At 43.0% G+C, this 55,373-nt stretch overlaps 1 protein-coding gene across 1 annotated transcript; it reads right to left on the reverse strand.

Moving 5' to 3' along the window:
• Positions 1-14,245: 14,245 nt before the first annotated feature.
• Positions 14,246-46,880, reverse strand: LOC115090916 (proton channel OTOP2-like). Its single transcript, XM_029600591.1, has 7 exons — positions 46,552-46,880; positions 33,871-34,309; positions 31,495-31,631; positions 30,096-30,154; positions 29,233-29,420; positions 16,465-17,348; positions 14,246-15,432 (listed from the first exon to the last, which is right to left on the reverse strand). Exons 2-7 carry the CDS (start codon positions 34,277-34,279, stop codon positions 15,262-15,264), a joined length of 1,848 nt encoding a protein of 615 aa, XP_029456451.1. The 5' UTR covers positions 34,280-34,309; positions 46,552-46,880; the 3' UTR covers positions 14,246-15,261.
• Positions 46,881-55,373: the final 8,493 nt, after the last annotated feature.

Consider the following 55,373-nt stretch of genomic DNA (forward strand, 5'->3'; position numbering starts at 1 on the left):
ATTGCACCAGATGCAAGTGTACTGTCTGCCAAATTATTCATCTGCATTAAATACCCCAGTGAACAGATTTATTTTGGAATAACCTCGAACTGGGTGGTCATGTGTTTATTTTCACTGGGAGGTGCTAGAAGACCTTCCACTAGCCCAAGGGTCCTGGAAGAATTCTTTCAGCCCCTTGTCAGGAACGAACTCGGGGGGCTCAGTGTGTTTATTTGCCTCACCAATCCCGACCATGCCCCTAAGTTCTACTTGCCGGTGGAAGAAGGGCTGCTACCCTGGTTTATCCAGGTAAAAAGTTCTGAAAATTGCCCTCTGAGATCATCATGTCAGTGTGGGTATCCATTTCCCCCGCTCTGCACCCTTCCAGGAGCCTTTCTGTTTGGCGTCCCGTCCATGCCAAATTTTCAGGACATGTCAGGGGTCCAACAGGACCCTGACTGGGGTGCTTTGCTTTGGATTCACGTATACATGCAGATGTGCTCTAGGGATGTCACTTGTTGGAAACAAAACAGGAAATCTTAACAAAATGTCTTGCTTCGTTCAATTTAAATTTTAAAACAAAAGAAAAACAAATGGAACTTGTTCATTCATCAGTCATTCCATTTAAGAATCATAAGGCAGTCACTGCCATAAAGAAAATCCCCCCCCCCCCGGATCCTCCCTAGACCCCCTCCCAGACTCTCTTACCTTCTTTCCCCAGTCATTCCTGTCCCACAGCTGCCACTACCGGAAAGGTCACCGACAGCTGGAGACTAGCGCCATTGTAAAGTTTTGCGGTACGAGCTGGTGCCAGGCCGATGCCATTTTGTACGGGAAGACATTTATAATGGGCCCCAGCTTTGCTCTGCCAGCACCAGCTGCAAAAGTGGCAGCTGTGGGGCACGGAGAAATATACAACAAGAGGGTAAGAGGATCTGGGGAGGGGGTGGGGGGAGCTGGGAAGGGCCAGGATATGATTCTCATTTGGGATGCTCACCCTTTTTTTTTTTTAATAAATAAAAAGCAAGAAACAACAAACAAATCAAAAGGAAGAAAAAGAAACGAAAAATGAAATGAAAAATATTACCTGTGCATGTTGCATAAAGTAGGCTCCATTAATTCTGCCTGCAACTTTTGTTTGCTTCTTAGTTGCATCGTGATGTTTGTTATATTTTCATTTTGACCAAACACAGCTTCGTTGATTCATTGTTCCTGCTTTTCTGCTGCATGCCCCAGCTAGCTGTTGTTTGCTAGAACTATATATGGGTCTTTCAGTTCAACAACAGATCTGGTTACCAGATAGCTCCAGGGATGGGCTGAGAAATGTTTATTTGCTATTTAAAAAAAAAAATAAAATAACAACTCAAACTCTCTTCCTTTCTATTCTCTTGCATGCATGAACTTGTCCTGCCTTGCTTTTGGAAATCGAGTTTGCACATCCCAGGATGCAAGGGCTACAGAGTTCTGGATGAAAAAAAAAGCAAAATAGGGCTAGTTTATCCTGTTTGTGATGTGATGATGTCATTACTTTAAACCACCATGGAGAAGGTTAAGATATGGTCCAGATAGACTGTGAGATGAGATGAAATCTTGATGAGACTACCAGTGTTTTTTGTTTTGTTTTTTTTAATAACTGAGAAAGAGTGGCAATTGCTTCTGAAGCAACAATGTACAAGCACCTAGACTATAAAAATGGCCCTGAAGCAGGCTGAAGGAGAGCGTTGGGGGTTTGTGACGCTGCTGCTGCTGCTGCTATTGCCGTAGTTGGCATTTTGGTGCCACCCTTTTTGTGCAATACATGAAAACCACCCGTGACTGGAACCGAAACTGCGAGCTATGGGAGCTCCGGACACTGGAATCGATTCATCAAACCTGAGAGCAGAAAAGAGGCCAGAGCAAGTGGCTGTTCAGGGAGAACTGGGCAATTATTTTAAATGCTATGCTGTGTTAGAATCATTTAGCCTCAGGAGCCCGAATAAGCCGTTAATGAGTGGATATAACGAGACATTTGGGGACAACCCAGGTCTGAGTTGCAGAAGTCATTGTTGGCATTATTATAATATGCCTAAGCCTCATTTTCCCATTTTTGGTCACAGAAAGTTGTGCCGATGACATTGGTATCTTATAGAAAAAGGGGGGAAGAAACACACAGATATGCTCCATAAATGACATCAGTGAAAACAAAGGACAGGAAGCCAAAAATGTTTACTTACACTTCAGATCACCACAATGCTTCATTTGAATACTCTCCCGAACACTTATTCAACCTGGGTCCATAGGATATACTGGGGGAAAGAAATAGCAAGACGCATATAGAAAAAAGTAGAAAGCATGATGAACTGTTGGCAAGCAAGGTCAAGTATTGTCAAAATGTTAAAATGCATCTGTCATGGCTGCGCAGGCCGATCTGAAAATACCCCCTATGTGGGGGTTAGGAGCAGGCAGGTCAGGCATAAGGTATTTTGTGGAGGTCAGGAGCAGAGGGGGACAGGAGCTGATCTGCCTGATCAGTCACCTTCCCTTCAGGTTAGGCACTCCAGTGCTGGTGGCTGGCAGGTCTTGTGATGGAGGGCAGTGTGCAGGGTCAGAAACAGGGTCAGAAACAGGGCACCCACCGGAACCGGCAAGCAGCGGGAAGCAAAGGGACGGGAAGGTGCCCTGGCCACAGTGAACGCAAACAGGGGTAGTCGCCGACAAGGCAAGGATGGACAAGTAAGCACAAGGCAGAGCAGGTCCAGAGACCAAACGAGGAGCCAGACAAAGCACGAAGGAAACACACGGACAAAGCAAGAAAAGCCACTGGGAGGCCTACCCCAGGACAGGGCAAAGAACCAGGCAAAGGCGTACAAGAACAAGGAATCCCTGAACAGGGATTCTAAAGAGAGAATACACAGACAAGAGGCCAGGAGCAGAGAAGAGACTCCACACTTAGGTGGGGAGTACAAGTGAGGGAGGGTTTTATAGGGCTGACCTTGCTGTGTCATGCAGCTTTCAAGGCAGAGACCAGAGCAGGACTGAGTGTAGCCCATTGAGGGTCCCTCCTGGCACGGGGGGGGCGCCTAGAAGCCAGTATCGTTACATCATCTTTGGCTCTTCATGCAATGCAAGTTCTTCTATACTGAATGACAAATGTCCTGGCCATCAAGGTATAGCATTGGCACTTTAGGGAGCAAAATTGACTTCTTTTATATAGAAAACCTTCAATGCTCAAGCCCTGCACTGGGTTAGTTCAGTGTTAAGCTAGTGCTATATTTATCTAAAGTAGGAAGTAATACTGACTTAAGGTTTAGTGAAAATGTAAGGCACATTTTCAAGGTCAAGCAGCATACACCTGGATTCTATGTAGCCATATTATTGTTGAACCCTGACTTTGCTGAATTTCTTATTCAAAAAGGCAGGTAATAAAGCCAACTAATAAATAAACTAATTAATAAATGCTCTGACAGCAGACAAAAGCTTTGATCCCATAGCCACAGGACAGCACGGACAAGGGCAGAGGGAAATGAGCCTCCTTCGACTCCTATGAGGCTCCACTTCTGCACCCCCCCCCCCCCCCAGCTCTCTGCACCAAGCATTCCCAGCAGTCATGCTGGCTGCAGGCACTGGCGGGGACAGCCTCCCTGCCGGACGAAGACCCCAGCAGCGGCAAGGACGGCTCCCTGCCATCTGAGGACCCCAGGAGGAGCGTCGGGGAGCCAGAATGGCATCGGTCGCGAGGGAAGGCTCCCAGCTGACCAGCCCTGCCGTGCAGGGCCGAAGATGGGCGCGGCCCCCAGGCTGCGGAGGATGGAGTCGGCGGCGTCCTGCCGCCTGAAGAGGCTACTGCTAGCGGCACTCCCTGCCGCGGGGCAGGCAGGTGGCGGCTGAGGTGAGAGGCTTGCTCGCGGAGATTAGCCCCGCGAGCAGGAATCGTAACATCGAGACTGGACTGAAAAACCCTTCAAAGCAGAAGACATTAAGGAATCCTCTGCATGCTTTAGGCTCACCCCTATACTTTGGAGGAGGCAGTAGTTGAATCAAGGACTCACCAGTCCGGATAGGTGATGTGCAGTGTTCGCAAGAACTGAAACTGGGACTGAAGCTGGCCATTGGATTTGTATTACGTCTAAACACTGTTACAAGGTCTATAAAGAGTCAAATTGCCCCGAGTCCATTTTGGGGTCCAGTAGTGTATAGGTAGGTACTCATAACAAAGCTCTCCTCCATAATGGCTAGAGCGGTCGAACCTGTTCCACCAAGGCACAGAGAGAGGGATTTTGCTACCGGTACTTCCTGATACTAAAGAAAACAGGAGGACTCCATCCCATCCTAGACCTAAGGACCTTGAACAAATTCATCAAAAAAGAAAAGTTCAAGATGGTTTCCCAGAACACCTTGATCCCTTTCTTGCAAAAAGGGGACTGGCTATACTCCCTAGATCTAAAGATACGTACACACATACTGAGATCTTCCCAAGTCACTGGAAGTATCTTCAATTTGTGGTGGGAAAAACGGAACATCCAGTATCACATGCTCCCATTTGGGCTTGCATCAGCCCTATGTGTCTTTACAAAATGCCTGGCTGTGGTAGCGGCATACCTTCACAGACTGGGAGTTCATGTTTTACTGTATCTGGATGATTGGTTGGTCAAGAGCACTTCTCAGGTGGGAGCGGATGGGTCCATGTGCTCTACCATGGGATGGTGCTCAGGGCAATGTACCTGGCCAGGGCAATGTACCTAGCCAGAACAGAGAACGTGATAGCAGACAGACTGAGTCATGCTTTCAGACCCCATGAATGATCTCTGGGCCAAGGGGTCACGAATTGGATCTTCTGCCTCTGAGGAAGCCCGGATGTAAATCTCTTCGCAGCACTTTGGAACAGGAAGGCTCCTCAGTTCTGCTCCCTGTACAGGTCACTCGACAAACCAGCCTTAGATGCTCTCACCCGGCATTAGGGTGAGGCTCTTCTGTTTGTGTATCCTCCAGTTACACTGGTAGCGAATTCTCTCTTGAAGCTTCATGAGGACAAAGGGACTATAATCCTTATAGCCCCTCATTGGCTGAGACAGGTCTGATTTCCACTTCTGTGGGAGTTGTCTATCTGGAAACCAATCAGTCTGTAGTCTTCCCCAGATCTCATTACATAGGATTGAGGCAGGTTGCGACATCCCAACCTCCAGGCACCATCATGAGAGGTTGATACTGCAACCACTTGATCTCTCAGAAGATGTGTCCCAGCTCCTGGTGGCTTCCAGAAAGCCTTCCAATAGAAAGTCCTATGGTGTGAGCAGAAGGTGCTAGATCCTTTCTCCTGCTTCACACAAAAAACTGCTTGACTATCTTTTACATCTATTGGAAGCTGGCTTGAAGACCAACTCTGTTAGAGTTCATCTAAATGCAACTGGCACATACCAGTGTGGTGTAGATGGTACACCCATCTCTGTACAGCCTATAGTTGTACAATTTATGTGTGGCCTGCTTCAGTTGAAACATCCCCTAAGGCCTCCCACTGTGTCTTAGGACCAGAACCTGGTGTTAGCTCAGTTGATGAAAGCTCCCTTTGAGCTGCTGCGCTCTTGTGACCTGAAGTACCTGACCTAGAAAGTCATATTTTTGGTGGCGGTCACTTCAGCACACAGGGTCTGCGAGTTCCAGGCCTTAGTGACTTATCCATCTTACACTAGGTTTTTTCATGACACGGTGGTCTTAAGTATGCACCCTAAGTTCCTGCCTAAGGTGGTGATGGACTTCCATCCTAGCCAGTCCATTGTCCTGCCAACATTCTTTCTCGGGCCCCATTAGCACCAAGGCAAACAAGCCCTGCACAGTTTGGACTGCAAAAGAGCCTTAGCCTTCTATCTGGAGCAGACAGAAGCCCATAGACAGTCTACCTAGATTTTTTATTCTTTTGATAGGAACAAGTTGTGCATCGCCATTGCCAAGCAGATGGTTTCCAATTGGCTAGCAGACTGCATCTCCTTCTGTTGTACCCAGGTGGGATTGCATCTTGGGGATCATCTCAAGGCTCATTCTGTTCAAGCAATTGCAGTGTCGGTGGCCCACTTGCGAGTTCCCATGGAGGAGATCTCTAGAGCTGCGACATGGAGTTCTTTCCACAGATTCACATCGTATTATTGTTTGGATAGATGGCTGATGCGGCAGCAGATTTGGCCACTCTGTCCTTTGGAACTTGTTTAAGATGTAAAACCCAACTCTGTTCCCGCCTAGGGCCCAATGTTTTTGTTCAGGCTGTTGTGCTCATTGGCACTTATTGTGTGTTTTGTTGGTGCCTTTTTATGTTGGGGGGCAGCCTGTAGTTAGGGACTCACCATGTGTGAGGACTGCCGTCCTGCTTGTCTTCAGAGAAAGCAGAATTGCTTACCTGTAACAGGTGTTCTCCAAGGACAGCAGAATGTCAGTCCTCACGAAAGCCGCCCGTCATCTGTGGAGTTGGATTTCCACTACATGGGTTTCTTCTTTATTTTTTTATTCTATGTTATAAAACTTCTATGTTATAAAAGTTAAGGGGACCCCCACAAGGAAACGTGGTATAATGCATGCTGAGCATGCTCAGTGAGGCTCAGTTAATCGGGCCAGCACGCTATTCTAAAAACTTTGAGTTATGTTTTCAGAGCCGGGCTCCATCCGATGATGTAACCCATGTGTGAGGACTGACATCCTGCTGTCCTCTGAGAACACCTGTTACAGGTAAGCAACTCTGCTAACAACTGAAATCCTTAGCTCAGGAAATAAAGAGTTTTAGGAATTCTTAGGAAAGGATTTGAAAATAAAGTAGAGAATATTTTAATGCCTCTGAAATGATCTATGGTAGGACTGCATCGTCAGTATTGTGGGCAGTTTTAGAATCCCACATCTCAAAAAAAGATATAACAGAACTAGAAAATGTACAGAGAAGGGCAGCAAGAATGTTAAAGAGGATAAAACCGTTCCTTTATTTAAAAAAAAAAAAAAAAAAAAAGGGTATCAGATTATAATGCATAAATTGTTATTATAAAATAGTCTGAGGTTCAGTGCATATAAAAGTACTTGCATAATCTGCTTATACACATAATTTTACACAAACTGCAGAGAAGCATGGGGGGGGGGGGGGCGAGCTGGCGAGCTACAGTTTGACTTTAAAAGTCTGTGCCTAAATTAACCTACAAACTGCGCAGTTAATCTATTTGTGCGATGGGCCAGTTACCTGACCATATTCCAAACAAACATGTGCACAAAAGTTGAAATATTATTACCCGTTCTCTGATAGCTGATATTAGGCAGGCAGACCCTAACGAAACGAAATAAAAAAAAATGCAATGAAAACCTTCTTTCTGTTTAATTTCCAAAGTGAAAAAAAAAAACTCCCAGCAAAATTTTGATTTTTTTTTTATTTGTTACGGGAAATAACCCGTGCGATTTCATGAAATGAAAAAAAAAACAACCCACCACAAACCACCCTCATAAAAGGAAGACCTCCCCCCGCAAAATCCAGCCGGAAAACTCCCCCGGAACGAAACAAACGTTTTCGGCCCGCGAGTGCCTCTTAAGTGCAGGTGCGCATTAGCTCCCGCGTACGAACGGAGCCGATTAACCGCTGGAGCTGAGGAAACCCCGTCTCCAGTGTCAAATTCCCGACGCCCCAAGCGTGCTGGCCCGATGAACTGAACGCGCTCAATTAGGGATTACCAAACTGCGCAGCCAGACGGCTGGGGCAGCACGCCCTGGATAATGGAGCCTCGCCAGCTGCTGCTCTCCTGAGCCCTGTGCTCCGTCGTCTGCAGCCGCTGCTTTTGCTGACTTCCCTGAGCTTGGTGGGCTTCTTGTGTGGGGCTTCCCCTCGAAACGAGGCCATTCCTCTGCGCACTGGAGGGTCTTTGGGGCGCAACTAGAGATTTCATGGCATTTTAGGTGGCCAGATTATTTTTTTATTTATTTACCATGAGAAAGAAAAGTTTGCATGCCATTAGTTTTCGGGTGCGCATTTTCTGTAGACTCACAGGTTTTTGTAAGCAACTTTCTGAGATATTAAAGTCCTGGAATAATATAATGAGCTGCTATTTTTGTATTTATTTATTTTTTCACGGATCCGCTTTGTTTATGACTTCCTCATGCATTCACTCTAATACAGTAGTTCCCAAACCTTGCCTTGGGGGTCCCCCAGCCGGTCGGGTTTTCAGGATATCCGCCATGAATAAGCGTAAGGGAGATTTGTGTGCGTTGTGACTATTTGTGCAAATTTATCTCATGCATATTCATGGCGGATATCCTGAAAATCTGCCCGGCTGGGGGTGCCTCCAGGACAGGTTTGAGAACCACTGCCTTTTAGTCTCCTCCAGGATCCCTCAGACCTGAATGCTTTTATTGTAAAAGGCTTTGAATCTTTGACCAGGTGAGATAAAATGCTTTTATATACCTGTTCAAGTCTGGGCTGGAGCCCCTGAAACTCTCATTATGTCCCACAGTAGCAATTTTGACACTTAAAAAAAAAATTGTGGGGGAAGGGTTTCTTAAATTTGGGAAAAAAAAATGTAATAAAGCTTCTGGGTTATAAAGTCTTTGCAGACTCATTGAGCTATGAATGCAGCGTTGTAGAGCTATTAGAGTAAGACCTGCTATATGAGAAAATTCTTAATAAGATCAAGTTTACCTTCATACGATGCTATTAATGAAATAGCTATCCTGTCTGTGAGCCCTTATTGTTGGGCTTCATAAATCATTAGGTAACTTGATCAAATCTGTTTGCACTTGTGCGAATGTATTAAAGTCCACATCCAAATAGAAATTTTTACAGTACCACTTATCTTGCGCTGCTAGATTAAGTGTGGCCAATTCAGTGAAGCCGACATCTAGATGTTTCGGAGCAGCAAGGCTCCTTCTTCAAGGGCTTGACATTGGCGGTGCTGGACTGTAAAGCACTGTCAATCTGCACAAAAAATAAGAATCTCCTTAGTTTATTGTGAGTACACTTAAACTTCGGATACTAAGGCTGGAAACCGATATATACTTGCAAATTGTCAAATCAGCGAACTGTTCCATGTCAAAGGTTTCGGCACGGCCGGCTGTGGACAATGAACTGTCACTGCGATCTGGTCTGCTTCGCCATGGACTTGACGGTACACAAGGATATCACTCGTGGTAATCAGTAGTATTGCCAGAATGCTGCTCAAATGACAGCAATTTCAACTCTGCGTGACTGCAGAAGATGAATTATCTGTGCAAGCTGCGCTGTTTCACGAGTGGTCTGAGCGATGCTGAAGGCTATCGCTGCAGAATGCTGTATAAATGCATGGATGTAAACCAAAGGGTTCAGTCTGGCTGAACAGACAATACTGTAAATGTATTAATTAATAAAAATACTCACTGAAAAATGAAGATACTCACTGTCAAAAAGTATTGGCGGCTCTCAGCGGTGAGAAAGTTCTGCACCTTTAACCGGCACTGGGTCGCTGAAAGAGGCACCATATTTAAAGGGAATTCCTTCGCGATGGGCGAATGACAGGCGGAAGTAATGTGAAATGACGTCACTGGCAAGACTTGAGCGTGAAAAAAATGTTGTTAAATTAAATGAGAGAAAGCCACGCTACTTTATCGTTGAGGCCAAAAGGTTCCAGAGTGTTAAGGCGATGGATCCATGCATATTCCTTTTGATTCAAAATGCTGACTCTGTTTCCACCTCTCCATGACGCTTGTACATGCTCTATAATAGCCCATTTGAAATCACTAAATGTATGTCCATTATCAATACAGTGCTGGACTATGGGAGCCTTGAGATCTTGATTATTAATCCGGCACTTGTGTTCAATGAGACGTATCTTGATCTTCCGTTTAGTCCGTCCAATGTATATTTTTGGAAATGGGCATTGTAGGGCATAGACAACAAAATCAGTGTTGCAGTTAACATCACTGTTGAGTCTAACTTTAAATCCGGTATTAGGATTATACCAAGTGGTGCCTTGATTTGCTTGGGAACAGAAGGAGCATTTGCCACATGGTGTTTGTCCTGCGTCTATGTGAGTTCTCGGATCTGGACTGGATGCTCTAATGACATGTTGTCTGATGTTCCTACCTCTAGAATAGACAAACATGGGTGCTTTTTGAAACACCGGGTGAGGGCTTAAGACATGCCAATATTTAAGCAAAATCTGTCTGCTTTGTGGCGTCAGCTGTGAATGTTGCAAAACACAAGTTAAGTCTGTGGTAATTGGTTTTTGTTTGTATTGCAAGAATGATTCTCTGTCTGAAAACGTGGCTCGTTTATAAGCACGGGTGATGACATGTTTGGGATATCCTCTTGCTTGAAATCGAGATGCTAACATTCGTGCTTGGCGGTGAAATTCATCCTCATTTGAACAAAGTCTGCGAATACGAAAAAATTGGCCTACTGGGAGGCCTTCTTTAAATCGTCTGGGATGATGGCTGTCAAAACAGAGAAAATTGTTCCTATTGGTCGGTTTCCTATATAATGTAGTTTGTAACATCAACCCTTGTTTAATGATTTGTATGTTGTTCCCACATGCTATATTTTTTTGGTCTTATATTAAGTAGTGTTGTAGAGCTATGCATTCATTTTGTAGAGATGTGAATCGGAACTGAAATCCGAACCGATTCTGGTTCCGATTCACATCTCTATCATTTTGTTTTGTTTCATTACTTTATGCACATATAAAATCATTTTCATGCATAAGATCAATTTTATGCACATATGGAAATGTGTATGCACATACAAATGCATTGTACGCATGCAAGGAAACAAAACAAATCAAACTCATAAAAATACAACACCCCCCCCCCCCCCAAGGAAAACAAAATGAAACAAAACCAATGCACTTTTTCCCAGGCACACCCCCTACGATATTGTGCAGTGTTTAGGTAATTGTACTTTAGTGTTACCACTAGATGGTGCTGTGTGCTCAGCCCTGGATAAAATCTTCCTGGTTGGTAGAACTCTCCAGGCAACAGCTGCAATCCACCTGTTCCCACTGCAGTCAGATGTGAGGATGGGGGAAACATCTGGAGACTTCTAAGAACTAGATGGTTTTCCCTGTCTCTGGCAGGAAGGATACCCCTGATATTTCGGTTTGAGTTCCCTCTATGTTCTTTCTGATTGAGAAGCAGGAACAGCAGAAACCACATGCTATGGACAGAGCCAACAACTCAGAGCCAGCCAACCCACTTGGAAACACACGCCCAAGTTGCGACAGTCTGTCCATCCCAGATTGACCTCATAAGTCATCTCTGGACTTACACTCTTGTCTTCAAGGGACTGCCAAAGAAGAAAACTTTTGCAAGAAGTAACAGTAGCTTTATCTTCCACTGGGAGAAGGATCCATGTTCCTGTGCTGGTGCTAGGAGAAGGATCCATGGTCCTGCACTGGTACTGAGAGAAGGATCCATGGTCCTGCACTGGTACTGAGAGAAGGATCCATGGTCCTGCACTGATACTGGGAGAAGGATCCATGGTCCTGCACTGGTACTGGGAGAAGGATCCATGGTCCTATACTGATGCAGGGAGAAGGATCCATGGTCCTGCACCAGTGCTGGGAGGATAGCCTGGGAGCCCCCCTGGATCTGGGTATCTGGAAAGGACCTTTGAATTCTTTTGTCCAGTATCTTGTCTAGTTCCTTCCCCCCACCCCCACCCCCTTTTTTTTTGTGAGGTTGTTAGGAATCCTCTCTCTTAACTGCAGAGAAGAAACAGATTTGTGGCATTTTACTGAAAGTGATATGTGCCACCTCATTCTATAGTACCTCTTTCTTTATAATGCTTTAGTTTATTAAACATCTTTTATTTAGCCCAGTATGTAATGTGGCCTCAGGTTTTATTTTTTTTTTTTCTAAATTCATTAACTACCCCACTTCAGTAGTTACATATTTATCTTCTTCAGCCATGGTCCACCTCTATTCTAAAAGAGGAACATCCTGGGAAGTTAGGGGCTACAATAGAAAAGCTAGATTAAACAAAGACTCTGTTTTTACTATATTAAATAGTTACACACCAAAAATTTTAAAAACCTTTCCCTAATATTAGTAAGTGATTTAAATGTGCATACAATGGCTATTTTTCAATGGCTACTGCTGTTTTTCCCTGCAGGAAGCACATGCAACATTCATGTCATCTCCTAAGCCTCTGATTATTCTTCAGTTTGCAGTCTTATATCCTCTCTGTCAGAGTCATTCAGTCACTCCTCACATAATCATTCAGTCCACATGCATATCAAATTCTCACTTTCTAAAACACACAGCATGCATCCATAGGACTATGGTTGCGCAGGACTGTAGTGAGATCACAAGGCACATACAGTGCTAGCATCCTGCTCAACTACATTAGCATAGAATTACACACAATTAAGAGAGCCAAACTATATATATGAAACATACAAAATTTATTTAGAAATACCGCACATGTATACCTATATAGACAATAAAACTAAGCTAGCACATTTGCTCTTTGTGTCCAAGGACACAAAGAGCAAATGATTTCAATTAAGTGCTTGTGGTAATATATAAATTATCAATACTTATAATTCATGAGCATGTGCTAAATTAATTTGTAATAACATCATTTTTGTATACTGTATCTCAAAAAGACATATTTTTTAACTTGTGGGTATGAATGTGTGAGTGTGCTAGCTTAGTTTTATTGTCTATATAGGTATACATGTGCGGTATTTCTAAATAAATTTTGTATGTTTCATATATATAGTTTGGCTCTCTTAATTGTGTGTAATTCTATGACAAGTTGATAGAGAGTTGTATTTAATTACCCTTTGTGTAAAATTACCGTGTTGGTTATCAACTACATTAGCAAGCAGGATTCAGTCACATCGCATACTCATAGCACCACTACATGTAGTCATAGCTCTATCATATAACCTACTGCATACACATTTCCCTCACACCCCTCTCCCCCATCAAGTACCTACCTTGATGCATATCTCCTTTGGCATACAGAGCAACAGTCAACATATTCATGATGTAACATCATACAAGAATTTAACCAAACGTAAGAGATGCATTTATACAAAAAGTAACTGTTTGCTATTTGAACCACTTGACATTTTCTGCCTTGACTCTGGGCAAAGCTTTCAAAATATTTTTGGAGTGCTGAGTGCTGCCATCATCTGGAAAGACAGACATTGAGGTGTGGGATCCATTACATTGCTCTATATATTTTTTATTATTTATTTATTTATTATTTTTATATACCGACATTCGATCTGAGATATCACATCGGTTTACATTCAGGTGCTGGAGGTATTTCCCTATCCCCAGAGGGCTTACAATCTAAGTTTTGTACCTATATATATATATATATAGTCAGTTCTGAGCTGGCAAGGCATCTTACACTAAGAGGGGCAAAGTGGAAACTGAAGCTTCAACATAAGAATAAGCATCCCTCTTACTGTGTGGTAGTTCTAAGGTAGTCTTCTAAGGAGGACAAAGCAAAGTGTCCAAACGGAATGAAACATTTAATATTTATTTTGGGGATTTCTGTGCACATGGTGGCTTTCTCTAACCCCTGTAGAGCATGCTGATTATCATCCTTCTAACTATGACACCAGGAATCATAGATTTCTAATTTATTTTTGCTTTCTCTCCTATGATTCCTATGAAGTTAGAGATATGACTTTGAGCATATTTAACTGAACCAGTGTAGTAAGTGAAATGCAATCAAGTAATTTCCTTTTTTATTTCTTGCTCTTGATTTCATGGTAGAAGTATGCTCGGTCACTTCCAAATGTTGATGACATTAGGAGAGCAAATCCACATACTGGAAAAAAGGATCCTGGTTTGTGCCATTAGGAGAGCAAATCCACATACTGGAAAAAAGGATCCTGGTTTGTGCCTAATGCAATAAACTTGTCCATCTCTTTCTGGATTCAGTGGTATCCAGGCTAAAAACCTGCAAAAAGGGGGTTGGTTTATTAGGTTTTCCAGGGATATACAGGACTTCCAACCCATCAGTTTGTTTAATATAGACTTTGATTATTTTTTCCACCAGGGCTAATAAATATCTTTCTGCTGGAAATGTTTCTAAATCCAGATTTTGCATGAATCACGCGACTAATGTTTAAATCAGAATGTACTTTTTTCATGATCTTGACAACTGGATCAGGTCTCCTCCTCTAGATAATCATGGTGCTACCCATAAAGTCCCATTTTTCAAAAATATCTGTCTAGCATCATTCAAGAATTCTACATTCACTAGAAAATAGTATATATTTCATATAAACCAAAGCATCTAAATCTTGTTTTAAATAAAATGATGTGCTAAATAATATAATCACATTTATAGTCTTTATTGGAATACAAAGGGCCAGATGTACTAAGGGATTTCTTCTATTTCGTCTACTATGGAAAAACATCTGACACTGAGCAAATTAATCGGTCAGTTGAGACAGTTATATTTGAATGGCAGTTTGTTTATACAATAGTTACTAAAGAAAGAAGAAATCATGAATGCAATGTTGCAGCAGGAGATAACACGATTTCATGACTTAACGTGCAAAGATGATATTGTTGCAGCACTGCATGTTTCTAGGCAATTCAGTTACTTTGACATCACTGGATAAAGCAAAATTGTACCCCCCCTCTAAACTGTGAAATCATAAATAACATTTTTGTAATCTGATTGGAAATAAATATTTTATGTAGGCATCAGCGTCATCAACTAAAGGAAATCATAATATTGCTTGGCTATATTAGATACTTGTATTATTCTGTTTCTGCTTCTTAGATGGTATCTGATATTTTATCTTGGATGTGACCACCTTCACAGAGTTAAAACATGATTGTAACCTCAGAACTCAAGGGGACAATTTTCAGAAAGCCACACGGGGTGGGGGGCAATCTAGCCACCTACAGTATGTTATGGCCAGCTAGATTTAAGTGGATCTTCAGTCGCCACATAGCCGGCTAGATCACGCTTGCTCTCCCTGCACACAAGGATAACTGCGGAAATTCGGTGCTAGCCAGCCAAGTTCCTCTCTCGACGCAACCACGCCCACAGGACCACCCAGAATTTGAGCAGGGGCAAATTTTCACCATCCCTGAACTAGCCAGATGAATCCTGACTTAGCTGACTGGATCATTTTTGAAACCACCTTCTCAGAGCGCCTGTCGAAATAATGCCACCTGCACCTTTACATTAGCTGCAGCTGGATTTTACGGGTTTTTTGTTGTCTTTGCCATCACTTGAGGTAGCACAAGTGGGCCTAGCCAGCTCTTTCGACATGGTCGCATGGTCTAGATGATGATTTCACATGACTGCAGGCCTTCGCCTTCTCTGCTGCTTCTTCACTAGGACATGAGGTAGACTTCAAACAGGCTGGCGGCTGCGTGCATGCGGTAGAAAATCCCAAAAGGCAGGCAGATGTTCGTAAGGATAACCCACTTAGAAAGTCCATAGAATTTCAGCTCCATGCCAGCCGTGAACTGGGGCCGGGCACCAAATGCAGGCATAATCCAGCACTGTGAAGAGAATAATCATTGTGGTTTCAAATAGGCGGTCATGGAGTGCTTTATGCATTACAAAATTTAAAAAAAACAATAAATCTTGAGAAGCCAGAGGAATCAAACAAGGATGAATAGATAGTGAAAACTATGTGACCATAGTAACAGAAAAAAAAAGTTATCCGAAGACTGGTCTTAATGCTCTCCTTTACATGATCTGTGTGACCAGGTGCTATAAGGAGCCCCCTCACCTTTCTCGTCTCGTTTCTGAGGCTAAGCCTTTGGTTTTTGTATCCCAAACAGTACTGTAAAGTTTTTCTCCAGGTTTATGTCATCCATCTTTATTGTTTCACACTGAGAGAAAAATCAGCACTTCAAACCATTACAACCTACCAGCTCCCCAAAACCGCTTGCACTACCCCTTACATAAAATTCCCATCTTTGTGCTCTTCTCCAGTTTTCAAGAGTTTACCTATAGGCAGAGAATACAAGAAACCCCTCGGGAAACTAGGGGCCCTTCATAGATATTAATAATAGAGGGGGTCTGTCAGAGGACCTGAAGTCTTGTCTGTAGTCTCCTGCTTGCCATCAAAATTCTAAACTGGCAAGGCTTGAGGTAAAGAGAGAGAAAGTATACGAGACAATACAATGATATCCACAGGAGTCTATCCCACAAAATTTGAGATCCAAGAATATTGGATTCATGGGCGCCTTTGTTTTCAGTTTTGATTTTATTTTTTTTCTGGGAGTTTCAATGCTATAACAAAAGAAAATTAGTGGAAAAAAATGACTTTTTTTTTTTTATACCATACAGGAGAAAAATCAATGGAAAGGTAATTTTCCATTGATTTTTTTTTTCACTATAGCATTGAAAATCCCAGGGAAAATTAAAAAACAAACTGAAAATGAAGGGCCCCCCCCTCCCCATGGATTCAATACACCAGTAATGCCTTCAAGAACTACCTGGTGGGACTAGGACCATGCCATACATATTCTATACTAGGAATATCTCTGCAGCACGCACACAAAAAGCCACCTGATTTTACTTACAATGACATTGCACAGAAGCAGAAATAAGGAAAGCTCCTTCAGAATCCGACTCTTCCAGGTGGCCTTCTTGTAATGCATGGTGAGGGTTGCTGCATCTGTTGATATACCAGTCTGGATCATTGTTGGCTCTTCACTTGGATTCACGGTGGGTGGTAATGATGGGTTGATGTCATTGGGGAAGTGGCTGGAGATGTTTTTGTTGATGTAAATGAGTCCAAGGGGATCATCCCCATGTTCAAGTGGAACATCTTTGAAAGATCGCCGATGAAGGCCTTCAATGATAAAAGTGTTCTGCACAGTGTGCTGGATAATCATCATTAGTGAATAAATGAGATTCAGGACATTCAGGAGCTCTTTGGGAGTGATGATCACCATAGCCAAAATGGAGTAGTAAGAAATGCAGTATTGCCCCAAGGCAGCTCCCAGCAGTAGAGCCACATCTAACGTCCTGCTGGGATTCTTCTCTTTATCTATTTCTCTCTTATCAAACCTGTAAATGATGGATCCCGCAAGAGCCCCAAGGGACATGAGACTCAGGCAGACTATGTTGAAAATGTAAAACATGATGAGGGCTTGTTGCACGCTGTCCTCGAATCTCACCTTTATTTTATAGCTTATGAAAGCCACCAGGCCAACCACGACCATACTTATTCCTGCAAATAGACCTATGAAGAAGGTCTGCTTACAAAAGCTGAATTTCAGCCGGCGAGGGTGGTGGATATCGTCATCTATGAGGCGTCCCACATTCTTCCACATGACATAAGTTATTGCGGAAGCGAAAAGGCTGTATTCGATGTTGAAAGGGTACAAGTAATAAAATCCCTTCTCGAAGATGTGACAGGCATTGGTGATGCAGCTGCAAGCACTAGCTGATGCGTCTCCAGCTGGAAAGGACAAACAGATGTACATTACTTGAAATGCAATGCTCTTTCTTATCACACTGTCTTTGACACAAGATTACTGAATCTTGGAATCTCAATGCCACTTCCTAAAGACCCTTATTATTCCAAAGTTGGTGCATTAAGTTACCATCTGGCTACTCTAAGATTAGGCTTTATTTAAAAGAACATGATCTCCCTTTTTCTTTGATTAAAATTCTTCCTAATAAAATCCTGTTCCTTTATCCCTTCAGTAATGTCTTTCAATGCTGGAATCTTTTTTTTTTTCTGATAGGGCTGTGAAACTTGGCAGACTGCATGTTTTATAACACATGACTTTGTAATAGACCTGGCCCATGGAGGGATGTCCTTTCCAGTGGTAATGAGGTTTATTCATCAGTGAAGCTTTAGGTCTTTGACTAAGAGACAAAGGCCTGGATTTATCAAAATGCGATAACAAAAGGGGTGTGGTTTATGCTAATATATAGTTTAGTGCCAGACCTGTTGTTTGTCAGAGAGAGAGAGTAGCCATAATGTCTTCTCCCTAGATAGGTATTTGTATCTCTATGGTAGAGACGTGAGACGTACGAACAGAACAGTGGTCTCTTGTGAAGATTTGATGGCCTTCGGAGTGAGGAAACTCACCCAAAGATGAGATTTGGCCAATGTTCTCTCAACCTAGCTTGATGGACTCTCTTCCTGGGTAACATTTATTTTATTTATTTATTTATAATTTTTTTATATACCGCCGCTCATCAAAGATATCACGTCGGTGTACAATGAACAGGAACTTACGCCGGAGCGTTATACATTTAACAGATTATACATTTAACAGGTTATATATTAAACAAAAGTATGTATATAAATATTTGAACATAATACAAGTAGAATCTATTAAAACATAGAACTATACTTTAGGTGTAACTTAGTTGAGGTAAATTAAACAGAACTGGGGAGTAAAGGGATTCTAGTAAATTGGGTATGAGGTAAGGGAAAGGGTTAAGAGGAGATGGAGTTCTACATTAGATGTATTAAGAGGGGGGAGAAAGCATTTCAATTGTAGTTAATAGCAATTGTAAGGAGGGGTATTTACAGAAGGAGCAGAAATACGAGAAATTAGAGATGGTGACTAGACAGGTGGAGAAGGGTAGATAAGGCAGTGCATATATGGGAGAGGAACAACATATATATTTCAAGTATAGGCATGTGTGAATAACCATGTCTTGAGTTTTTGCTTGAATGTTTTGGGAGATGGCTCAAGGCGCAGTTCAGTGGGCATGGTATTCCATAACAAAGGGCCAGCAAAAGAAAACGCACGTGCTTTGGTGGAAGCATGGTGATATAGTTTAGGTGAAGGGGTTTGTAAAGTGGCGAGGTATTGATTTCTGGTAGGTTTAATAGAAGATTGAAATTGTAGTGATTTATTAAACCATTTCATTTCAGGATTGTGGAGGGCTTTATGGATAAGTGTTAGAGTCTTGTAGTGTATGCGGGATTGAATGGGGAGCCAGTGTAATTCCTTCAAAACTGGCGTAATATGTTCCTTTGAGTTTGTGTTAGTAAGGATACGGGCTGCAGTATTTTGCAGGATTTGTAAGGGGCGGATGGCATTTTTAGGTAGGCCTAGGAGGAGTGAATTGCAATAATCTGTTTTGGAAAACAGCATGGCTTGTAGAACTGTCCGGAAATCAGATGCATGAAGCAAAGGTTTCAGTTTTTTGAGTGTATGTAATTTGAAAAAACACTCTTTAAGGATTGCACTGATAAATTTTTTGAGGGTTATTTGGTCATCAATAATGACTCCTAGGTCTCGGACTTGGTGGGAGAAATGTATGTGCGTTGATGTTATAAGTGAGGTAGGAGAAGCATGTAATGGGGTGGGAGGAGATATGATCATGAGTTCAGTTTTTGTGGAGTTGAGGGCAAGTTGTAAGGAGGTTAAAAGATTATTGATAGAAGCAAGAGTAGTGTCCCAGATTTCCAGGGCTTTAGATATGGATTCCGTTACTGGAATAAGAATTTGTACATCATCAGCGTACAAAAAGTGTGGAAGCTTAAGGTTGGCGAGGAGATGGCAGAGCGGTAGAAGATAGATATTAAAAAGGGTAGATGAAAGTGAAGAGCCTTGCGGGACTCCTTGCTTTAAAGGGATTTCTTTAGATAAGTGATTGCCAATTTTGACTTTATAGTTACGGTTGGACAAGTAGGAAGTAAACCAGTTATGAGCAGTACCAGTTATTCCAATCTCATGTAGGCGTTGGAGAAGAATTTGATGGTTAACGGTATCAAAAGCCGCTGAGATATCCAGAATTACAAGCAGATGAGGTTGATTTCTATCTAGGCTTTTGAGAAGGTAATCAGACAGGGATAAGAGAAGAGTTTCAGTGCTATGTAATTTGCGAAATCCGTATTGTGAGGAAGAGAGGATATGGTGTTCTTCTAAATAGTCACTAAGTTGATGGTTGATAGTTTTTTCTAGGATTTTAGCAATAAATGGGAGGTTAGAAATAGGGCGGTAATTAGCAAGGTCTAATGGGTCGAGCTTAGGTTTTTTTAAAGTGGGTTTAAGGATAGCAAATTTGAGAGAGTTGGGCACTTGCCCAAGTTCGATGGATGCATTGATAATGTTAGAGATAGGGCTGGATATTAAATCAGGGACAGTGAGGAGGAGTTTTGTGGGGATGGTATCAGATGGGTGAGAGGAGGGTCTGGCTTTTTTGAGTAGGGATTCAATTTCAGTTGTTGCTGTGTTTTCAAAGATTGTTAGCTGAGGTGCAAATTCTTTTGTGTGACAGAGGTTATTAGATTGGGGCGTGTGGGAATTGTGTGGGAAGCGTGACATAATTTTGTTAATTTTGTCCTGAAAATATGAGGCGAGCTGTTCACATTTTATTTTGGCTTCTTCTTCTGGAATGATGTTCGGAGTGAGGTTAGTAAGTGAGGTGACATATTCGAACAGCACTTTTGGATTGAATTGATATTGGTGTATTTTACCCGCGTAGTAGTTCTTTTTAGCATTATTGATCATTTCACTATAGTTTTGCAGCAAAGTTTTGTATCGTGCGAGTAGAGTTGGTGTGGGTTCTTTACGCCAATTTTTTTCAGCTTTTCTAAGGGCTTGTTTTAAGTCTTTTAGTGTGGGAGTGTACCAGGGTTTATTTGAATTTCTCTGAGAGGAGAGTTTTTTTTGTAATGAGGGGGCAAATGGTATTAGCAACTGAGAGAGTGTATTCATTCCATGATGTTAAAGCAGTGTCAGCATTTGATAGATCAAGATTAAGCTGAGTGTTGGATAGAGCGGTGGTAAGCTCATCTCTATTGCATGTTTTTCGGTATTGCAAAGTAGTAGAGCTAATTGGGGGGGGTGGAGGTCTTTGTAGAGTGTTAGATGTTCTTATGATATAGTGGTCAGACCATGGGATAGGTGTGCATGATAAGGAATCAGTTACGATGTGACGGTTGGTAAAAATGAGGTCAAGTGAGTGACCAGCTTTATGTGTGGGCATGTTTATAATTTGCTTGAATCCTAGTGATTTCATGGCTTCCAGGAAGGAGGAGCAGCTAGGTGTAAGGGGTGTTGTGTTGACATGGAGATTAAAGTCTCCTAGGATAATAGCTGGGGAGCCGATGGAGATATCAAACTAGGTTGAGAGAACATTGGCCAAATCTCATCTTTGGGTGAGTTTCCTCACTCCGAAGGACATCAAAATTTCACAAGAGACCACTGTTCTGTTCGTACGTCTCGCGTTGAATATCAAAGTGGCCCCTAACCCCCTACACTAATACCTAAACCTCACCTCGAGTTACTAGGTGGGCCTACCATAGGGATACAAATACCTATCTAGGGAGAAGACATTATGGCTAGTCTCTCTCTCTCTCTCTCTCTCTCTCTCTCTCTCTCTCTCTCTCTCTCTCTCTCTCACACAGTTTAACACTAATGGCAAAGGTATAGTTAAGTCTATGCAATAGCACTTCACAAACTGGCTAACCCAGCCTGCCCCTAAATCCTCCTGTTTTTCAAATTTGCATCACATCATATGATATGGTGCTATCATATGCATTAAAGACATGTTCACATGTGAAAACACCTTAGTGCATTTTGATAAATGAGGGGGAAAGTTTGTAGAACCCTTATGATTGAATAAGATAGGATCCATTCTCTCCTATAATAGACTCCTTTGATACAAAGGGGATGGAAGGTTTAGAAGAGAGACAGTGCTGCATATGTCTTGTAGCAGTTTGGAAATGATATATAATAGTGGTAATAGTTTTATGGAAGTTCTGCCATGGAAATGTTACGGCTGATGTTGGGAGTCCTATGATTTTTTTTCTCCAAGGAAGGAAATATGTAAATTATATTGTTGATATAGTAGTAGCTACTGTTTAGCCTAGGCCAGCGATTCTCAACTGGTGTGTCGCAACACACCAGTTTGTCGCCATACACTGGCAGGTGTGTCGCAGCTCTCGGTGTCCCACTGCCCCGGTTGAACTTTATTTCTCCCTTTTTCCAGCCCCCGTGGGCCAATGGAAAACCTCCTTTCTTCATGCCCTCACTGCCCAATGGGAAGCCTCCTCCCTTCTTCCTGCCCCCACGCAGGCCAATTGGAAGCCTCATCCCTTCTATCTGCCAGTGGAAGTGGCAGGAAGAAGGGGCATCACATTGCTCGGGGGTGGGGTGGTTTGTGGGGGGCTGGGAGGAATGGCAGAATGGCAGAACGAAGCCCGATCCCAAATCGACCAAGCAAGGCCGCCACAGGAGCTTATCCCCGTGGTGGTAAAGAAGCCTGACACCAACGAGGCAAGCCGCCATGGCATCTCATCCCCATAGCGATGAAGAGGAAACCCAACCTCAACCAAGCAAGGGCACCACTGGAGCTCATCCCCGTGGCAGTGAAGAAGTCCAAACCCGATGAAGCAAGGCCACCACAGAAGCTCATCCCCATGGCGGCGAAGAGGAAACCCGACCTCAACCAAGCAAGGGCACCACGGGAGCTCATCCCTGTGGCGGCAAAAAGGAAACCCGACCTCGATCAAGCAAGGGCACCACGGGAGCCCATCCCCATGGCAGCGAAAAAGAGGGCCCGCCGGAGTAAAGCCACAGCGGAACTGGAGCCCATCCATGCAGGGAAGGAAGAAGAGGTTTGGCACTGAGGCCCAGTGACTGCATGTGAGAATGGGAGTCTGAGTGTGGATGTGGGTGTGTCAGTATGAATGGGTGCCTGGGTGAGAGCTTGGGTGTGGGTATATGGGTGTGAATGGGTGCCTGGGTGAGAGCTTGGGTACATGGGTGTGAATAGGTGCCTGGGTGAGAGCTTTGGTGTGTGGATGTGAATGGGTACCTGGCTGAGAACTTGTGTGTGTGTTGGTGTGACTGGGTGCCTGGGTGAGAACTTGTGTGTGTGGGTGTGAATGGGTGCCTGGGTGAGAGCTTAGGTGTGTGGGTGTGAATGGGTGCCTGGGTGAGAGCTTGGGTGTGTGGGTGTGAAAGGGTGCTTGGGTGTGAAAGGGTGCCTGGGTGAGAGCTTGTGTGTGTATGGGTGTGAATGGGTGCCTGGGTGAGAGCTTGGGTGTGTGGGTGTGAGTGGGAGCTTGGGTGTGTGCGTGTGAGTGGGTGCCTGGGTGAGACCTTGGGTGTGCGGGGGTGAATGGGTGCTGGGTGAGAGCTTACGTGTGTGATTGAGAGAGACTGGTCAGGAAGATGACTGGTGTGTGTTTGTGATTGAGAGAGAGACCGAGACTGGTCGTGGGGTCTAATTGGTGTGTGTGTGAGTGACTGGTTGTGGGCTCTAAGGAAGAGGACTGTGAGGACAGAGCTTCAGCAGCCGTTGCTGCTTCTGGTGAGTGCTATTGGCCTGCAAGGGAAAGCAGTAGAAGAGTTGCTGGAGAGGGTAAGTAAAGGTGGCTTTTTAAGTTTAGTTTTCTTGATTGACTGCCATTTTAATTATTGGGTATTATACGATGTCTGCTGTTTTGAAATATTTTATTGATATTTGGACATTTTAATAATTTTTATGAGTTTTTAATTGTGGATGTTATTCTGTTCATCAGCTCTTTTGAAAGCTTTATAGCTTTACAATTATTTCTGTGTGGGGATCTATAGCAGCTTGGCTTATTCTGTTTTCCCAATAGGAGGTGTATTAGTGTTAAGGGCCTGGTTTAATATTTGTAGTGTTGCCTTTTCATAGATAGGGTGTTACTGTTTGAGAGTGTTCCATAATACAGGTGTAACTTTGTGCGGGTTAGTTTCTGTCATTATTGCAAATCCTGAGAGTCTGTTAGGTGCTATATTTCTCTTTCCATTTCTCCAGGTTTGCACTGCATGCAGAGTGGCTTTTTTGGTTTTCAATTCCAGTTTCTGTCTCCACATTTATAATTTGTGATCTTTCTGTACTTGGTGAAGGTCAGTACTATATGTATGACCAAACTGGGGTATTTTACTAGCATGTAGGCATTTGTATCAATCTTATTTGTGTTTTCTCAATAGGACATGCATTAGTGGTAAATTACTGTCTCTTCATAAGGAGGGGTATTGTGCTTGCCAGTAAAGGGAGTTTGTTTTGCTTTTACTGAGATGTCACCAGAACCAGAATATCTTGTTTGTATGGTGAGTTGTATGGGTAATGCCCTAGTTCTGCTCTGTACCCATTGTTGGGGGTCGAGGGGGTTCCTGTGGATGCCGAGTGTCTGTTTACATATAGCCTCGTGAAGGTCACATGTTTGGTGTGTCATGCATGTGAGAACCATCTGTCAGGTGTGTCCTGGCCGAAAAAAAGGTTGAGAACCACTGGCCTAGGCTGTCTTTGAAGGATTTTCCTAGAAAAATTTGAAGCATTTCTTTCTTAGAACTGTAAGGGGTTGCCTTCGCTCCCTTACTTAACATTCCCTTTTTTACAGCTGCAAGGAGGCTTTTATCCTATAGATCTTCCCCCATCTTTTGACCATCCACCTTTTGGGATGGCTCTAGCTGCTTTATATATGCAGTTGAGCATACTTAGGAGAGAGCATCTTGACTGAATGAGTGTTTGGAGCTGAGGATGGTGTTTTTGGAGGTGGTTCCTGGCAGGTCTCATTGCTCAGCAATCTGAGAGCTTTCTTCAGTAAGGAAGTTTGGGGATCTTTTTTGACCAGTACCCAATCGAGAGGGCCATTGCACTCCATCTGAAGGGACTGGATTTTCCAGGCATCTTGCCCCTGCTGCCAGCTAACAGTGGGGCCAGAGACAACTGGCTTGGAAGAAGTTTTGAGATCCATTGCAGAATGAAGGAGGGTTTTGTTCAATTTTCTCCCCTCTGTCTATGACTGTGGAAAAGGAGAATTTTCCCCACCCTTCAAGAGGAGGGTATATTGGACATTGATTCAGATCAAAGAAGGAGGGTTAGGAGGAAGTGCACCATGGATAAAGAAAGTGCAGCCCTTGGAGTTGTTATTCTTCTTTTTATGTTCATGGGTTTTTTTTTCCATTCTGGCAAGGATCCTGTTTTTCTAAACTGAATTAAATCTGTTTTCGTTGAACACCATTACAGACTGTAGGCTGTGTTTCTCTGTGTATCTCCAGCTCAAAGAGACCTTCTAAGGTGAGTACCCACTGCACTGTGATTGAGAGGGTTCTTGAGAGTGATTGACTGTATTTTAAAATGTCACCACTGCACTGAGGGTCCCAGAGGTCCATACCTCTTCCCCAACGGAGGAACCCCCGGCATCCCACTGGCTAACAATTGATGTGAAATGGCAGAAAGAATCAGAGGCCTGGGGTGTTAATAAGTAGCCCTGGGAAACATGTAGTCCCTTCATTCAGACTATCAAATGAAAAGGGGATTACAGAACTACCTGCAATTGGGATTTCAAAATTGAGTTGGGGTTCATAAGAGCATAAGATATGCCATACTGGGTCAGACCAAGGGTCCATCAAGTCCAGCATCCTGGGGCCAAAAGTGACCAATCCAGGTCGCAAGTACCTGACAAGTAGCCAAACATTAAATAAATCCCAAGTTACTATTCTTATTGATTAATAGCAGTTTATAGACTTCTCCTCTAGGAACTTCTCCAAACCTTTTTTTAAACCCAGTTACACTAACTGCCATAACCACATCCTCTGGCAATGAATTATATACTTAATTATGCACTGAGTGAAATTATGCACTTAATTATGCACTGAGTGAAAACTAATTTTCTCTGATATGTTTTAAATGAGCTACTTGCTAACTTCATGGAGTGCCCCCTAGTCCTTTTATTGTCTAAGAGAGTAAATAACCAATTTACATTTACCTGCTCAAGTCCTTTCATGATTTTGTAGATCTCTATCATATCCCCCCTCAGCTTTCTCTTCTCCAAGCTGAATAGCCCTAACCTATTTAGCCTTTCCTCATAAAGGGGCCAATCCATCCCCTTTATCATTTTGGCCACACTTTCTCCAGTCAACTATATCTCTTTTGAGATGCGGAGACCAGAATTGTACACAGTATTCAAGGTGCGGCCTCACCATGGAGCGATACAGAGGCATTATGACATCCACCGTTTTATTCGCCATTCCCTTCCTAATAATTCCTAACATGTGAAAACTGACCATTTAATCCTACTCTCTATTTCTTGCCTTTTATCACTTTGCATTCCACAAAAGGACATCACCTCCAATCCCATGACTTTTTAGTTTTCTTAGAAGCCTCTCATGAGGGACTTTGTCTAATGCCTTCTGAAAATCCAAAATACACCACATCTACCTGTTCACCTTTGCCCACATGTTTATTCACCCCCTTTAAAAAAAAAAGGTAGGAGATTTGTGAGGCAAGACTTCCCTTGAGTAAATCCATGCTGGCTGTGTCCCATTAAACCATGTTCTTACTAGAAGCATCTAAAGTTATCTCAGAGTAGGATAGATATACACCTTTTCCGCATTTCTGGGGCCAGTTTACCTAAATGCAATGATCCAAAGGAAGATTTTAATAGAGGGAGTAGGGACCAAATGGGCTTGGAAGATGTAATCAGGGTCATGCATAGAATTAACTTGGAAGACCCATCGAAGGTCATCCCTAGAGTACAAAATGTTTAATGAGGGACTGTGCCTTTTTTTTTTTTTTTTAGATATATGCCATCAAATCTCCTGAATGAGATTCTCATTACTGTTTTTTAATGTTGGACCAAGCAAATTCAGGAACAGACTGATGAAGCACAAGTTATAGCTTTGCTAATACCATTCTCCCATGCCAGTTCTGGGGCAGGAGGCCAAAAAGCAAATTATCTGACTAGACTTCAGTGCTGTGAATGCATGTTCCCTGCCCAGGGAGGGAACCTGCAGAGCTCACTTCTTTTAAGTAGATCCACTTCAGAACTGAACCTGCTGGTTGCTACTCTAAAGGATGCTGTGATAATCATTGCACTGATATCTTGAGCTAAAAGATTATGAAAGCACCTGCTCTGATATGGGGCACAAACCTTTCCATGAATTCAAGAGTTCATTTGTTAGTTCTTTCCACTTTTTTCTCCCTCCATCCATTTCTTCTTATTCCTGTCTGCTCCTCACCGTTTGGAGGTAAATTTTTTTTAAAAGACATTTTAACCTAGCTGACTCAAAAGACTGTTTAGATTGAAATTCTGCCGGAGGGCACATACTGCTGATGTGGTGATATATTAGGACCAGACCAATACATGTCAAGCTGAATATTATTTTAGTGTAAATGATAACATTTTTTTTTTAGCATCAACTCTAAATTAATGAGATCTACAGCATGCACACTGTAAGACACCCATGCTAAAGGGAGAATGGGCATTTTACTGTGTACGCACACTGCATTTTTACATCCCCTGTGCTATAGTCCCAAAGTGCAAGATACAAAAAAGCACAAGGAAGCACATTCCCAATAAGCAGATGCCCCTTCTCAGGCTCCTAATTCCACCCCTGCCCCCACCCCCAACAATCAAGCCCTTCAGGGCAGCCCTCTCCCCAACGCACGGCTTAATATATTGTGAAGTGTCGCTAGGCGGTGGAATTTGGAGGTAAGCTGCTGTGCTGGCAGACGGTCAATGCCTTCTCTTCTGCCGGTGATGATTTTGGGAGCCAGCACCGGTGAGTTGGAGGTTTTGGATGGAGGGGGGAGATAGAGCCTGGAGGCACTGGCCTTCTTCAGTGTGGGCTGTGCGGGGTGCTACCTTCTCTAAATTGGCACTACATTTAATAGGGGCTGATGCCCTTGATAAATTTGGTGTTTCTTTGTATGGAAGGTAATAATAGTTATTGGGCTGATTATCACACTATTTGTATATTTTACATGTGCAAGCAGCATGGATGGGCATAGCTGATTAAGGGTGGGATTTCAGCCAAGTTAAATTGTTGGAGGTCCATTATTCAAAGAATTTTCAGCTAAGAAAGGTAAACACCTGGATAAGTTTGAGTTAGCTGGATAAGTTTATCTGACTATCTTGAGATCTGCTCAATAGCAGGTCCAATTTATCTGGCTAACTTTTAGCCGGAGAAGTCTGAATGTCAGCACTTACGCAGCTAAGTTAGCTGGATAAGTAGCCACGTCCCCAGAATGCCTCATCACCCCCACCACTCAGATGGATAACTGTTTAGCTGGATAATTAGTTATCCAGCTAAGAAGCGGCCATTGAACATGGCCGAATATTCAAACACAGTCACTTAGCCAGATAAATCTGAACTTATCGGCTTTGTGACACTGAATATCGACCTCTCCAAACTAGCCCGATATTTTATGTGCATGCTACGGGATCATGGGCTTTAGTAACTCTGCCCCTTAATGTGCAGCTCAAGCTAGCAGAAATGATTCTTTGGGATGCCCAAATGTGTATGTTTGTTTTTTTTGCATCCCAAAATGTATAAAGCACCAGAGAATAAAATGGCAATAAGCTTTAAGGGGGTAATTTTGTAAACACTGTGCATAAGCTATCTTCCAAATATTTTCATAAATTACAAGTCCACTTTGAAAATTCTCCCAGTAGATTACACCTGCAAAATCATCCCCACAAACATTTTGTGAAAATTTGCTTGCTTGCTTTTTAAAATCCAGACTTAGGCGCAGAAGTCCAAACCCTTTTCCAGCTCCGCCTTGCCTGGGTAAAAACTCACACATGGGCATGAAATATGCGGGTAAGTTCGTCCCATCCTCCAGGTAGGCAATTTTTGTAAAAAGGCCGTTTCTGCACCTTAGACACTGTTTTACCGGCAGAGTCCCTGCTACAAGAAGAGCACACTGGTAGAATGCTTGGATGGTGGGGATCTCGCTGAGTGGCAAAAGTGGTACAGTGCCCTGTGCCCTCAGAAAAAGATTCTGCTGATTCCTGCACCAACACGGGGACTTGCTCGCGAGTGCTGTGCACGCCATTGGATCTCCCAGATCTCTGCGCAGCAAGAGAAACACAAGTCCGGCATGCGGGAGCAAGCCAATGTTTTCTTGCTGCTTCATTTCAGCATGACATAGGGCGCATCCCAGCTTAGGCCAAAATAACTCTCTGAGTAATAAAGGGAAGGAAGTGAAACACTTGGTGGAAGGCGAGAAGGATAACCCACCATATTTCCATGCCCCTCTGCATCGTTCTTGCTGTGTCTTGTTCCTTTTGTCAGTTCTCTTACTTTCTCTCTGTTTCTTTTTATTCTTTTACTGTCTCTTTTCTAAGTTTCTTCCTGGGGCACAGACAGAATATTGGGGGGAGGGGGGTAGTGTGAGTAGTGCCCCCTCCCCCCAAATGATATGAGTGCTGATGTTGAATCACCCCCCTCCCCCCGTCCCAATCTGATCTCTATACCTCTTGCCCCTCCAGCCCTCAAAGTAAGCAGGCAAACTGCACATATGACCTGGAGTTGCCAATCTAATGCCCCAAACTTGTAAACTGTCTCCATGCTCCTCGGAAAGCGGAGCTGTGTGAAAGTGAATGATACCTCTGACAGCCTGTCTGTGGGTCATATTTCCCATTTCGCTGAAGTTACTTGTCATCATCAAGTACTGCTCTTTGATGTACTCCTCCAGGTATTTTTCTTGTACTTCCTTTGACTGATGGACTGATTCATCTGTTACCGCTGACATCCATATAGCCATATTAGTACTCAAGATGAGCATCAGACCGTACCTAGGGATAGAAGAACAGGACAAACACCCAACACACAGTCAGGTTAGACTTGATAGCACTGTCTTTAGGTCCAGTTTGCTACTGGTTCTTTAGGGGCTTTTGTTTTTCGTCTTCTTGACCTGCTAATCAGAAGTCAAGGCAGCACCCAGATGACTCCATGAGGATTTGCACCATGTAATGCAAGAATGTGGAAGGCCAACTCTGTTTGTCTCATCGAGGGTCAAGAAAGCAAGCTGAGGGCAGTGCTGTTTCACTGGATTAAGTTAAATTCCCTTTGTGCCAGTTTGACTGGATGTGCTGTCGTTTTAATACGGTATAAAAAAAAAAATCAACGATATTGTTATATCGATGTGCGGCACTTCTCATCTGAAACAACACACACACACGCACACAAAATCTAACAAAATATCATTTTGGATGTTTGTTTTAGCATGCCCTAAAGTCTGTTAGCACATGCATTTTGCAAAATCCACCAAAGCACACATCTTGTACAAACCCCCCCCAAAAAAAAACAAACATACACTAACAATGAAACGAACGAAACGAAGCGACATAAACAGCATAAAACGAAAAGAAAAGAAAATGTTTTTGCATGCACGCCCTTCCTTAATGGTGCTTGGTCTGGGCTGAGTCTATTCATCAGCTTAATGGAATCTAAGCACAATGGGAGCTTACCTGGTTATCTGAGTGTGGATCTGAACACAGTGTTTACAGGACACCCAAAGAAAGTAGGTCTGCGCAAATAAAACAAAAGTGAAAAAAAACCAACAGTAAGATCTTCTCTTTAGAACTGGAGAGGCACTATTCTCTAAAACTGACTTTAGAAATAAGCGGTTCCAAGTATATTGGTCTGAATGGGTAACAATGCTATATGTAGGGAGTGCTGTATTTTATACAGGGTGGCCCATGGAAAAGTAGCCTGTCTGCGTGGCACTGGTATTGGAGGCGGGCTACTTTTCCATGGGCCACCCAGTATATTTGTTTTGGTTCTTCAAAGACTATTTTTCTCTCATTTGCTTCCACAGCTCGTTAGGACTTGCTTCATCCTCTCATATCTTCTTTGATGAAGGTCAGAGGGAGGATAAATGTGAAAGCCAGAGATTGACTGTGGTCTATGCAGGGGGTGGACTTCCCAATAGGCACCAAAAGTGGTGTTCCTGCACAGCCCGGTCTTTATTGTAAGCCAGCTGGCTGCAAGGACATGGTGGGGGTGGGAATCCCTCTGGGCCATTGTAACTTGGGATTGCAGAGGGGGAGTCCTCTCCCCCAGCCAGAGGAAGGGGGCGGCTGGCTATCCCATTGCTTAGGGGCAGCCAAAGGGTTAAATCCAGCACTGGATCTCTGGCATTGCAACAGGAAGTAACTTGGGCAGACTGGATGGGGCTTATATTCCTTACCTGCTGTCATATTCTATTTATTTGGGATTTTTCTCTTGTTTACTCCACCCTGTCATCACTTGACCAAAGGTTGAAAACCTGTACTCCAATGAACCTCCCACTATAGCAGAAAATGTGGATGGTTCTCCCCCCCCCCCCCCCTCAAAAACACCGGACTGAAACAGCATCAGAGGTGGCCAAGAGGCATAACTAAAAAGAATGACCCTCTATGCCTCCTGTCATGCCGTGGCATGGAAAGGTGATCTGGGTGTTAGCTTCGGACCGCCCTCTTAGCCAGTGAGCTATTCCGCTGGCCCATTTTATCATCTCACTTGAAGTTTTGGTCTTCTGCTTTCACCAACACATGTTGAAAAGTCAATGCATGTGCCAGAATTTGCCTTATTTCCCCAGCATAAGTAAAGAAAACCAGACATTTTCTGCTGAATAAAAGTATTTGCAAAAGTGCTTTGTCATTGTCTTTATTTTCTCCCAAGACAGACTGACAAAAGGCTAAATAGTGTATCTGAGCTTTCCTGGTAACCCCCCCCCCCCCCCCCCCCCCGGCAAACCAAGCCAAATTTACTATGCTTTTTTTTTTTTTTACCACAGACACAAAATGGAAGAAAGCCTTTAGCAAAAAGGCTCCTTAGTGTGTCCAAGACAGTTGGCAAGAGTTTAAAGCCTTCAGCAGAGCTCACCTGGATAAGCACAAACACAGCCTGCACCACAGGATAAATGATCTTGATTGGAGACTCACACCTGATGTAGCCAATGTAATATCCGATTTTAAATATATCCAGCGCTAACGAACAAATCCCAAATAAGACAAGACCACCTGTTTCGAAAACAAAGCTAGTCAGATGCACGGTAGTGGGAAGGCGGAAAAATATGGCTGGAGGGGCAGGAAGACTGTGGCGCAGGAAAGGCAGGTTTCCCACCTAAAGGAGCTGCAAGAGCTTTGTCATGGCAAAGGTGACCGAGGGGGTCATGCCAACTAGGCCATGCTGTTGCAAGATACAAAATACCCTAAGTGCCCATATTCCTTGTAGCTAATTCTCTGAGTAAAACTAGCCAGGTTGTTCTCCTGGAAAACAGCCTACAAGGTGCACACATTCTCGTTCAACCCCCTACCCACACCCACCTCGGGAGAATACCTCATATTTATTTATTTATTTAGATTTTTATATTCTGCTTTTCAGCACTTCAAAGTAGGTTACATTTAGGTACTGTAGGTATTTCCCTAGCCCCGGCTTTAGGAAAGCCCCCGATGGGCCCCCCCCCGTGTACTTCTACCTGCTGCTCTGAGGACATTATTAAAGAGGGGAAATCTACCCATGTAACTACTTTTACAAATTGTCCTCCAGATGTTTTCCAATATGTGGAGAGCCGTGACATTTCCAAAGGTCATGGAATTTGTCAGAAGATAAAGGTCGATGTCTTGTAGACATGCATGAAATCCAATGGAAAGTACCACTGAATGCGTAGGAAAAAAAAATAAGCCTTAGAAATGGACGCTTTGCCGGCAGGTAAAGACTTCTAGGCTCATCTAGTCTGCCCATTTTTTTCCTACTTATTACGATACTACAGACCTTATTGGATCACCCTTGCTTCCCTGTCATTGAGACGTTCCTGCCATTGTCCCATGCCTGCTTGAAGTGCAATGCATGAAGTGACCATGCTGCCATCAACTTTTCTGTGAAGAAATCCTTTGTTCTGCTGCTCTTCCCATACCCTCTTCCAGCCTGGTATCAGGGGCCCTTCTTCTAAAGCTTCCGCATTACTGAAGTATACTTGCCTCTTGTGCAATATTTATGCCTTTCAGGTATTAGTTAATCATATTATCCCTTTTCCTTCTTTCCTTCAAGGTATAACACCATAAGTTTCACTTCAAGGGGTTATGATAAGGACTCTGCATTAGCTTGATAGTCCTAACATAGAAACATGATGGCAGAAAAAGACCGTATAGCCCATCCAGTCTGCCCATCTGTCCAATTAATTTAGTATTATAATTCCCTTCACTTCCTTAGAGATCCCCTGTATTTAGCCAATGCTCTCCGCCTCCTCCACTGGGAGGCCATTCTATGAATCCACCACCCTCTCTGTAAAGAAATATTTCCTAAGATTACTCCTGAGTCAACTCCCTTTCAACCTCACTATATTGGCCAGTATTCTCCCTCTCTTTCTGAAGATGCAGCCTCTATGGTAGCCTCCTTTATCCTTGCGCTACCACAACTAACGACCTTCTGCTTATCTCATGCTTTCCTGAGTTCTGATACTATTTTTACATCCACTATCTCCACTAGGGGGTGCTGTTTCATGAATCTACCACCACCACCCATTTCTGTGATGAAACATTTCCTTAGGTTACTCCTGAGTTGTGTGCCACGATTCCGATTCATGCCAGAGCCCCTTGTTCCAAAAATTCCTTTCCAATTAAAAATGCTTCCCTTTTTTCTTCAAGATAACTATGCGTTATCTTAATGTTTCTATCATATCTCCTCTTGTCTCTCTTGTCCTTCGGGATGTACATATTTAGGTCTTTAAGTCTCACCTTATAGGGCTTATGGTGCAGACATGGCACTATTTTGGTAACCTTTCTCTGAATTGACTCTATTCTGTCTATAACTGGCCAAAATAATCAAGATGAGGACTCACCAATGATTTGTACAGGGGAATTATCACCTTCTTTTTTTTTTCTGATGGCTGTACATCTCCCTAATAGGCTCTCTCCACTACTTTGTCAAGCTCTTTGTCAATTTTGAAATCTCTCTCTGGTCACTATTGTCTCACATCACTCCCAAATCTCACAATACTCCCCAAGGTTTGTGCACCCCAGATATGCAAATCTGCACTTTTGCCACTTTTCTCCATTCAACGTGAACTCCACTTACCACTGTCATCTGACACCTGTCATTCAGCCAGTTTCTAACCCAGTTTATCATCATAGGACTAACCACCAGAATGCTCAGTGTGGTAACTTAGCGTAGGTAACCTTCTTTGGTTGCATACAGACTTCTGAGTCTTGGATTCCTCACATGTAGCCCCTCCCTGCCCTCTGATTAGGGTCCTCGTACCTCTTAGCCAGATGGGTCCTGCATGGGAATCCTTATAGAGGATGGCATCTTTGCGCTTTAAGGTGAAGGATATTTGGAAGAGGATCCAGACTATTGCCAACAGCATCATCACAGTCAGGAATGATAGCACTTCATTTTCCCGGATGGGTATTTCTTCTGCGGCCCCACTGCTAACTAAAGCGCAACCAATTAGCAGCACGTTGATGGCCAGTAAAGCAGACAACAGTCGTCCTCCTTTCTTCCAGACTTCAGAAGAGTTGGACGATATGTGAGGCTGGGGATTCACACTAAGGCTGGGCGTCTGGCTGATGGAAACCGAAGTATCCATGGTCTGTTCCCCGAAAACAGCATTCGTGGTTTGGTCCTTGTGACCGCCCATGTTCTCATTCTGGATAGGCTGGTCAGACATAATTTGATCAATATCAAAATTTGGGTATCACTGCAAAGAAACAACAAATAAATAAAAAATGCTTGTCTAGTAGCACGCCAGAAATGATATGAAAGTAGTAGCTGTAATTTATAATTCCCTTCAAACAATCTGAAATGGAAATTATTTGAAGAGGCAATCATGGGTTCCATAGCATATGGTGACTCCTTCAAAGCATCTGTAAATCGGAAAGCAGTAGGATCACCACCCATTCCATTAGGTTTAAATCAATTTACCTATATCTCTGTAGCAGTAACAGGTTTCCGTAATTCCAGTCTCTGCACCTGGCATTCACTCACATTAGGCAAGATAATAACAACTTCAAGTAATAAAATGTTATTAGTGAATCTTTTGAACCCACAAAAGCATTCAAGATTATTTATTAATTTATTTCTTTTTTTTTTTAATAATCTCCTACTTTTAGCAGATACATTCAGAGCTGAGATCTGTGTAAACAAGTCATTTCTCAATAGGAATTAGGCATAAACAAGTCATTTCTCAATAGAAATTAGGCGTATTGCCGTGTGCCGTCAAAACCTTGTGGTGGGGCTGTCTGCCATTGTCTTTCAGCTCCTCATTGCTCCAGTCTTTAGCTATGCTCTCCTCAGCAGGAATTAGTGGTTACACCATCACCAAGAGAAATTAGACTAAAGGCACCATGAGAAATGAGTTTTTAATTTGTGGCATCCGGCTTATGGAATTCTTTTCCAAAGGCTATCCGTCTTGAAAAGAAGGATTATCTCAAATTTAGAAAAAGCCTTGAAAACCTTTTTTTTTTTCCTGAAGACCTTTGAATCAAATATTTTTTGGCAACATCATGATTACTTCCTAGCTATTTCTGTTATTAAAGGAATGAACTGTTTGGAATCATCAGACTTTTACATTGCCATTTTCACTTTCCAGTCCACAATCTTATATTTTTTTTGTCATGGTTGTTTACCATACATCATTCATTTTCTTCGTAAGTGATGTTGCTGTCTTAAATTGTTGAACATTTCTTTCCCCCCCCCCCCCCTTGAATTGCTTATATAATTTCAGGTTTTCAGTTTTATGATGGTTTTTATTGAAAAATGCTGTTTTTATATTTTTATTGTTGGAATATTATTTTGTCACTACTGGTTGTTTATTTCACCTGTTCCTCCTTGCATTTTTCAGAATTGTTTTTTCTTTGCTTGTTTTATGTTCATTTGTATTTCATTATTGTTTATGTTCATGATATCATATGTTTTTAATGTGATAGGATTTTAGGATTTTAATCTTTTTTCTTTGATTGTATGCTTATTTATGTAAAGTTTTGATTTCTTGTTTTTATTTTCCTGTAATTTTTTAAATGTATATCACACTTACTGTAAGATACTGTGATTAATCAAATAAATACATTAATAACAATAATAATAGGAGATTTGTAAAGCTTATGTCCAAGCCAGACCTCAAAATGCTATAGTCAGAGCAATTACACATAAGTATTATTATTATTCAATTTTAGCTGAACACAGGGAGGCACAGGAAAGTAATACTATCCTTAACAAGGATTTAAATTAGGGAGTTCCTGATTCCTTGCTCACGTGAAATCTCTTTAGCAATCATTGCACAGGGAAGATGGATGTAATACTACCAGTGACCCGCTGATGTCTCATGGCAATAAAAGATTAATTTCTATATGAAGAATTATGACATTGGCACTTTAGCTAAAATCTGTTGATTTCCTATCATTTCTTTTAATCTTAATTGAATATTTATTTATTTTATTTCTTTATTTGTTTAGATATTTTATATACCATTGTGCCATGTAAAGATCACTGGTTTTCAAAAGTAACATTCATGGCTATGTATCACATAAAGACAGGTTACAGAGATCATATCCATCAACAGGTGTCAACTGAAATGTTCCATTACATACTAACTAAAGATTTAGGACATAAGGCGAGAGAGGTAAAGAACATATATTAATAACAATACAGCATTTTTCACATAATAGCCAGTGCGTTGCTTTGGGGTTCTTACATTCCCTCGTTAAATGTATACGTCATGCTTCAATTGCATTCTTTTGTCTTTCCTATTATTGTTGTTCTCTGCATGCTGATTATTTTAAGTTAGGTTGCATGCATTTTTGAATAGCCATGTTTTTAGCTCACTTTTAAATCTCTATCTGGCATCAAACGTAGCATTTCAGCTAGAGAATGCCAAAGTTTTGGGACCGGGATGGAAAACACAGGGATCTCTTACATGTGACGGATGTGTCCTCCGTATTGTGGGAACAGTCAGTAGTCCTTTATTTTCAGGTCTTAGTGTTCGCTGAGGTGTGTATGTTTGTAATGTCACACCGATCTTACCGGTGTCACTGGAGTGAATGAGTTTGAATATTAACGTTAGTACTTTAAAGTAGGTTCGTGACTGTACTGGCAGCCAGTGCAGAGAAATCAGTGAGGGTGTTATGTGATCAAATGTCCTAGTTCCTAGCAGAAGTATTGCAGCTGCATTTTGTAATAATTGTAATGGTTTTAGAGTATTTGCAGGAAGACCGAATAGTAAAATTAGAGTAGTCAGGTTTGAGAAGATCAGGGTTTGCAATAAGGTGCTCCATGGCCCTCCTTTAAGGACGCCAGGGTGGGAACCTCGGGGGCGTCTCCCCTTGATGACATCACTAGCCCTGGACTCTTAAGCACCATCGGGGCCTGGCTCTAATTGACTTGGCAACGAGTTCCCTCCTTGCTGAATCCTGCTGCTTTCACTTCGGACGCTGGTTCCTAGTTCCTGCTTCCCGTGGCGTGAGACACTCTCGGGTACCCGCTCCTCGGGAGCCCTGCTCCTGTCTCTGGCTGTCTGCTCCTCGGAGGGCCCTGCGCCTCGGATGCAGCCTGAAGCTGCTCCTCGGGGGCAGCTTCAGGAGCTACTCTGCTCATGAGCCTCCACTTTGGTGTACCCCGCTTCGTGGACCACTGCCGAACAACACTGCCCGTGAGGCTCCACTACGGTGTACCCCGCTCTGCGGACCATTGCCGTGCTACTCTGCTTCGTGGAAAACCAGCACTGGAGTACCCTGCTCCGCGGGCCACTGCCATCGCTAGGGACCAGCTGTACCTCCCGTTCCTCGGGTCTGTGCTTGTGAACTGTGACTGCTTGGCGCTCTCCTGCTCTTCGGGCCGACACCTTGTTTCTGCTACTACATCTTGCTCCCCGCTCCTCGAGGTAGCATTCTGCCTACACTCCGAGACTGTACCACACTCCCCTGCTCCTCGGGATAGTGTTCCCTTGCATTGCCAGAGACCCCTGGGTTCCCCATGTCTTGAGTAACCTACTTCTTTCCTCCTGTGCAGACACTCTCACTGTGGCTCTAGCCCCAGGGTCACCCTCTCTGCACTCCCTGCTCCTCGGGGCCTGTTCAGCACTCCACCACCAGGGGGATCCTTTCTGGCTCCTTTCTCCCACAGCCCAGTCTTCTACTCTTTGCCTACTCGCTGGGCTGTGCTACCTATAGCTCTGACCTTGCCTCCTGACAGTGAGGCTCAACGGGGCTCCTCCCCGTGAGCGGTACCACCTCTCACTATGGGCCAAGGGCCCACTGACTAACCTATGTATCTAACACTTTCTCTCAACCAGGAGTTTATATCATTATTAGAATTGAAATATCAATGCTTGTTGATAGTATCAAAGGATTTGGTAGAAATATGAATGTTATCTTGGATCCAAGATGAGATATATGTTATAATTAATTATATTTCTTTTCACATGGAACCTACCAGGCTTAAATTTATTTTTCTTACCTGTCCTAGTTCTGTTAAAATAATGGTAATTAATCTATAGTATTTTTATTTAATGATAGTCTATAAATCCTTAGGATTTTTTATATTGATCATATTTTGAATTGTATTTTTCTTTTCCAACTGTATTTTATTTCTGTTAATATTTTATTTTTATTTTATTACCATAAGTTAATATGACTTTAATCTATCTACTATTGTAAACTGCTTTGATCAATTTCTGTATTGGTAAAACGGTATATAAATATTTTAAATAAAATAAATAAATAAATGTAGGCATAAGCAACATGGGCAACTGTTTCTGGTGCCAAATTTTGATAGAGGTCTTTAAAATCATGAGAGGTCTAGAATGGGTAAATGTGAATCGATTATTTACTCTTTCAGATAATAGAAGGACTAGGGGGCACTCTATGAAGTCAGCATGTAGCACATTTAAAACTAATCGGAGAAAATTATTTTTCACTCAACGCACAATTAAGTTCTGGAATTTGATGCCAGGAGATGTGGTTAGTGTAGTTTAGTGTAGCTGGGTTTAAAAAAGGTTTGGATAAGTTCTTGGAGAAGTCCATTACCTGCTATTAATCAAGTTGACTAGTAACATAGCCACTACTATTACTAGCATCAGTAGCATGGGAATTACTTAATTTTCGAGTACTTGCCAGGTACTTGTAGCCTGGATTGGCCATTGTTGGTTGCTGGGCTTGATGGACCCTTACAGTATGGCAATTTCTTATGTTACAGTATGGCAATTTCTTATGTTTCTCATGTTACAATCATTCATTGTTACCTATTATTAACTTACACGTTACAATTTGTTCACTGTAAAGCTCATCGTGTTACTTATTCCAATTATTCATGATTACCTTTATTAACTTACACCTTGTAACTTGTTCTCTGTAAAGCTTGTTGCTATTTTAGTTATCTGTGAACCGAGATGATGTTCCCAACGTATCCCGGTATATAAAAGCACTTAAATAAATAAATAAATAAATGTTCTTATGTTCTTATAAGTGCCAGAGCATTGCTGATGCTGCTGCTTTCAACCCTTTTTCCCTCTTCCAGGCCCCGTCGCTGGTGCAGCAAGACCGTCTCCCAGATAAACACGGGGCCTATGCATGTGTGCTCACAGCACGCCCTGCAGTGCTCCGCCCCCTAGCACAAGCTCCTCTGGTACCATAAAGCCCATGGTTAGTTGGTTAGTTGGCTTATTGCATTAGATGGATTGCCAAAGAACAATCAAAGTGATCTAATTGCAATAAAATCAAAATGAGCAAAACAATAAAAACCTCATTCATAAAAACACTAATTAGCACGCAGGCAGTAGCAGAGCCGTGCGTGAGCGCACACGCGCCGGTGCAAGGGCCCCACGTTTACCTGCGGGTCGTTCTCTCTGCAGCGGAGATGGACCTGGGAGAAGGAAGGGTTGCAGACCCGGAGGTAAGGGAAGAGAGTTTCACCTGTGCTGGGGCGCTGCACCCTCTGATTTCTGGGAGGTAAAGGCGGATTCTCTCCCCCTAATGATTTCTGGAGGGTGGGAGGAGGAACTAACCGCCCCTCAACCCATATCGTTTTGTGATTTCTGGGGGACTTTCTCCCCAGTGTCTATGGGTGCCCAAATTGTAAATCTGGCCCTGTAAACTATGAAAACATTTTAATCCTTGACGACTGCTGGTGTAAACATAAAACACAATAGGGGAGTAGAGAAGATCAGCAGATAAGGGCTGTTTGGCTTGGGGAGTGCTTTCACAATCTGCTTGGACAGGCAGGTGCATTTACTACATTTAAACAAATAATGTGTTATCGCTAAGGTGCTACCCAGTGGTAAAGATTAGGTGAACTTAGAGTGGTCTCGGATGACTCCACTTGTCTGCCCCTTTCCTATAAACAAGGATCAGGCTATGCAGGGGACCTAGAAGGCCGAATGTTTACTCCATAGCCAGGCTAGTACTGCTGGCTTTATACAGGACCCTTTGAAAAGCCATTTAAATGGGTAAATAATAGCCATTTACCTGAGGAAATCGGCTGTCTGAAAATTGCCCTTCCTCAAAGTGACTAAAAGTAAGAACGGCGTGCAGCAAGGTGGCCCAGTTTTAGCCACGTTTTAAGGGGAGGGGGGGGGGGAGCGGCATGTTTTGTGCGGGATCGGAAAGGTACGCAGGTAGATTGGGGCTTTCAAGCCTACCCCCGTGTTATTTTCTTTAAGCGAATCTCCCGGCACCAAGAGGCAGCTGCAAACATCTGCAGGAGCTCCGTGCTGGCGGCAAGGATCGGGGCGAAAGCGCGCCCCCGCGCTTTCTCTTTCCCGCTGGTGGCGAAAGTCCGCGGCTAAGCAGTACCTCCTCCCAAATCGCCTTCCCCCCGCCCCCACCGAGGTTATTACCGGACTTAGCGATCGTGCTTGGAAAAGGAGGGGGTGCCAGAGGGGCCGTAAGTGGGGATCTGGCATGCTCATTTACCCATGACCGTGGAGAACAAAGGTGGAAGACCAAAAAAAAAAAAAGAAAGAGAGAAGGGACTGTCCTGGATAAGCAGAGAGAGGGGGAGATCTCTCAGGTGGCCTCACTCGGCGGCTGGCAGCCGGGATGTATTCTTTAGAGAGTGTGGACGGAGCTGAACGGATGGCGCCGTGTGGTCTTTTTTTTTTTTTTTTTCTTCCGTCATCTACTTATGCTAGAGCATCGCCGAATAATTTTTCCAAATCAGCCATCCCTGCAGCACTGAACCCCGCCGATGAGCCGTGGAAGGTTTCGAAAGTCCGCCCCGGAGAAGGTAACGGGGAAGCTCCGCTGACGCCGCACTCGCAGAAGCGCTACGCGATCTTAATTAAATGGGCGTTTGTGACACGCGTCCTTCTGAGGTTGAAGAGCGAATGGTTAAGCGAGCAATCGGGAAGCAGCAAACTAAAACACTTGGAAGGTTAAAAAAAATAGTTAAAAAGCTCATTGAAAATGAAAGATAAATAGGAGTTTGAGGGGAGATGTTAAGTTTGGCAGTCTCGGACAAGGTGAGAATGGAAGCTATCAAATCCCAATGGAACTCCGCGTGGAAACTAACCACTTGCTTTTCAAGTCGATTAAAACCTGTATTTCGTCAAAATATATTATAATTTATTTAAAAAAAAAATTTCAGAAATACCTAAAAGGAAAAATGTGCAATAGGTGCCTAGCAGCAAAAGTATGCGTGTACATCCAGCTGGCTTAAAATCTTCTGAACCTGGACTTTGTTCACTTAAATGGATCAACTCTAGTTTTATCTTTGCAAATTTACCTTCTAATCCCTATGATTAGCAACACTGGTTGAGCTCGGAGCAATCCATACTGCATTTTCTTAATTCTGACGGAATAATGGACACGACATTTCAATCTGTGCAATCCAAAAAGGCTCTCAGGGCCACCCAGGGATCCCAAATGAAATGTATACAGTATGATTGTTCTTTTAGCCAATACGTTTAATTAGAATTGATTTTGCACAAGATATTTTCATGTTCAGATTCATTAAACTGTAATTTATTGGGTGGTTTTATTCAAAATGTGATAAAGATGTCACCACAACTTAGTTCACTAAGACCTCTTTCTTTGCTAAAAGAAAATAGTTGCAAAAATGTTTAGCTAGATCGTGGATAATTCGATTGGACACATTTATTATTTAATTAGTATAATTAGCTTGTCTTTTTGGTTTTTTAGATAAGATCATGTGTAATGAGCTAAGGACGGTCCCTTCTTGGCCTTTTGGCTGTGACAGAAAAACATTGCAATATTGAGGGGGATGGGATGGAGCAGCTTGACTGGGAATACAAAAGCATCTTGGCGAGCTGGAAGCATGAAACCTACTTCACATAAATAAAAAAAATATTCAGATCTGGCAGTGTTTATGTAGTTTTTATTAAGGATGCATGTACTAATGCAGGTAGCTTCGTTGGCAGCTTCCCGTGGGATTTTGCTCTCTCTCTCTCTCTCTCTCTCTCTCTCTCTCTCTCCAGAATCCGGTACACGTGCATCCTGAGTCCGGCCGCAAGGTGTCGCTGTTTTGGGACGGCTGGGACTCCTGCAGCATCTCCCGCCAGGGGCCAGCTCGAGATGCAAAGCCCCGCCCCCACCCTGGGCTCAGGAATTTAACCCACATTGCAGCTCAGCGTGCAGCCTCCCCTGCTGCCTTTAACATTACTCGGAATCTTCCCAGTTTCTTATTTATAAGTTAGAACGGTGCAGATGGTTCTACAGTCATCTTAGCAGTGCCCTTCGTACTCCTGCCCGGATTTTACTTTTCACACTTCGGCGGAATGGAGGTGGGGGGGCGGTCATCGGGGAGGGCCGGCTGTTACCTTTCCTTTTATTGCCTTTAGCTATGAAGCCTGTTGCCGGGAAGCCCCGCGCCTCATGACCACGTGAGGGCATGTTAACGGGTGACGTGCAGACTAATAATTTCACTGTTTCCCAACGATCTGCTTATCTATGTCGTTGACCTCCTCCGAGCCCTTAGCTAAAATATTTGGTATTGTTAATGTTTGACTTGCTCTCAGGACTGATCGGCTGGAGTTAAACGGCCAGAGTTTTTGTGACTGATTTAATGGAACGATTCCCATTCACCATTAAATTAGCTGTCAACTTAAGTACACTGGCAGGCCATGCATTGTCTGCCAGTATTATTAAATATATATAATAAGGCGTTACAGAGACTGCTTTGATCTTAATTACATCCCTGTGATTTTCAAAGTTTGGGGTTAAGTTAGATCTTGGTCCAAACGGTCACGAGCCGTATAAATGTAATTAAGAGGCCAATGCTACTTCAGTTCTCCCTCCCAGAACTATTAACCGTGTGATTTATGATCAGTAAAACCGAGGACGGCAGTCAGACTGACACTCAATCTCGGAAGGCAACGCGTTTAAAAGAACTTTGTATTCATCGTCGCAGAAAGTAAAGCCAAAAGCGATAGAAACTAAGCCGCCTGGGCAGAGCTGGCTCAGCCTCAGCTCTCTTTCATGCAGGAGATACTCCGATGAAGTGTGGGTAACATCTGTGAAACCGCACTCGGGCTGAGCTGGCTTTGCTCTGGTCAGTCCGGACAGCTTTTTTTTTTTTTTTTTGTGGCATTGATTCTGGTGTTTCAAAGTCCTTTGAAAGACTTTCTAGGGCAAGTGTCAGTGTGACTGCAGTCCTCGGCTTGGAGCGGTAGCGTTCCCTTTCCTCTGCTTTACCAGTGACATTCTTCCTGTGCCCCTGTCCCGTGCCAGCATAGGATGTACCGGACAGATTGGCTTGCATAACATCACTTGAATCTTGAATGCCGGGTGGTTGTATGCGTCTATACCCAAGGACAGGATTAAGGGACTGGGTCCCGGGTGGTCCCCCTCCCATGCCCCCCTCATCCAGCAGTAATCTGACCCTGTATGTGCCTCATCTAAATCTGGGCACTGGGACATTGCCCACCCTTTAATCCGTCAGTATATGCTCCTGGCTCCTTACATTTTACTGTGCAGAGATCTAAGTCTGGTCTCTGTTATTTATTTATTTATTTATGCATTTATATATAGTGTTCTGCAGAAGGATGCTCTAAAGCAAATATAACCTGGAACTACCAGTCCCTTCCCCAAGAAGTAGGCTAGTGGTTAGAGCGGCAGGTAGGAAGCCAGGGGTCAAGCCCTGCTTCTGCCAAGGAGCATCAGCGGAGAAGCCCTGTGGGGCAGGGAACTACCTACCTTGCATGATAGTAACTCACCCCATGCTCAGATTTGGAAAGGCAAATAATCATATCCAAAGGGGAAAAAAAATACAAAATCCATTCTCTATGGGTAGTTGAGGCAATGGGAGATAAATAGTCTTGCTCAAGGAATGTGAGATCTTTTACTGGAATAACCCAGGAAATAATTATGCTCTCTCCAGGACATTTATTTAGATTTATATTCTGCTTTTCACACTTTTTTCAGCACTTCAAAGTGGCTTACATTCAGGAACTGTAGGTATTTCCCTATCCCCATAGAACTTGAACCCTGGACTCCTGGGTTGTAGCCCACTGCTCTAACCACAGACTGGCCACTCCAAAGCAGGTAGAGTGTTTCATTACAACAAGGACAAGGAAAAAAAAATAATTAGAGTGGGCTCGGTAACTCCAGTCCTTCAGCGCCACAAATAGGCCAGGGTTACAGGATATCCACACTGAATATGCATGAGATAGATTTGCATGCACTACTTCCAATGTATGCAGATATGTCTCATGCAGATTCATTGGGGACACCTTGAACACCAGGCTTGCTTGTGACACTTGAGCACCAGACTTTCCTACTCCTGGATCAGAGAAATTGCAGGAAACCAGGCTTCAAATCCTGCTTCTCCCACTGACACTCCTAACCTTGGGCAAGTCATTTTATCTCCTGTTGCCTCAGGTAGCCACTTGGACTGTAAGCTTCTGGGGGGCAAAGACTTATCATACCCCAATTCTAAACATGCTGTAAGGCACCTTGAGCATTACATAGAGAGCTGGGCTACAAATTATCCTCCAAATTAGGCCATTGTACAGGAAGAACTAGAGAAGAAGGCTGAATGGACTCTGATCATAAATAATTAGACTTTACTACTTTATCCAAAAATGTTGATGCTCACGAGCTTTCGAGACATCAGTTTCAAACAGTGAATAATTCCCATCTGAAGAAGGGGTTTAAGTGGTTTCAATAGTTCCTACACATCCTTATCTTTGGATAATTCTTATGTTGGTCTACAAAAAATGTTTCAGATTTTGCAAAGAATCCAGGATCCTAGAATGTGTGTCTTCTTTTACTGGGCTCGGTGTGAGCAGCAGAGACATTTTGCTTTTTTTTTTTTTTTAATGTATTTCCTGATTAGGGAGAAAGGGGGAATACTCGGGAGTAATCTAAGGAAATATTTTTTACAGAGAAGGTAGTGGATGCATAGAACAGCCTCTCTGTGGAGACAATTCAAGAAGGCATGGGATAAACACAGAGGATCTCTGAGGGACTGGTAGGAACTGTAAAGCTGTGGATGGGCAGACTGGCCTTTATTTTGCTGTTGTGTTTCTATGTTATTAGACATAGAATTGGGTAAAGTTTTATTTAAATGACTATTCTCCCTAAGCTCTTTGCTGTTTTTTATATGCTTATAATAATAATAAGCTGATGGATAACGCTTTGTTTTGATTTTTTTTTTGTCCTATAGTTATTTAATTTCCTTGTACAGAATATGGCAAATCTACGAGTGCACACCTGAGGAGTTGTGTGACTGGATCTGGCCTGGTGTCTCAGTGGGAGTGCATGGAAGATCTGGGTTCGGTCCCCATGCCCCATTTCAGCTCCTCGGGCTGGGCGGCACTGGAGATGCTGCAGAGTCGGCATTGAGCAGCACCTGAGGGGAAGGAGTCTTAGTCATCACTCAACAGTGACACCTACTGGCTGGTTTTAGAATGCATGCGTACTCAGCTACTGTCAGTCATGGTCTGAGGACACTCATCTAGGATTCTTGGCTGGGTTAGCTGGGATGATATAATTAGGGTTGCTGATCTTAGATGTTTATAAATTGTAAATTTAGGTGTTTAATTTCCAGGTGTTTAGGCATATATGGGGGGGGGGGGGAAAGAAATTTTGTAACATTGCGCCTAACTTAGCCAGTATATACGCACCTAAATTACACCAGTTGTCAAAGCTAATTTACATGCATGAGCCCGCTCTGAAAATTATTCCACCAAATCTGCCCAGCTGCTAAAATACATGCCAAAATGTTTCGGGAAAAAACTTAATATGCCTACTTTTTAAACCCTAAAAGTATGCGTGGAAATGCAAAGGCCAATGCCCCATCCAACTCTGTCTCCCCCCCCCCCCCCCAAGAATATCTCCTCTCAGTCCGGGTGCACAGATCACCCACAACCTAAGTTTATACAGATATCGGGCAGTCCGTTTTTACAAAAGCCTATCCTGTGGGTAAAACACAGAAAATGGCTCACACACATCCCTCCCAAGAAAGAATGTGCTTTCCTTCAGTGAACCCTCACTGTACAGCAACAAATACAAATCTGCAATGGCTGGACTTCTCAAGCCTTTGGTCATCTCGTGTGCTTAAGCAGGCTGAACCTATCTACTCAGATCTGCACATTTGGAGAAGGGAGAGGTTCCTTCACATGCTTATCTGCAAACTGTTTTACTGTCTTGCATTGAAAGGGACTGGCCCTAGTTTTTGATAAATAGACTCTCTTGCTGTTGGTCGTTTGAAAACTTTCTTCTACTCACAATGTATTTTGTTTACTTTACTGTTAAACATTGTTCATCAAATGCATCTGCTTTGGATCAGAACCGCGATCCAGATCTGCGGACTGAGGAGGGCCCACTGGAGCAGCTAATATATTTGTTCCTTTTGTTTTCCTTTGGCATCTGCCTCCTGTGCCCTACCACCTCTCCCTTTTCAGAAATAAGACTTTTGCTTTTATTTGGTTTTCCTGGTCAACGGATTTTTTTTTTCCCCCCCCCACAAATAAATATGTCAGCTTCTTACCAGTCTGAAGCGTGGAGAGGGCTTCCTCTGCTGCTGGTGCACTCAGGTTCTCTCTTTCACATCCGCTTGTCCATTTTTGTAGGTGAAGCTGAGACGAGAGCAGGCCACACTGTCCAAGTTCCCTTCCTGGATGGTGCTATAAAACTTCTCATCAAAGTGCCTAGCCCGTGGGCTGGAGTCAGCCTCCATAGGCTGGGACGTTAGTGGCATAACCATTAATTACGGTGAGCAAACAGGTTCTCTCTATGACAGGGCACTCCCTCGACCTGTAGCACGTGGAAGGTTCAAGATATTTCATTGTATCAAAAAAAGAAGGAAAAAAAATTCATGGAAATGCTTTCATACCATTGAAGAGGACTGAGTTCTGGGCTTTGAGGTGAGGCATGAGGTTGATGTAATACAGCGCAGAATAGGTGTGAGTTGGTTAAAGATAATTCATTAGTATTTCCTTCTTCGCTTTCTTGTCACATGCGTCATTAGCACTTCTCTTTCACTGCTATCTGTGATGCATATTTTGCCTTGCCTTAATGAAGCAATACAATAAAATGCTGCTATCCTGCTTTGATGTTTCTATGAGCTCCTGCCCGTCTGCTTTCCTGTCAGCTTTGGTCTGTGCCCAGCAGGAAACTGGGTGCCTCCCTGGCCTGTGCCAGGGCTCAAATCCTGACAGGATGGGATGGGGGGAGTATTTATTTGAAATAAGGTGTGGGGGTGTCCACTCAGCATCTTTCTCCTTGAATCACAGCTCGTTGGTGGCTGCCAGCTTCTGCTGCCCTTACCAGCAAGCACCGTGCCGTCTTCTGCTGACAGAGTCAGGGATGGTTGTCCTAGAGAGATTTCACAGCTTGGGCCTGGAATATGGCACATGCTGAAAACTGAAATTAGTGGAAGCTAGAGATTAATAAGGTTTTAAAGTCTGTCACTTCCCTTAATGGATTGCAACATCAGAATATTCTGTCACACCCAGAAATGTACATAATCTATATTGGACACCTGTGTGTAATAATTGCCCTGAAGTAGAAAGAAGCAAGTTTGAACTGCTGAATCTCTCTCTTTCAGTGTTCATTTTTCAAACATGTGCTGATTCAATCACTTTCTGTCTGTCACACCCACAAATATATTTCACCACCACTGTCACGCTGATGGCAGAGCTCACACGAATGCGTACGTACAATATATTTTGTTGGTGCGGTAATAACATTGGTGCACCACTATTTCAAACTACCTGTAATAAATAGAAATAAAAACCAAAAAAAATGCCAGGTTAGGGCCCTTGAAACACAGCACAGTTCTGGTTGGTGCTTGAATACAAGGATTTTATTCACAAGACACAGGTTTATTTACAGTTAATAGTGAACTTGGGTCTGTGCATATTGGGCTACTGCACCAGCATTTCGATAAGAATTCACCTCCACCCTGCAGCCCCTAGCCACCACGTTCCCTGCACACTGGGCTTTTCCCCCAGCAATCCCATTTTGAACCTCCTGAAGACCACTCTGGACCCTGGGGCAGTTTTTCATACTAACACTGGTCTGAGATTGTCTCAATTAAGGCCATCCTGTGGCCTAACTAGCAGGTCGCACACCTCTAATCCATTCTACTTTAGTTCTAGTCCCAACATCTCACCATTTTTTTTTTTGAACTGACACAATCTTGCTTCAAAGGTTTACCCGTTTTAATTGGAAACGGGCGCCTGACACATGGACGTCCATAATGCTGGCAAATGGGGATTACATGCTGCCTCCCCCCTCCCAGAATGCCTCTCTGCAGTTCACATCTCCGGGTTACACGCCCGCTTTCATGTGCATGGAGACCTGGGTTCATTTGTAAGAATCATTTGCACCCCGAAAACCAGGTTTCATGCAAGTAAAATTGTTTTGAAAATTATCTCCTAAAAGTCCAGTGCCCCCGTTTGCTGCCTGGGGAGTTCCTTATTTTAATCGGCCCATTTTCTCACTACTTTTTCATGAACCGGGGTGGCAAGGAATTTCTTTCTGCGTTTCATTTAGATGAACCAAAGGAATATGTAATGCATGTTTAAGGTTTAAGGAGCTTGAACTAGCCATTGTGGCATTATTAATATTTTTACATTTTGCTTCCTGATTCTCCATTCTCCTTAGAGCTGGGTGCTGAGTTATGCTCCTCTCGATGAAAAGGCAGAACACGAGAGAATCTTTGGGTGGGGATGAAATTGTCACCGCTGTCCATGTTAACATTGCTTCTCTCATTTAAAGGAGGCAGTGTTCTCAGGGGTGCATGGAGGCCAAGGGAGGAAAATAATGCGCACAGGCTACCTCTTTGGCTCTCCAAGTGTTATTTTCCAAGGCAAAAATCCCCACGGAGTTAAGGAGGTGCAGAGATGTCCAGGGGTGCCTTGTACCCGGGGCCACGGTTCAGAGCGATAGTGAGCGGGTGCCTTCACTTTGACAACTGGTGCAGAGCCTGGGGGCAGGGCTGGCACAAGGGTTGTTTGGTGCCCTAGGCCAAGCCTTACAGCTTTGTGCTCCCCACCCCCACCCTGGTTGCACCATTCCCCCACACACGATTCACACATTCTGCATTTATAATAACAGATTTTACATGAAAAGGACAATGTACAGTCTTCTGAGGTAAAATATCACTTACAGTAACATGTATCTTACATTTACATGCATTATTCTGGTGCCAACCAGCAAACACTGCAAAGATGACACTTGAAATCCAAAATGGTATCTGGTCTATTGTAATGCATGTTAGGTGTGGGGCTTGGCCCTCAGAAAGCCAGGAGTAAATTGAATTAATTACAATATAATAAACTCCCATACTAAAACAGTACTAACTGCCAGAAGTCAACAGTAACAATCGTATCTATTAGGAAAGCAGAACAAACCGGGCTGCTACAAATCCCTACATAGAAACAACAAGCTAGCAAAATACCTCACTTCAGTTGGACCTGCAGAACAGAGATAGACCCTCACCAAATACACAAGAGACCATAAAGTGTAAACAGAAATGCGCAGACAAAAACTGAACTGGAAACCACAACAGTGCAACAACGGGAAAAAAAAATGAAGCATCATTACTCAAAAAACATCAAAGAAAATCAAGAAATAGAAAACATCAATAATAATAGTGAAGCCATACTAATAAAAAGAATATATATTTTAAAACAAGTGACAAATAGAATATTAAAATATTCAAGAATTTCACAAACACCAATAAAATATTTCAAAACAGCAGACACATCAAATAACACCCAATAATTAAAACTAATAAGGATTTTAAAAATTATCCGCTCTGGAAACCTTTGATTTCCAGATGCCCTGAGATTGTCATAGATTAGTAGGGGAAAGGAGGTGGGAATTGCGGGGGTAGGGGTGGGGGGGTGTTGCGCACAGACTTTCTCCTTTCTCTCTCACACACACACACATACACGTTCTCAATCACACACATATGCTCTCAAGTCACACATACACATGCTCTCTCCACACATGCTTTCAATCACACACACATGTTCTCACACACAGGGGCATAAGCTTTCAATCACACAGACACACATGCTCTCAGACACACACACACACACACACACATTCTCTACATACATGCTTTTACACATATACACATGTTCTCACACATAGGGACAGAAGCTTTCAATCACACAGACACACATGCTCTCAGACACACACATATACACATGTTCTCTACGCACATGCTTACGTTCTCACACAGGGAAATAAGCTTTCAATCACATACACACACATGCTCTCAAACACACACACACACACACATGTTCTCACACACAGGGACATAAGCTTTCACTCACACAGACAGAAATACTCTCAGTCATACATACACATGCTCTCTCCACACATGCTTTCAATCACACACACACACGTTCTCACACACAGGGACATAAGCTTTCAATTACACACACACATGCTCTCAAACACACACACATGTTCTCTATACACATGCTTTCAATCACACACACTCACACGTTCCTACACACAGTGATATAAGCTTTCAATCACACACACACACACATGCTCTCAAACACACACACACACACATTCTCTATACACATGCTTTCACACATATGCTCTGAGTCACACATATGTTTACAATCACACACACACATTTTCACTCACTCCCATCCCCCTCACCCTAGGAAGCATATAAGGCAGCAACAATCTCTTCCTTCAGCCCCTGCAGCCCAAAAAAAGAAAAAAAAGTCCCATAGGCCACAGGGGCTGCTGATGCTCTGCTTCCTACTCGGGCAGCCTGGTTTCTTCTCCTGTTCATGACTGCGGGGGAAGGGGTGGCAGTGGCTGCTCCTCCTCCTCCTGACAGTTCGTGGCTCTGCTTTTTCTCTGAACGGTTTCTTCTTCATCTGATCGTGCAGGGGGGGGGGAGGGGTGCTATCTGCTCGATCTCCTACACCTCACCGCTGCTCTTGCATTTGCTCTAAAGTGCTCGTGCTCCCACATGTAAAAAAAGAAAGCATCTCCTTCCATCTTTCAGGCCCCGGCACAGGCGGAAAGGAGGAGATGCTGTCCCTATGCCACCCCTGAAACGGTGGCACTCTAGTCCACCTAGTGCTCCCACTGGCCCTGCCTGCGGGGGTAAAAAGTACTTTCGGACATTGTCTCAATGCAGACAGTGTGAAAAGTCCATCCCCCCTCCCCCCTCCAAACTCGGGAAGGAGAGCAACTCAGAAGTCAAAATGAAGTACAAAATGCTTCTCCTCCCAAAAAGGAGGCTTTTAGGACTTCCTCAACTTAAACAATAGAACAGCTCCCCTATGAGGAAAGACTAAAAAGGTTAGGGCTGTTCAGCCTGGAGAAGAGATAGCTGAGAGGGATATGATAGAGATTAAAATCATGAGAGGTCTAAAACGGGTTGATGTGAATTGATTATTTACTCTTTCGGATAATAGACTAGGGGGCACTCCATGAAGTTAGCATGTGGCACATTTAAAACTAATCTGAGAAAGTTCTTTTTCACTCTACGCACAATTAGACAGGAAACAGAGCATAGGATTAAATGGTAAATTTTCTCAGTGGAAAAGGGTAAACAGTGGAGTGCCTCAGGGATCTGCACTTGTGCCGGTGCTTTTCAATAGATATATATATAAATGACCTTGAAAGGAATACGACGAGTGAGGTTATCAAATTTGCGGATGATACAAAATTATTCAGAGTAGTTAAATCACAAGCGGATTGTGATACATTACAAGAGGACCTTGCAAGACTGGAAGATTGGGCATCCAAATGGCAGATGAAATTTAATGTGGACAAGTGCAAGGTGTTGCATATAGGGAAAAATAACCCTTGCTGTAGTTACACAATGTTAGGTTCCATATTAGGAACTACCACCCAGGAAAAAGATCTAGGCATCATAGTGTATAATACTTTAAAATTGTCGGCTCAGTGTGCTGCAGCAGTCAAAAAAGCAAACAGAATGTTAGGAATTATTAGGAAGGGAATGGTTAATAAAACGGAAAATGTCATAATGCCTCTGTATCACTCCATGGTGAGTCCGCACCTTGAATACTGTGTACAATTCTGTCGCCGCATGTCAAAAAAGATATAGTTGTGATGGAGAAGGTACAGAGAAGGGCAACCATAATGATAAAGGGGTTGGAACAGCTCCCCTATGAGGAAAGACTGAAGAGGTTAGGGATGTTCAGCTTGGAGAAGAGACGGCTGAGGGGGGATATGATAGAGGTTTTTAAGATCATGAGAGGTCTTGAATGAGTAGATATGAATCGGTTATTTACACTTTCGAATAATAGAAGGATTAGGGGGCATTCCATGAAGTTAGCAAGTAGCACATTTAAGACTAATTGGAGAAAAAATTTTTTTGCACTCATCGCACAATAAAGCTCTGGAAGTTGTTGCCAGAGGATGTGGTTAGTGCAGTTAGTGTAGCTGGGTTCAAAAAAGGTTTGGATAAGTTCTTGGAGGAGAAGTCCATTAATGGCTATTAATAAAGTTTACTTAGGGAGTAGCCACTGCTATTAATTGCATCAGTAGCATGGGATCTTCTTAGTGTTTGGATAATTGCCAGGTTCTTGTGGCCTGGTTTGGCCTCTGTTGGAAATAGGATGCTGGGCTTGATGGACCCTTGGTCTGACCCAGCATGGCAATTTCTTAAGTTCTTAAACTCTGGAATTTGTTGCCAGAGAATGTGGTTAGTGCAGTTAGTGTAGCTGTATTTAAAAAAGGATTGGATAAGTTCGATTGGATAAGTTCTTGGAGGAGAAGTCCATTACCTGCTATTAATTAAGTTGACTTAGAAAATAGCCACTGCTATTACTAGCAACAGTAGCATAGAATAGACTTAGTTTTTGGGTACTTGCCAGGTTCTTATGGCCTGGATTGGCCACTGTTGGAAACAGGATGCTGGGCTTGATGGACCCTTGGTCTGACCCAGTATGGCATGTTCTTATGTTCTTACAGGCCGATACAGTAAAGTGCGCTCCGGTGGAGCGCACTGTTAGCCCCCGGTTGGACACGCGTTTTCCACGCGCTATTTTTATCCCTTATACTTTAAAGGGTAATAGCGCGTGGAAAACGCGTCTAACCCCCCCTCCCCCCCGAAACTAATAGCACCCGCAACATGCAAATGCTTGTTGATGGGCCTATTAGTTATTCCTGCGTGATACAGAAAGTAAAATGTGCAGCCAAGCCGCACATTTTACTTTCTGAAATTAACGCCTGCCAAAGGCAGGCGTTAATTTCAGTCAGCAACAGGAAAGTGTACAGAAAAGCAGAAAAAACTGCTTTTCTGTACATCCTCCGACTTAATATCATAGAGATATTAAGTTGGAGGTCCCAAAAGTAAAAAAAATTTTTAAATCTGCCCGCAGCCCGCGGGTTGGAAGACGGATGCTCAATTTTGCCGGCATCCATTTTCCAAACCCGTGGCTGTCAGTGGGTTCGAGATCCGACGCCGGTAAAATTGAGTGTCGGCTGTCAAACCCGCTGACAGCCGCCGCGTCTGTCAAAAAGGAGGTGCTAGGGACGCGCTAGTGTCCCTAGCTCCTCCTTTTACCGTGGGCCCTCATTTGAATATTTTTTTTTTCTGAATTGCGCGCCCAGGAGAGTGGCCTGGGTGCGCGTCGGGAGAGCTGGCGCTCGCCGGAACACAACTAAATAACCTGGAAAAGGATTTATTGAGCTTAAGCAAATCTTTAAATGATCCTCATTTTTTTCACCAATATTTATAAGAACCCCAAAATCTCAGTGTCAGATTAATGGTCTTAGGTCACCTGTGTGACTACAGCAAAAATATCTTTAGGAGCTATGGGCAACTTAGAACAGAGTTCAATTTAGAAAAGAAAAAGTTCTCTTCTTCTTTTCTAAGGCAAGAGCAAAGCAATGGCAGAAAAGCCATAGAATAGGGATGTGCTTTCAATTTTAAATGAATGATAAGCCAAACCAAATCAAGAATTTTCGTTTCAGTTTGCTTTAGTTGAAAATGAATGCATAATAACCTCAAAAATCACAAAATATTTTTAATTCAATCATTTCAGGTAATAGTGCACACTATTTGTAAATAATGTGTGCTAGTTTCTGAAATATAAAAACAAAAAAATGGCAAAAAAGCTCACAAAATGAAAATAAAAATAAAAATGATCCAAAAACAAATAAAACAAACCAAAATGAGAAAAATATTTTACATGTACTAACTAGCGACAGCTACTGGTCAGTTATGGATTGGTACTGATGTGCTCTGACACTGGCTACCCATTGTCATACTTATGTTGTGACTATCTTGGTTTGTGTAGGGTTTTGTATAAAGCTAATTCTAACAGCACTGGGCACCTGGGACATAATCATCTTTCTGTAGACATTTTTTTAATTCTGTAAGCTACAATGTACACATTATTATGCATACTTAACATGGATTTAATCTCGTAATAGTCTGGGACAAATCATTCTCATAAAACTGGATTTGTAAATTAATGCACAAGCATGGAGGAAACCGGATACTTATACATCAGGGTAACGGAAAAGTCTACGGCAGCTTGTAAATGCCTTCTCCTGTCATAAGAATGTTGCTGTTGTCCTTAGGATTAAAGTATTCAAACCATGTTATTAATTATATTTAATAATCTGCCCAACTATTGATTTAAGGAGGGCATATTTAAATTGAACCAGTTACATGTGATGCATTTCTTTACTGTCAATCCCATCCTTATTAAATATTTTTGATTCTCTTAATGATTCATCCTTTTTAAATCCTGGCATCTATGTCCTTGATGTTGGCTTTGTAACCTTGTTTAATCCTCCCTATCACCTACCCTGTTCAATATTTACCTTCTCCCGCTGTGCCAGCTTCTAACCAACCTAAAACTCAAACACTTTGTCTACGCTGACAACATCCAGATAGTTATCCCTATTAAAGAATCTCTCGTCAAAACTCTAGAATACTGGGAATCATGCTGCTCAAAAATCAAGGACCTGCTCGCCAGCCTAAACCTCATTTTAAACTCCACCAAAACAGAACTCATGCTAATTTCTCTAGAAAATAACAATAACTCCAGCACCCCTCCAAACATTCCTCTCTCCCCTCAAGTCAGAGACTTAGGAGCTATAATTGATAGAGATGTGAATCGTGTGATCGATCGTCTTAACGATCGATTTCGGCTGGGGGGGAGGGAATCGGATCGTCGCGGTTTTGTTTTTTTAAATATCGTGTAAATCGTAAATCGGGGGAGGGCAGGAAAACCGGCACACTAAAACATCCCTAAAACCCACCCCGACCCTTTAAAATAAATCCCCCACCCTCATGAACCCCCCCAAAATGCCTTAAATTACCTGGGGTCCAGAGAGGGG

The sequence above is a fragment of the Rhinatrema bivittatum genome, chromosome 4 (assembly GCF_901001135.1).
Source record: "Rhinatrema bivittatum chromosome 4, aRhiBiv1.1, whole genome shotgun sequence".
Classification (NCBI taxonomy): domain Eukaryota; kingdom Metazoa; phylum Chordata; class Amphibia; order Gymnophiona; family Rhinatrematidae; genus Rhinatrema; species Rhinatrema bivittatum.

What these genes read in the sequence shown, in the direction of transcription:
- LOC115090916 (XM_029600591.1), bottom strand. Translation starts at nt 34,279, where the DNA reads ATGTCTGACCAGCCTATCCAGAATGAGAACATGGGCGGTCACAAGGAC. An exon ending in ATCCACACTCAGATAACCAG is followed by an intron (nt 29,421 to 30,095) that starts GTAAGCTCCCAT and finishes TTCTATCCCTAG; the next exon opens with GTACGGTCTGATGCTCATCT. An exon ending in TGCTTCTGTGCAATGTCATT is followed by an intron (nt 15,433 to 16,464) that starts GTAAGTAAAATC and finishes TTCTCTTCACAG; the next exon opens with TGCTGGATTATGCCTGCATT.